The sequence below is a fragment of the Lactuca virosa genome, chromosome 9 (assembly GCF_052849685.1).
Source record: "Lactuca virosa cultivar CGN04683 chromosome 9, Lactuca_virosa_CGN04683_v6, whole genome shotgun sequence".
NCBI lineage: Eukaryota > Viridiplantae > Streptophyta > Magnoliopsida > Asterales > Asteraceae > Lactuca > Lactuca virosa.
In genome coordinates, this window is record NC_136434.1 from 161,043,715 (window position 1) to 161,106,670 (window position 62,956).

The 62,956-nt window shown below is 38.5% G+C and overlaps 1 protein-coding gene and 1 pseudogene across 1 annotated transcript; one reads left to right on the forward strand and one right to left on the reverse strand.

Annotated features, from left to right (window-relative positions):
* Nucleotides 1-21,072: 21,072 nt before the first annotated feature.
* LOC145138179 (complex 1 protein, LYR family protein) lies at nucleotides 21,073-21,723 on the forward strand. The gene is made up of 2 exons (XM_079072305.1): nucleotides 21,073-21,327; nucleotides 21,410-21,723. Exons 1-2 carry the CDS (start codon nucleotides 21,133-21,135, stop codon nucleotides 21,464-21,466), a joined length of 252 nt encoding a protein of 83 aa, XP_078928431.1. The 5' UTR covers nucleotides 21,073-21,132; the 3' UTR covers nucleotides 21,467-21,723.
* A 27,336-nt stretch (nucleotides 21,724-49,059) lies between these two features.
* Nucleotides 49,060-49,749, reverse strand: LOC145139960 (uncharacterized; annotated as a pseudogene).
* Nucleotides 49,750-62,956: the final 13,207 nt, after the last annotated feature.

Sequence of the window (62,956 nt, forward strand, 5' to 3'; positions counted from 1 at the left end):
AAGTGGGAACAGATTACCATGGATTTTTTACCAAATTGCCAAGGACTGCGAGGGGCGTCGATGCAATTTGGGTGATTGTGGACAGGTTGACGAAGAGCGCTCACTTCCTTGCTATCAGTGAGAGCTCCTCCGCTGAGAGGTTGGCAGAGTTGTACGTGAGGGAGGTGGTATCACGGCATGGAGTGTCGATCTCGATCGTCTCAGATCGAGATGTGCGTTTCACTTCCAGATTCTGGAAGAAGTTTCATGAGGAGTTGGGTACGAGGCTGCATTTTAGTACTGCATACCACCCCCAGACAGATGGGCAGAGTGAGCGGACGATTCAGACGCTCGAGGACATGCTTCGGGCATGTGTGTTGGATTTCGGAGAGAGTTGGGACACATACTTGCCCTTGGCTGAGTTTTCCTATAACAACAGCCATCATTCGAGCATCGGTATGCCACCCTTTGAGCTGTTGTATGGGAGGAGGTGTCGGATTCCTATTTGCTGGGGTGAGGTCGGGCAGCGTGTGATGGGTAGTACAGAGATAGTACTTCAGACGACTGAGCAGATTCAGCAGGTCAGATAGAGGTTGTTGACCACTCAGAGCCGCCAGAAGAGTTATGCGGACAGACGTCGCTCGGAGCTTGAGTTCCAGGTTGGTGATTTAGTACTCCTGAAGGTATCTCCTTGGAAGGGGGTGATCCGATTCAGGAAGAGGGGTAAGTTGGGACCTCGGTATATTGGTCCTTTCAGGGTGAATGCCAGGGTGGGCAGGGTAGCGTATCGTTTGGAGCTACCTGCGGAGTTGAGAGAGATTCACGATACCTTCCACGTGTCTCAGTTGAGGAAGTGTATTTTCGATGAGTCGGCAGTGGTTCCATTAGAGGACATTCAGGTGGATGCGAGTCTGAACTATGTTGAGAGGCCAATCGCGATTCGGGATAGAAGGATCAAGACTTTGAGAAACAAGGAGGTGTCATTGGTTCAGGTCCAGTGGCAACATCGGAAGGGTTCCGAGATGACCTGGGAGCCAGAGTTAGAGATGCGTGAGCAGCATCCAGAGTTGTTTGTGGAATGAGACTTCGAGGGCGAAGTTTGATTCTAGTGGGGGAGAATTGTAACATCCGGATTTCCAGGCATCTTAATTTATGAATTTATATTGAGTTTTGGACAGGGACTCGGCGAGTAGGCGCTTAGACTCGTCGAGTAGAGCCGCGCATTGTTAGACTGGATTACTGACTGGACTCGGCGAGTCCATACGTGGACTCGGCGAGTCCATACGTGGACTCGGCGAGTCCACGCTGTTTAAATGAAACCCTAATTTCTTGGGTTTGGGACCTATTTAAAGGCCCTTATGGCCTTCAATGGCGGCTACCAGACCATAGAGAGAAACCCTAGAGTGCTTGAGCGTTTTGAGAGAGAAAGGAAGCCATTCTTGACCTTGGGAGTGTTGTTTAGCAAGAAGAAGGAGGTACTAGCCAAGAGGAAGCATAGGAGGTTGCTATTCTGTGGATTTGGAGCTAAGATCTTCACATTTGAGGTAGTAATTCGACTCTCCTTCTGTTCTTATGATGATCATATGGATTTAGGGTTTCTTAGTTCCTTTGTTGGTTAGATTTGATGTCCAAATAGCCCCTTCTGGTGATAAGGCTTTGGATCTGGATCCATAGAGGTCCAGAGAGCCTTATTCATCAAGCTTTATGAAGAACAATAGAGGTCATGGCCTTGGGTTAAGGTATTTGGGGCTAAATCATCATATATGGTCATATAAATGTTGCTTGTGCATCAAGATCGAAACTTTACGTGATTATAGTGGTTGGGAAGGCCAGATCTATGGATTAGAGGAACAGATCTGACCTCAGGAGGTCATTTGAGTTGGTGCATGACATGAACTCGCCGAGTCCAAGGGCAGACTCGGCGAGTAGGGTTAGGGTTTCCCATGAATCAATTAGTGAGTGACTTGTCGAGTTGGGGGAATGACTCAGTGAGTCAGAGGGGGAATAGAGGACTCGAGTTCACGACTGAACTCGCCGAGTCACATTTGTGCACTCGGCGAGTCGGGTCAAAGTTTGACCGTTGACTTTTATTGACTTTTAGGGTTTGGTCAACTTTAGGGTCTTTGAGCCATGAGAGGGGTAAAATGGTCTTTTACCCTTCTGAGAGTACTAAGAGGAGGAATAGTCTAGCCTTGAGAGATGTATTGATTCAGAGTGTTTATTTCATATGATTAGGCGGAGGCTAGACCCGACTTTACAGAGTTCGAGCTTTACCGAGTTACCCGAGGTGAGTCTTCTCACTATACTTTACCTAGAGTGGTAATTAGAGCTATGAGACAGAGTATTGTGTATGCTTTTGCATGATGTGATTTCTATGTGTTATATGCTATGTATGTTACAGAGTTTTCAGAGTTAGGACCGGAAGGTCCACAGAGTTAGGGTCAGAGGACCCATTGAGTTAGGGCCAGAGGTCCCACAGAGTTATGGGACTGCGGGGTCCCACAGAGACACTTTGACCAGAGTGTCAAACAGAGTTATAGCCTCGAGTGGCTAATATGTGTTATGTGTGGTATTTTGGGGAACTCACTAAGCATTTATGCTTACAGTGTTGTGTTATGTGTCTCAGGTACCAGCGAGGATCGCGGGAAGGCGCCGGCTTGATCAGTACACACGCGGGGAGATTTTATTATGATATTGGGATATGATGTTATGTGATACAATGGTGTTTTTATAAAGATTATGAATAAAAACGTGTTTTATAAAATGTGAAAAATTGTTTTGAAAATTTGGGTGTTACACATATGTAGGTTTTAATGGATTATGGATTTAGACTTCGGGGTGCATCATAAGTCAAAAGGTGTATGGATCATTTTTGAAGGGTCGAAAGTTGTAATGTTGGGAAAGTTTCTGATGTCTCCATCTCAGGCTCAAGATTTTTTTTATGATCGTTGTTTATTTTTCAAATAATTGTCATTTACAATTTTGCATACCGAGAGTCGTGTTTAGAGGGTATTTGGATGAATCAGTTTTAGGCTTCGACGTGGAAAACGTCGGCCAATGAATGAGTAAGCCCTAAATGGGGGATAAAGTGTTCTGCTTGAAGGGTCCGTAGCTAGATTGATTTTAATGGTTCCAGCACGATGGGTCGAAGGAAGTTACGGTGTGAGTTCATTGGATATCTGGTATTCGAGATTGTTGAGATCTTTTATGGTGGTGAGGATTAAGGGATTGATCAGAATGCGGGTGCATGGTAAGTTGTTTTTAGATTCATACTTTCAGGGTTGTGTGCGTGGTCCTTGCATCGGAAGCTTTTAGACAAAGATCTCACTGTAGCTGACTGTCCCTTTTGGGACAATGAAATAGAGTTAAGAAGAGCGTGTGTCGCTCAGGTTGAATATCAAATGAAGGGCTGGTTAGCTCGTTGAACCAATGACTATCATTAGTATGGGTAGAGCTATTGTTGATTTATCAACCTACTTCAGGGTGTGGTGGATGCACTTTCGCATGGATTTTGTTCAGTGGTTGAGATTGTTCGAGAATTTTCAAGTTGTATCAGTTGACGGTGTTGTGGGTGGATCAATCTTTCTTCAAGTATGGAGCAATGGATATTTTGGACTCATGGTTAGGGTGTAAGAACAACGTTGATCCGTTTTCTGGAAGGGCCTCAGATCTACACGGAATCTAATTTCGGCGGGTCATGCCAGTAGGGTTGGAAAGGAGTTAATCTGATCTCGGTTCTGTTAGCATTCAGATTTAATATGGAGTTTTTCTTCAAAAAGGAAACTTGGTTCGGTAAGTTTAGAAATTTTAGGATCCGTTCGATTATTTACGATTGGGATATTACTTTGAGAAGGTTTTGTAGTTGGAATGTTATTTAATTTGAACTATGATCCAAGCTGGAAATCTTAGGGTGTTATCGCTATGGATTGTATACATATAGTGGAATTCTCAAAGTCGTTAGGTAGTGGCTAACTTCAAGTGGGGGAGAACCACTTGGGAGTATCAAAAATATTTCCAGGTACGGATAAACTTGGAGTTTCATATCTTAGGACAAGAGGATAATTGGGTTCTAGTTTTAGTATGATCTGAGGCTCACGTATGGGATAATGTTCATTGGTCTATTGTAATCAGGGAATAAAAGGTTAAGGATTCAGGTTATCTCGTTCGGGGACGAGAAGCAGAGGAAGGTGCGCATTTTGGATCCATGGCTAGGTTCATGTTGAGGGTTGTGTTAGGACCTCTTTGCATGTTCTTGTCTGATGAAGGCTCTAGGGTTCGAAGCACAACCCAAATGCCTGATAGGGTCCAGAAGGCTAAGGTTTTAGTTCGTATTGACCTTTGGTTAGGTATTCTTGTGGGCAGTTGGCAAGACCATGGGTTAAGCCTATGAAGGTTGTGGAAGCATGGTAAGTCTACGAATTGGCTCGTAGCATTCTATTGGGAGAGTTAGGTCGTACCAGGAATGGTTTTGAGACTGTAAAAGGGTTGCATATTGTAGTATGGTATGGCTCCTAGGGTTTTGTTAAGTGTTAAGTGGGACGTTGAATGGATTCCTGTAGGTCGGTGGGATGATGGCCATATGTTTATAGGTCCACTGGGTGCTGGTCGGGAATCTTCATGGCTAAGACTGGAGGGATGGCAAGAACGGTGAGTAACCATGAGCTTCTCATTCCAATGGTTGGATGACGCCATGATGTGTCGTGAACCATCATGGATTTCACTTTTATATGTTGCGCCGACAGTTGTGTCGTGGAGACCTATATGTTTAGGTCGTTAGTCGTTTGGCATAGTTAAGTGTTGAGAAGTATGGAGGTACTACTAATAGCTCAGTAGTAGACAAGTTTTGGCAGAGCTTTTGGAGAATGTTGACTTGCTGGAAAAGTCATGGTTGTATATTAGAATTTCATTATTGGGTTTCTTCTTAACGGCTCCGTGTTCATGAGAACGGTTTCGCACGGGTTAGGTTACCAGTGATGGAGTTTGTAGTAAGTCCCTTGGATGATTTGACATGTAGTTGTGCACCTTATGGGATTTGGATGCAACACGAAATTTTGAATTGACCATGGAAGTGGTTTCTTATTGATGATTTTTCAGGAAGTCAAGTGGGTATTTGAGGTATTTTAGGCATTGTTTCAGGGTTTGGGTTGGTTGAAGTTCATGATCGGGGAGTTTTGGAGTGTCCGTTCGACATTGTTGGTGGTATTCCTACTCAGGGACTAGGGGTAGGTATGACGAGTGGATGATCATTTGTGTTTAGGTTGGTTTTTGGAATTTGGACTAATTGGTTCCCAGTCTTGTGATGTATATTGATAAAATTGGTTGTAGTTGCAGTTTTGGGAGTTTCCCGGTTTGAGTGGTTATCGTCGTGAGTGGGTCTGATGGTTGTAGAGGGAGAGTTAGTGTAACGCCCGGGTTTCGGGGCTAAGCATTTTTAGACGATGTAATAGTCTAGGTCAACTATTGTAACTCTTTTGATGTAATAAAGATGAAATATTTGAGTATTTTGTGAATTATGTGAATTTATGTGCTTATTATTTAATTATAAATGTATAATTAATAAAGAATAAAAATAAGCGTCAAAATGAAATGTTAAATAAACCCGATATCTATGAAGGATGTGGTAGTGGTCGTGACGAGGTTTCCGAATATATAAAGAATGCCAAAATCCGAGTTATAACGAAGAAGTTATGACCCGACGAAGTTTCACGACGGAACCGACACGATACCGGGAAGCGTAAATAGTGAATTTACGATAAAGCGAGTTTTAACCTTAGAGATCTAAACGAAAGTCGTAGAAAACGTTAAACCGAGAGCGCCCATAAAAAGAACGCCCAAATCTGACTTCGTATGAGGAAGTTATGATTTTTCTAAGTTTCAGCTTAGCGGTATGCAGCCCAAATACTCGATTTGAGATCGAGCGGTTTTTAGCCGACACAACCTAAATGAGAATTGAAGATCTCATTAATAGTAATGCAACGGTAAAAAGACAGACGAAAACGGACGTCGGATGAAGAACTTATGAATTTTTAACGAACTAATCCTGTCCCAGCCTGTTAAAAATATAACTGTTAAAATAAATTCAAAATTAGCCGACGGAGTCTAAACGAAAGTTGTAGATTACGTTCCCGCCTACGCGTGGATATAAAGAACGTCGAAAACGGAGTTCATATGAAGAAGATATGAATTTCCAAAGTTTTTAAAATAATTAATATTTATTTTTAATTATCTATTTATTTATTATTCGTTCTTTACAACCGACCGGAGGAATCTACTTTACACCGGAGAAAAGGAAAAAGAGCCGGCAACTATTCGAGTACTGCGCGCTTACGCCCAGCGTAATTCGCGAGTACGCCCCGCGTACGGACTACGCCCAGCGTAGTCATGGAGTACACCCCGCGTAAACCGAGGTTCCAGCGACTATAAACAGAAACCGAAGTTCAGCCATTTTCCTTACCAATATTCATTCCTTCTCTCTAAATTTTGCCTTGGTTTGCGTGCCAATAATATCTCGAAGCCCCGATATTATTCCAGAGCCCCGAAGCAAGTTTTGAAGCCCCGAGGATCCCGAGAAGTGCAACTCTCGAGCCGAAGCTCTGCTCGCGAGAAGCTCGTTTTTTGTGAAGATCTTCCAGGACTACCGAGGAATACTACTTCTACAAGTCGTAGTGCTGTCCGATTATCTTCTGAACAAGTGAGTGTGTAGTTACTTTCTTCTAACGCATATTATGAAGTATTTATTATAAAATATGTGTGATGTGTATATTTGGTTGTTATATGTGTGAATGTATATTCACTTTCTTCTATCTCATATATATGATATATTATCTATGAAATATGTGTTATATGTGTGTGCCTTATCTGTTATGTGGAATATATATTAAATGAACATGCTTTACAGGTTTTAAAACTACGCATAAAAATATATATTTTTATCTACTAATATGTTGGGTAGAACAAGGGTAGATAGTTGATGTGTGATAAACAGATGAGAGGCCTCGATGTTGTTGTTGATCTAGTCATCTAGCGGAGTATGGATGACGACCACGGACTCTTCTAGGCAGTCCAGTGGAACACTAGCAGGCTCATAACTTGTAGGTGTTGTGAACGACGTGTTCACCGGTGTACTCTAATCCCCCACATGGTTGCCTTTAGGACATCTATTGTTGAGGAAACCCCTTAGCAGTAATGTCCGTCCCGATGAACTTTCCTAGATTAGGTCCCTTTAGATAGATGTTATTTTACGGACGTAAAGTGAGGATTACGGGAATGGGTAATCGGGTTATTGTTGGTCGGTAAAAATTAAATATAATTATTTATTGCGGGTTGAAAACCCTATATGCTCACCAGGCTCCCAAGCCTGACCCACTCAGTTTATTTATATTACAGGAAGTGGCGCAAGGGCATAAGATGGATGAATCATCAAGTTGTTTTGTTTATGAGCCTTTATATGAATTCAACTGTTGTATTGCTTGTAATATTTGTTTATGCTTTTGGTCTGTTTATCGGAACATGACATCCCGAATATTGTTATAAAATGATTATGCATCTTTGATAAAATGCTTTGATAAACTTTATTTTATCATATTTTGTTTTGGGACAAATTCCGCAACTCTTTTGAATAAAAGAAAAAGATTTACTCTGAAAATATTTTTAAAAGCATAAATAAAACCGGTCTTTTCTGGCCGAGATTTTGGGGATGTCACAGTTGGTATCAGAGCATTAGTTTAAGCGAACTAGGAATTTGTAGGATTTCTAGACTTAAACGTAGAATGCTAAGCGATGATTGTGAGGTGTGAGCACTAGCTTATTTTAGGAATTGTGCCTAAAATGCTTTTATGTGCTAAATGATTTATGCCTTATATGCTGTTATTTGTTCGGATCTATGGTCTGTTGCCGACCGGATCTGGAAACCTTATGTGTTTAGGATTCTAAACGTACGACTACGATATTAGAACTAACATGTAAACGTTTCGGAGAGATAAGGATGATTTAAACGTCTATCCTGAATAAAGATCTAAATTCACCTTATTCGGGGTATAGATCAAAATGGCAAGAACCCGCAGTGGAGCTGGAAACGCAAACGAAAATAGGAATCGACCACCTGTAATTGAGCAAATACCTGTTGTAGCTGCAGCACCTGAGCCAGTAACGATGGCTGGTGTACAATTGATGATTCAGGCGATGTTGGATAATCAGATGGAAGAAACTAGACGTCTGCTTCGACAAAATCGTGAAGAACTTTCAATCCAAGTTGAAGAGCCCGAAGTGAATGGAGGGCCATCGGAAAGTGGAAACTTCAGTGGTACCGTTGGTCAAGACAACCCACAAATTGTTAGACAAGGCAATCGTAATGGAGGAAATGATGGAAGAGGATGTAAATACAAGGATTTTATGGCGTCTAAGCCACCGTGTCTATCCGGAAGCCCGACGCCGGTGCAAATTATGGATTGGATCTCCGAAATGGAGACAATGTTTGAAAGTTGCGAATGCAGCAACAGGCAGAAGACCGCTCTTGCTATCCCGTTGTTGAAATCTGGCGTGTTGAGTTGGTGGAAGCTGTTAGCTGACTCTATGCCCAAGGGAGAAGCGAGTAAATTGTCTTGGGAAGATTTTGTGGAACAACTGAAACTGCAATACTGCTCAGAGCAGGACCTACTGGAAATCAATAACGAGTTTCAGAATTTGAAGAAGGGAAAGATGAGCGTTGCTGAATACGCTGCAAGTTTCACGGAGAAAATGAAGCTTATCCCATACCTAGTTCCAACAGAACTCTCAAAGGTCAATAAGTTTGCCTTTGGACTACCAGCGGACTATGGTCCAATGGTTAAGCAAGCAACCACGTTGAAAGCCGTCATCTGGGCTGCCAGAAATGTTGAGACCCAGATCAGGGAGAAAGGTCTGGAAAGGTCAGAGATTGGTGAGAAGAGGAAGTTTGACGGACCCTCGGGGTCCAGCAAAAAGGGTAAATTCTCAAAGTCTAGTTCGAAAGGAGGTGGAGGAGGCGAAGTGAAGTGGTGTGACAAGTGCAAGAAGAAGCACTCTGGGAAGTGCGACGGAGGGGTCACTTGTTTCAAATGTGGGAAGCCTGGGCACTATGCCAATGAATGCACATTCACTAAGAAGGTCTGTTATGAGTGCAACGAGGAGGGGCACATTTCGAGGGACTGCCCAAAGGAGAAGGAAGCAGGAAGACCCAACATTCCACCAAAGCCGAAGGCTAGAGCCTTCCAGATGACACTGGAAGCTGCTAAGGAAGAAGCTGATGTCGCTTCAGGTACCTTTCTCGTAAACAAATTGCCTGCCCAAATTTTATTTGATTCTGGAGCCAACTACTCCTTTATTTCGCATGAATTTGGTAGAAAGCTAGCTTTGCCTGTCGATAGAATAGATAATGCCTTATTAGTCGAAGTTGCTAGTGGCAAGTTTGTACCTGTTAACCATCATATGAAAAACATCTTAATTGATTTGAACGGGAATAAGTTTCACGAGGAATTATTGCCTATCGAACTTAACGGTTTCGACATCGTGTTGGGAATGGATTGGCTTAGCACCAATGATGCGGAAATACTGTGCAAAAAGAAGATTGTAAAAGTAAACCCGCCTGGGAAAGAGTCGTTTATGATGTATGGGGACAAACGCAGGGTAAATTCTGGAATCATTTCTCTAATGAAAGCCAGAAAATGTTTGACCAAGGGATGTACATCATATTTAGCATTCGTGATCGATGCTAAGAAGGAAAAGAAGGTGATACAGAGCATTCCTGTCGTGTGTGATTATCCGGAAGTATTTCCCGAAGATCTTCCCGGATTACCGCCTGATCGACAAGTAGAATTCCGTATTGACTTGTTACCAGGAACGACACCAATAGCAAAAGCACCTTACCGATTAGCACCGACGGAGATGAAGGAGCTGATGATGCAACTTCAAGAGTTATTGGACAAAGGTTTCATTAGACCTAGTTCATCACCCTGGGGAGCTCCGGTGTTATTCGTGAAAAAGAAAGATGGAAGTATGAGAATGTGTATTGATTACAGAGAGCTGAACAAGGCAACAATAAAGAATAAATATCCGTTGCCAAGGATTGATGACATGTTCGATCAACTGCAAGGTTCAAGTTATTTCTCAAAGATCGATCTTAGGTCAGGATATCATCAACTGAAGGTGAGAGATCAGGATATTGAGAAGACTGCGTTCAGAACGAGATATGGACACTACGAGTTCTTGGTTATGTCGTTTGGACTAACTAATGCTCCAGCAGCATTCATGGATCTGATGAACAGGGTTTGTAAACCATTCCTCGATAAATTCGTGATAGTGTTCATAGATGACATTCTCATCTACTCGAAAAGCCAAGAAGAGCATGGTAGACACTTGCGGGAAGTGTTAGAAGTCTTGAAGAAGGAGAAGCTGTATGCTAAATTCTCCAAATGTGATTTTTGGATTCGAGAAGTCCAATTCTTGGGTCACGTGGTCAACCAATAAGGGATAATGGTCGATCCAGCAAAGATTGAAGCGGTAATGAAGTGGGAACAACCAAAAAGTCCCACGGAGATCCGAAGCTTTTTGGGATTAGCCGGATATTACCGAAGGTTTATCCAAGGATTTTCTTCAATCGCTAGTCCATTAACAGCGTTAACCCACAAAGGAGCTACCTATGCTTGGAGTGATAAGCATAAAGAAGCATTCGAGAAGCTAAAGCAGAAACTATGCGAGGCACCGATACTTTCTCTACCCAATGGAGTTGAAGACTTCGCTGTTTATAGTGATGCGTCTGGTGTTGGGTTGGGTTGTGTTTTGACCCAAAGAGAAAAGGTGATCGCATATGCGTCTCGACAGTTGAAGGAACATGAAAAGAACTACCCGACTCATGACTTGGAGTTGGCGGCAGTAGTTTTCGCTCTAAAAATATGGAGGCATTACCTCTATGGCACGAAGTGCAAACTTTTCACCGATCATAAGAGTCTCCAATATCTCTTTAATCAGAAAGAATTGAACATGAGGCAACGACGCTGGCTAGAATTACTCAAGGACTATGACTGTGAGATACTTTACCACCCCGGTAAAGCAAACGTTGTCGCTGATGCTCTCAGTCGAAAAGTAAACCTTGAAAGAAAAAGGCCAAGAGCGTTGAGAATAGAAGTTGTCTCGACCATTGTGGAAAGTATCAGGGAAGCTCAAGAAGAAGCCTCAGAGAAGAGTGACCGAAAAGAAGAACGTTTGGGAAAAACATTACCGTTTGGTACAAACAGTCAAGGACTAAAGGTATTCCAAGATCGGATTTGGGTACCTAAGACTGGAGGAATAAGAGATCTTCTGATGGAAGAAGCTCACAAGACCATGTACTCGATTCATCCCGGTAGCACTAAAATGTATAGGGACCTAAAACCCTACTACTGGTGGCCGACGATGAAGCTCGACGTTGCGAAATATGTGGCCGAGTGTGTAACTTGTGCAAGAGTTAAGGCACAACATCAGAAACCATATGGGAGTTTAGAACCCTTACCTGTACCCATGGGTAAATGGGAAGACATCACAATGGATTTTGTGACTAAACTACCCAGGACGAAGAACGGTCACGACATGATTTAGGTGGTCGTGGATCGTTTCACAAAGAGTGCACACTTCGTAACTGCCAATGAAAGGTGGTCTATGGATAAGCTTGCAAATGCTTACGTGAAGGAAATTGTGAGACTTCACGGTGTTCCTCTAACAATTGTATCGGATCGTGATAGTCGTTTCACGTCAAGGTTTTGGAGAAGTCTACAAGAGGAATTGGGTACGAAGTTATGTCTGAGTACAGCTTACCATCCGCAGACTGATGGTCAGAGTGAAAGAACGATTCAAACGCTTGAAGATATGTTGAGAGCATGTACCCTCGAGTTCCAAGGTAACTGGGATGAGCACTTACCTTTGGTAGAATTTTCCTACAACAACAGTTTCCACTCGAGCATCAAGATGGCACCTTATCAAGCTTTGTATGGACAAAAGTGTCGTACGCCTTCTTGTTGGCTTGAGGCTGGCGAAAAGCAGTTTATGGGCCCCGAGATAGTCCATGAGACTGCTGAGAAGCTGAAGGTGATCAGGGAAAGGATGTTAGCAGCTCAGGATCGTTAGAAGAGCTATGCTGACAAGAAAAGACGACTGATGACCTTCGAAGTTGGGAATTCCGTTTTGCTTAAAGTCTCACCGTGGAAAGGACTTATGCGATTCGGGAAACGAGGAAAGCTGAGTCCAAGGTTTATTGGACCGTTCAAAGTTCTTCAGAAGATTGGGAACCAAGCTTACAAGCTGGAATTGCCCGAAGAACTCGATGGTATTCATAACACCTTCCATGTATGTTATCTGAGGAAATTCACGGGAGAAGTTCCCAACATAATTCCGATCTCGGAGTTAAGAATGGATGAGAATAAGAGGCTAATCGAAGAGCCCGAGGCAATTGTTGACCGTAAGATTAAGAAGTTACGACGCAAGATGGTCGACTTAGTGCTAGTCCGATGGAAACATTCGAATGGGCCGAATCTCACTTCTGAAACAGAGGATGACATGATGAGTCGCTATCCGCATTTGTTTGCTGACGCATGATTCCGGGACGGAATCATCCTAAGGGGGAGAGAATTGTAACGCCCGGGTTTCGGGGCTAAGCATTTTTAGACGATGTAATAGTCTAGGTCAACTATTGTAACTCTTTTGATGTAATAAAGATGAAATATTTGAGTATTTTGTGAATTATGTGAATTTATGTGCTTATTATTTAATTATAAATGTATAATTAATAAAGAATAAAAATAAGCGTCAAAATGAAATGTTAGATAAACCCGATATCTATGAAGGATGTGGTAGTGGTCATGACGAGGTTTCCGAATATATAAAGAATGCCAAAATCCGAGTTATAACGAAGAAGTTATGACCCGACGAAGTTTCACGACGGAACCGACACGATACCGGGAAGCGTAAATAGTGAATTTACGATAAAGCGAGTTTTAGCCTTAGAGATCTAAACGAAAGTCGTAGAAAACGTTAAACCGAGAGCGCCCATAAAAAGAACGCCCAAATCTGACTTCGTATGAGGAAGTTATGATTTTTCTAAGTTTCAGCTTAGCGGTATGCAGCCCAAATACTCGATTTGAGATCGAGCGGTTTTTAGCCGACACAACCTAAACGAGAATTGAAGATCTCGTTAATAGTAATGCAACGGTAAAAAGACAGACGAAAACGGCCGTCGGATGAAGAAGTTATGAATTTTTAACGGACTAATCCTGTCCCGGCCTGTTAAAAATATAACTGTTAAAATAAATTCAAAATTAGCCAACGGAGTCTAAACGAAATTTGTAGATTACGTTCCCGCCTACGCGTGGACATAAAGAACGTCGAAAACGGAGTTCATATGAAGAAGATATGAATTTCCAAAGTTTTTAAAATAATTAATATTTATTTTAATTATCTATTTATTTATTATTCGTTCTTTACAACCGACCGGAGGAATCTACTTTACACCGGAGAAAAGGAAAAGGAGCCGGCAACTATTCGAGTACTGCGCGCTTACGCCCAGCGTAATTCGCGAGTACGCCCCGCGTACGGACTACGCCCAACGTAGTCATGGAGTACGCCCCGCGTAAACCGAGGTTCCAGCGACTATAAATAGAAACCGAAGTTCAACCATTTTCCTTACCAATATTCATTCCTTCTCTCTAAATTTTGCCTTGGTTTGCGTGCCAATAATATCCCAAAGCCCCGATATTATTCTCGAGCCCCGAAGCAAGTTTTGAAGCCCCGAGGATCCCGAGAAGTGCAACTCTCGAGCCGAAGCTCTGCTCGCGAGAAGCTCGTTTTTTGTGAAGATCTTCCAGGACTACCGAGGAATACTACTTCTACAAGTCGTAGTGCTGTCCGATTATCTTCTGAACAAGTGAGTGTGTAGTTACTTTCTTCTAACGCATATTATGAAGTATTTATTATAAAATATGTGTGATGTGTATATTTGGTTGTTATATGTGTGAATGTATATTCACTTTCTTCTATCCCATATATATGATATATTATCTATGAAATATGTGTTATATGTGTGTGCCTTATCTGTTATGTGGAATATATATTAAATGAACATGCTTTACAGGTTTTAAAACTACGCATAAAAATATATATTTTTATCTACTAATATGTTGGGTAGAACATGGGTAGATAGTTGATGTGTGATAAACAGATGAGAGGCCTCGATGTTGTTGTTGATCTAGTAATCTAGCGGAGTATGGATGACGACCACGGACTCTTCTAGGCAGTCCAGTGGAACACTAGCAGGCTCATAACCTGTAGGTGTTGTGAACGACGTGTTCACCGGTGTACTCTAATCCCCCAACATGGTTGCCTTTAGGACATCTATTGTTGAGGAAACCCCTTAGCAGTAATGTCCGTCCCGATGAACTTTCCTAGATTAGGTCCCTTTAGATAGATGTTATTTTAGGGACGTAAAGTGAGGATAACGGGAATGGGTAATCGGGTTATTGTTGGTCGGTAAAAATTAAATATAATTATTTATTGCGGGTTGAAAACCCTATATGCTCACCAGGCTCCCAAGCCTGACCCACTCAGTTTATTTGTATTACAGGAAGTGGCGCAAGGGCATAAGATGGATGAATCATCAAGTTGTTTTGTTTATGAGCCTTTATATGAATTCAACTGTTGTATTGCTTGTAATATTTGTTTATGCTTTTGGTCTGTTTATCGGAACATGACATCCCGAATATTGTTATAAAATGATTATGCATCTTTGATAAAATGCTTTGATAAACTTTATTTTATCATATTTTGTTTTGGGACAAATTCCGCAACTCTTTTGAATAAAAGAAAAAGATTTACTCTGAAAATATTTTTAAAAGCATAAATAAAACCGGTCTTTTCTGGCCGAGATTTTGGGGATGTCACAGTTAGTGTTGTAGTTAAGTATTTTCGAGTGATGGATTGTTTGTTGGCATCGGATGGGTTCAAGTGGTCTCTCAAGTTTTCTTGTGAATGCCTCGATTTTATGAAGTGCTTGAAGAGAGAGCATATGAAATATGTTGGTGCTGTCTTTATAGATTCTAACCAAGACGGATTTCGAGGACGAAATCCAATTTAAATGGGAGAGAATTCTAACATCCGGTTTCGAGAAGTTTCTAATTTCAGGATAGCGAGTCGTGGAGTGATTACGTAGAGGTTTTGGGCTTCAAAGAAATAAAGTTTAGATCTTATGGGACGTAGATATTATTGGTTAAGTAAGTAAAGTTCTCGAATTATGTTTTAGAGCCAAAAGGTAGAATGGGAAATCAATATTTAGACTTCTTGATTAAGTTCGATATTCTTTAACTCAAAATTAAGAATATAGAATTATGGGGCTCATCGATACCTTTCAGTGAATATAAAGCTCGTCGAAAACGAAGTTGAAATGAAGAAGTTATGGCTATTTGAAGCTAAGATGGATTTTGGGAAAAACGCATCGCCATGGCGTGGAGAAGGGTTCTCCACGACACTGTGTGTTGTGCAACCCAAGCCCATTAAGGTGCTGTTTGTTTTTTCGAAGCGAAAATTCATGAAGTCTGCGGACCACCTCTGCAATCTTCTGTAGCAGAAGAGGTGGAACAAACGGCTGCAGCCCATAATAAGAAGCATGTTTGTTTTTTAACATCTGCAGACTGCTGCAGTAAACTGAAATTTAAATAAACTAATTTTATAATTTGAAAATAGTTCTCAACACCGAAATTTTAATAATTCTAGTCTTAAAACACTGAAAGAGTACTAAAAAGAACATGTAAAAAATAAAAATATAAAACTTTCAAAAAAAACTTACAAAAATATAAAAAAGCTAACAGCTTTATTCTAGAAAAAAAACTAATTTTAAAAAACATAAAAAAGAAAATAATAAAAAAAATTAAGAAAGTATTGCAAACGATGTCTACAAAGTTCGTAAAAAATTAGACACGTTAAAAAAGATGAAACTGAAACTGAAAATATTATTAACAGAAACGGTAAAAAAATTAAAAAAATCAAATTTTTTTTTTCAAAAAAATCAAGTTAAAATTTTTTGTGAAAACTATAATAAGAAATTGTATCAAATCCGTTAATAAAAGTTTAAAAAAAAGTTTTAAAAAATAAGTTATACCAAAATTTAAAAAAAAAAATACTTCAACAAAATGAAAGCTGGAGAGGTTTGAAGAGGCAAGTCAAGTGTTGCGCCACGCAGCACACGCGCAGAGGTTTTGCAGTCTGAAGTGCGAGAGGGAAAGTGTTGCGCGTGTGCTCCGCCACGCAGCAGAAAGTGGTTTGAAGAGGGAACAACACCTAAAGTAGGGTTTGACTTATATTTAAGGGCTTCAACCCCTTGTTTTAGGTCATTTGCAGCCTCCATTTCACCTAAAAACTCTCTCTTTAGCAAACCCTAGCCTCCTTTCATAGATCAAGCTTCTCCTTTCTCCTCTCATATATTTTTATGGTGTTTTTGTGTCTTTTGAGTGTATTGTTCTTCAAAGACTTGGTTTTGAAGTTTTGCAACTGAAGAGCTCAACCTTCATCAACCTTCTAGATCTTTTTAAGTTGCAAAGATCCTTCCTTTATTACATTTCTTCTTTTGATCGAAGAGTATTTGGAGTTTTAGTGCTTTATATGCTTGATTGGTGGATTTGATGAAGTTTGAGTGATTGGTTTCAATAAATTTTGCAACTTTATTGATCAATGAGTTCCCAAGAGTATTGTATGTTCCAGATCTAAGGATCCTTCGAGTTTTGGTCCCATGCACAGACTTGGAGTGCATATTGGCGTGTTTTTCACTTAAAATGGAAGGGACATGCATTGGACATGCATGTCCAAGCTATGATTTTTTTGGTGCGTTAGGTGTAGAAAAACCTTCTGGAAACTTTGTAGGAGTAACTCTTATGATTAAGTGCTTAATGGGTGTTTACATGGCTTGAGTTGGCTTTAAGGACTTATGGTTTGAGATCTTGACTTATTGAGATGTCTTAATGGAAGACCGTAGGAGGCACCATATATGAGTTTTAGAGCTCTTGGAATTATTGGAAACCAGCTTAATATGTTAAGCTGTTCAAACCAGTCCCCACGACGTGGCCTTAGGTTGCCATGTCGTGTCGACTGGGTAAGAACCTGACCGTTTCATCCTTACGCTGCCACGACATGGCTAATGGATGGCCACAACGTGGCGACTCACTGATTAGGGTTTTTGGGCTGTTGACTTGACCGTCGACCATGGGTTGAGTTGTTGACTTTCTGACTTAGTTGACTTTTAGTCAACTTGTGAGTTTGGACTTTAGACTGAGGTTGAGTTCCTATTGTCTTATAGGTGTATCGTGGTGTCGGCTTTGATCCTGGAAGGGAGATATTGTTTTATTTGCTTGATTTCGAGGTGAATTTTCCTCACTATACTCGTGGGTCGAAGGCACCTATACGACCCACTAGATTGTGTTATGTATCATTATGTATAGGATGTTATTATGTTGTAGTGATCTGTTAGATTGGTAGATCTGTATTGTTACCTCTAGTTGGTTATTTTTTATGTTCATATGTCGACATATTGTGTTTGAAACCAGTCGGGAGAATGTGGGCTAGAGGTAATCCATTCGGGAGACTGTGGGCTAGAGGCAATCCATTCGGGAGATTGTCTGCCAGTGGCAATCCAGTCGGGAGACCGTAGGCTCAGGGCAATCCATATTGTCTGGTGTTGAGTTGTCGGCATGAGTGGCTTGGTTGGGCTTAATACCAGGTTTTGAAGCCATCTATCGCCATCATCCTCCACTCCTTCTCTTATACTTGCTTTGTTCTCGAACCTCGCATCTTTCTTCCCCTACTTTCTCGATTATGCATGTTCTTTTGTTAATTCTGAATGAGATATATATGGAATTCCCGTTCTTTTCCCTCCATCTGCTACATCTTCGGTTCTTGATTTCAAACTTCACTATGAATAAAATGACATCGATACCTCCAATTCGTGTAACTGGTGAAGTGCTCAATTTCTAGGGCGTCTATCCCCTAATTTCGCTCATGCACCCTTCCTCCTACGACCGACATGTGTTCTTCTATCAGCTAAAAAGCCTAAATAATCCCTCAATCCCCTCACTAAAATCCTCAGTAAAATCGTCATCAAAGTTGAGAGCTGATACTGAAGACAAGAAATGGCGCAGGTTTGTGCTCTCTAAATTGTTCTTATCAATCTTTATCAGTAAAGAATGTTCTGAAACAAGTCTTTTAAGTTATTCATGGATGATGCACCAATTGATACCATACATTTTTTCAATACAACATTAGAATTGGTAAAAATCTGGTTTTAGAATGATAAAAATCTGGTTTCTGTTGTAGGAATTGAATCAATTTCAGTGCCCCAACAAAATATCAATCCACAACAAGCACAATGGATGCAGTAGTATCAAATCCCGCCAATTCAGTAGCAGCCACAACATGTGTTTATACCAGATCATCATCAAGTTCAACAACCATTTCATATGGAGTTAGCTTATTCTGAAACTCAGATGACAATGTATCCAACTATACAGAGATAGGAAGATGAAAGTGGAAGGCAGAAACCTATTGGTTAACCCTCTCTTATAAAATCTTGTATGTAATGTTAACTTAGATAATATCACATTATCCCATTATTTTACGAAATTGTTTGTATAAATTGATAAAAAAAAACTGCAACTTTGTTTTATAGGTAGCAGTATTCCTACTGCCTATCATTATTCTTTTGGGGGCATGCTTAGGGTTTGGGGTTGTTCGTAAGCTTGTCCTTACAGAAGATGGGTCAATCGATATGGGTTTTGCCCAATTTCTCTCATGGTCCTTCCGTATTGTAGCATCCAATATCAGGTGTCCCATTCACCTTTTGTACATAATAATTAATATTTAAAGATGATTATTTTTCCATGATTATTCATGTCTTTTTCTTATCTCCCTTTTTAACACAATTATTAGTTTAATTTGATGACGTGCTACTGAAATATTATTAGTTAACTTGTCATACATCAACACATCAACACGTATTTATGGATTCTTCCTGCTTTGAGAGTGTTAGTTAGTTGTACTTTTGATTTGTCTCTTAATACTCTATAGCAATGACACCGACTGAATCTGATTGTGATTATTGTGCCATACCTATAAATGTTGTCTGCTGGAAAGGTGCCATTTTTTCGGAGTTCATAGTAAAGGTTAGAGATGTGAAAAATGAAAACTTGTAGTCATATAATATTTGTGAAATTTATTGATCTTATGTATGAAATCTGTGAATGTATCATATAAACATGCTGATGTTCTTGAATATTATGATCAAAATGTGAACTCTCCTAATGGATCCTTCTATATACATATTGTTTTAAGGGTAATTCATTATTCATTATTCATCGCAAACTACTATATTATCCATTTACTAATCCTTCTTGAAAATCATAACACTATCTGTTTGCAATTTGAATGTTCAATTTTTTTTTTACCGGACTCCACATTTTCTTCAGGTTGTTAAGAGAAGAAGATTTGCGAGTATGTTTAGCCGAAAAAACATATTAGCCTGTGACAATTTACTTGCCAATAAGTAATCTCGTGTTTAATTTCTAATACTTGCAATTGGTTTTTCTGAAATGTTTTTTTTTTCTAATATAAACATGTATTGTTCTTCTACCATGAACTTAACTATTGATCATGTCATACCTATGTCGCGGAGTGGAATAAACTAAAATGATGATAACTGCTTTTGTTGCTCTTGTAGAGGTCATTTGACCATTTCACTGTTTTTGTTTTTCCTTTTTGCTAATATTATTAGAAATTCAAAATCAATATTATTTACACGTTTCAACTATATGATTCAGTCAACTGGGTGTATTTATTGTGGTTTCACGGTATGCAAGTGCAACCCCCTTGCCTCCAACTATTCTAAGTTGTGGTGTTGATTGGCAGGTAATTATAATTCTTTTCAACTTTTAGTTAAAGATAATTATATGTTTTTTTTATAGAAAAAAGACAAATATGTTTGTTTTTTGTTGTTAGGGAAATGACATTTGCGTTGTTTGGAACAGTAAATGGATCTTCTGTGTATGTAAGTGACAAATGTTAACTTTTTCATTTTATTTATTTACTGCGCTTCTGAATCAATAAACATAACTTTAACTGCTTGTTATTTGCAGTGAGAACGTGGGTCTATTGGCTATGACCCGTGTAGGCAATCGAAGAGTTGGACAAATATTAGTAGGGTTCATGATTTTCTTTTCCATTTTTTACCCTTTTATATGTTTTTTAAAGTATCGTATTCCTAAACTTTTGGAACGATGCTTCTATTTATAATTTAATTTTTAGTTTGATTCTTTATGTGGTTAATTTTTACATGGGACTAAAAACAGGGTTAAAGTGTGTGTGTGTGTGTGGGGGGGGGGGGGGTGAGGGAAGGGAAGAAAGGAGGGATCGAGGGAGGGAACTTGTTTGATGGTTTAAAGGTTTTGCGTAGTAATATTGCAATTTTATTGTATCCATTCTTCGGGTGGTTAAGTAACTACATCATCATGGCTCAACACACCCAAAATTTATAAAAAGATGGTTGAAATTTACTAAATTGTTTAGCATAGTAAATTTATGAAAAGCTTAGAAGGTGTTTGAGATTTTATTTTGGACCTTAAAATGAATTTTAGACAAAAAGACTTCTTGACTTATGGTGGTAAGAAAAAGTGTTTTTTTTTTTTTTTTTAATATTTGGATTAGTTTTTGTGATGGGAGAAGTCAATAAAATGTTTTTAAATAAAAATGTATGTCTCAATTGATATATGTTTTAAGGGGAATTTAACTTTTACAAACCCAAAAGTTGTAAGAATTTTTGAATAGTTTAAAAATCCTAACTTATTAAAATCTTATTTTCGAAAGTTTGATGAGAAATTATTTTAATTTTTTTTAATATTGTTGGACTTTTAAAAAAATTAATAAGCCACAAAGTTATTTTTAAAATAAAATCCCAAACACCATCTTATTCGTATTCAAAGATTCAAGCAAAATATAACTAGTCTTTATTAACGAACTTACCACGATGGACTTGGATTAGTATTTGGGCCCAATCCAAAGTTCAGCCAATATTTCGATTCAAGCTAATGTACCCGAAAAGAAAACCCGACATTTGTTCGACAGCTTGCAGCCGGATCTGAGATGCAGAGAGCCCTACGAATTTACGGGGAAGTCCTCCGGCTGGTGAGACGTCTTCCGGCGGATTCCAGGCCCTACTACGCCAAATACGCCCGAGAAAACTTCGTCAATTATAGAGAGGTGGATGCCAACGATGACACAGCTCTGGACGAGCTCTTCCTTCGCGCTTACAATCACTCTCTCTGGGTCCTTAATAAGGTCAGTTTTCGTTCATATCCCATGATATTTTCACAACATTCGTCATGTTAAATATGTCGTTGTTTTTTGGAAATTGTTTCAGTATTCAGTCGATCAGGCAGCGGCGAGTAAGCTGAAGGAGATATGTGGTGGGGCTTGATGTGTTTTGTTGTACGCCAACCGTTTGATAAAATGCCGCAGAGAGGCTATTTCTTAAACTCCTGTTATATGATTGATTATGCTATATTTTCTCTAATGTATTACTCCGTAATACGTAGGATTTGACTACAAGACAATTGCTGTCATAATTATTTGGTCTTTTGTTATAATACTGTAACATATGATACTCAAAGATGATCAATTGCAGACAAGTCTCATGTTGCTTTGTCTGTTCTTTAGTAGGGTTTTTAGGTTCAACGTGTTCATCTTCACCTAGGAATGCTTTGTTACTGTGTTTCTAGTGGGGCTCCTTTTTTATATTACAATGAGCAACGATGTTTGTGGAGATTTCAAGATTGATAATTCCCAAGAGCTTCAATGATTTCTAGAGAGAGAGTTCTACATGACAGATTACAACCTTATTCATAATCTTGATACTTCATTTGAAAAACGAATTCACAATCTTTACCTTCCCATTCACCTTGAAATATACCATCTTTCTTATATCCTTCTTTCTAAATACAACCTTCAACTAAAGATATCCCTTTGACTTTCCATTATGAAAATCTTCTATCCCTTCCATCTCCATATTTGTATCAATAGCTTTTATTCCTTTATAATAACTCTAACATAAATGTAGGGCGGATTTGTAGCGAGTGAGTGGCTACAGTACTAGTACTAGAAAATATGCAAACTACTGCGAAAACATATTTCAGACAACTTAAAAAAATATTTTCATGGCCAAATATACATTTCGTATTGTCTTGAAAGTAAATATTGTTAGGGACTTAGGGTTGAAAATGAAATCCCGCTTCTTGGCTTGTTTTAGTTGAACGTAATTGAAGAAAAAAAAAAAGAACAATATATTTTATTGATTTTAAGTATATAACAAATATTATTTAAATATTTAAAAGATTATACAATGTAGTTTTTGGTATGTTGTTCCAACGAATGGTACAATGCTTTTTTTTTTTCGATGCGGTATAGAATACAAAACCAGACCACACCACACTGTAAATACTCGGGTTTTACAAAATAAAAAACCACATTATCAGTTTTTTCGTTTGTAGTTTGGTTTTTCTCACCCATATTTTTTCTTGTAAAGTTCATATGAGCATTGTAAGATAATGTTTCTTTCTTATCATGGTTTGATTGTGTTTTTATGAACATAGATCCATGGTTGCATTATGATGGTTGATTATGTTATGCTTCTCTTGCTATGTTGCTATGTTTCATGTTTAGAAAGGAATCATGATCCAATAGTGGTATCAGATCGTTGTTTTTATTATTACTTGAACACCAAGAAATCGTTTTGAGGGTGTGGTATTATACTCACAACAAGGAAATTGTGTGTATAATTTATACACATTAGATTTCTATGGTCTTCACGGAAAAGATTTTATTATTATTATTATTATTTTTATTGACGAGTTTAAAAATTCTATGATAATTGTGTTTTCCTATATATTTTGATTCACTTATAATTTTGTTTTGATGGCTTGGCATGAAAACCATACCAATCAAATTATGTACTATGTTTATATCAAACATATAAATTATATGTTTGTGTGATCACTGAACCATAATCTAGTTTAAGTGTCATAAGTAAACATTCAATGTTAATCAAAATATTGACAGTTACATGGTCTCAACGCACCATGGCTAAATTTGGAGTTGCAACACTTCTAAAAGTGACGCTCAAGATTTTCTTACAAACTTTATAAATTAAAATAAGTTCGACTATAACACTTTTGATGCAACACTAGTTTTAGAAGCATTGAACTGTTATGATTCAACACTAATTTTCTGAAGTGTTGCATAGTTTTTGTGCAACATTTGCTTGTTGCAACACTTCAGAAAATGTTGATTTGATAATATTCCAAGACTTTTAATAAGTGATGCAACATCATTTTCTTAATTGTTATGATACTTTTATTTATTGATCTGGTAACAAATTTTCTTAATAAGACATTTTTATGATGTTTATTCGTTAGATTATTTGATTGTGAGGGTTGTACCTTTGTGTGACCTATGTGTTGCTTAAAAATTTCCTTGTATGTTGTAATTTTATTTCCCATGTATCTTTACAAATTAATATAGAAATTGGATATGGAAACTATAATTTTGAAGATCAGAGTCAACCAACAAGAGTCACGATAATTGAAGTCTTTGTGTGACGTCTATCCAAGTGTCACTTATTGATGGATATTTTAGTTGGAGTCGACATGTCACTTATTGTTGTTTTTATCCTAGAATAACCATGTTTTTCCATGTGATGACTCACAAAAAAAAAGCATAATAGTTTTTACCTTTGTATATAGGGTTGTGTTGGTTATTTTATATTTTGTATAGGATCTATTAAGGCTCGAAAATCATTCAAATATAATTAAAAGCCAACATCTTTTAACGAGTTAACAAATGATATTTGAAAAATAATAATAGGAAACTAAAAGTATGTTTTATAAACGAGTTTTATAATTGTTTAAAATGATCCATTTGCAAAACTTTAAGTCAAAGGAGAAAACAAAAACCTTTTCTCATTTAAATTGTAAATATCATGTTATCAAATTTGAAACATCATTTGTGGGGGAAAGTCCACAACCCAATAATTCCAAGAAAAGGATATGTGTTTAAGAAATTAAACTTGCCAAATGACATAATGGATGTCAATCAATCGTGCAAGTACCCAGGATAATTCCAAAAAGGATATGTGTTTAAGAAATTAAACTTGCCAAATGACATAATGGATGTCAATCAATCGTGCAAGTACCTAGGAATTTAATAGAGATTAAGATTGGTAAAATGGTTATATATGTAAAAAACTTTTTTCAAAGATTAAGATAAACCTTTTTGTAATTGGAAGTGAAATATGGATCATATTTTTCTTAAAATATTTTGTTTTGGTTTATTATTTTTTTTAACATTGTTTATAATCAAATCACTGTAATTTAACTATATTTTTGTTGATGCCATCAACTGTAAATTCTTGTGCTACAAATTTTCACTTCTAACTTTCCTGGCAAATGATAAGCTAAATGTTTTGAACTATCTCGAGTGGTTTCAAAACTTGATAATTGTGCTCATGTTTGATAAGATGCTTCACGCTATTGTGAACCTTTCCTGGTTCATCAGGTAGCGCCCATGGTGGGGTTCCTGCAATGAGGTAGCACCCATGGTGGGGTTTGGGGGCAGTGCCCCTAGCAGGTCCAAAAGGCAGAGTCCATGGTGGTTTTCTCTTCATAACCACCTTTAAGATCAGTAAAATGGTTACATATGTAAAAAAAAACTTCATTATGAGATTAAGATAAACCTTATCGTAATTGGAAGTGAAATACCGTACATATTTTTCTTAAAATATTTTCTTTTGGTTTAATATTTTTTAACATTGCTTATATTCAAATCACTATAAATTAACTATAATTTTTTGTTGATTCCATCAACTGTAAATTCTTGCGCTACAAAATTTCACTTCTAACTTTCCTTTCAAATGATCAGCTAAATGGTTCGAAATATCTCGAGTGGTTTTGAAACTTGATAATTGTGCTTAAGTTTGATAAGAAGCTTCACACTATTGTGAACCTTTCCTGAGGCTCCTGCAATGAGGTCTAGTAGAGATGACATACCATATCATGAAACATGTTTCAACTAATCAGATGAGGTGGTATGTCGCTTGTTAGCGACCATGATTCAGGATCTACAAATGAACTTTGAAATTATTGGCGCGTAAGCCATTCTCAACCAACTTAAGGACATATTATTTTCAACAATCTCTCATTTTGTTGATTGTAAATAATTAATTTGATAAATGCTGGTGATTTTAATATTATTAACATATTTTAGTGTAATTAGTATTACTATCGATATATGATGAATTCAATTTACTCACAAAGGCTAGAGGTGTGGAGGGCACACCTGTAGTGATAAATATGGATTCGGGAATACAGGGTCAGAGGGTAGCTATAATACCCGTGTTTCCAGCTAGGTTTAATAATCAAACATGTAACCTTTGTGGTCAAGTCATGTAGTCATTTTCTGAATGAATAAGACAGGATTATTCATATATTTTGTGCTTATGTGTTTTATAAGATATTAAGATATATTATATAATAAAATAAATAAGATTTAAAATACACGTCAAAAATAAAAAATCATTTGGGGAAAATAATCTCAACCTAGTTATAGTATTCATAATTAGGGTCCCATACATATCTAGAACGCCTCAATTCTACTTAGAACGAAGAAGTTAGGAAGCGTCAAAGTCTCGCGATAAAACCGACACGGCTACGGATAGCATAAAAAGTGAATATGGGTTACATTTCTTTTTAGCTTAGGAAGTCTAAACGGAATTCATAGATGTCGTAAAAGCGAATTCGTGCGTATAGGTATCGTCTAAATCTGACTTCACTAGAGGAAGTTATGATTTTTTAAAATTCGGCGCAACAGTGTGCGTACCGATATTAAATTTTAGATCGATAGATTGTTAGCCAAAACAATCTAAAAGAGAGTTGAGGATCTCGTTGTTAGGATTACAACGATATAAAAACCATTGAAACGGACGCCGAATGTGAGAGTTATGGATTTTATACTGGATTTAATAGGCTAAGCCTGTATAAATAAAATAAATTCAAAAATACCTGACGAAGTCTAATGGAAAGTTGTAGATCTCGGCGAGAGCTTTCCATGGATATAAAGAATGTAAAAAACGGAGCTCGTACGAAGGAGTTATGTAATTTTGAAAATCTGGAAAACGTCACACACGCACGCATGTCGCGCGTAGCTTGCGCACGAAGTCAGCCACGTATCCCCACCCAGATCGTGCAACGTGTATACAACCCAATGGATCGATGTCACCCTTATGCGCGACGCGCCTCCTGTTGCACGACGCGCAAGACTCCAAACTTATCTATAAATACCAGCTCATTCTTTCACTCCTCCCTACACTCTCCAGTCGATATCTCTGAAAATTTTGATAGTTAGCCCATTTTTCTTCATTCTAGTCTGCGGCGAAGCCCTGCGACACCCTCAAGTTCTCAGCTTGCCATAATCTTCATGTAGGAAGGAACTAATTCAGTATTCTACCCGTTTAGATCCCGATTCTCATTTATTGTACTCTGTAAGTGAGCTACACTTACTCTGCCACTGTGTAATTTATAATTATAGTTGTAAGTTGTTACTAGGATCCTATAATTAAGATTTATCAATGATTCCAAGTTGTTATGTTGATTGATCTACTATGGGAGAGGTGTCTAGAATGGTCATGTCAGATTGGTTGTGAGATTTCAGAAAGACTATATGTTGAAATGAGCCTGCCTCCCGACTGTCCCGCCTGGCTGATCCTTACTTGTTTGATCCCGAAGTAGAATTTCGAATTGTTGAGGAATCTAATCTCTTAAGATAATAGTTCCACGTAGTATGAAACGAAACTAAGACGTAGCGTTATGTCCATCTAGGTCTTTCGAGAAAGGTGTAAGGAGAAGATCTGCCCGATTCACCAATCAGCAGACACTTTGTCAGGAGAGTGCGTAGTTATTATCAAGAACATAATCTTAACTTAAGAATATCCTATTGGGTTTTGAGCATTCTAACACTCCTATGGTGTACATGCAACCCTATAAACCTTGGATCTATGTTTTCTCTATTATACATGCAAATATTAACTATTCCAAGGTTTCATCCTAACTAGCATATTATGAAGCACCTATACTACAAAGTTCTAGTTAGATGACATACCTTTTGATGTAGCTTGATGTCTTCAAGCTTTAAGAGCTTAGCCCCAATAGTGTGGAAGCCTCAAATGGAATCACAAATCACCAAAACACCTTGGAAGAACTTGAGAGAATATATATGCACACTAAAATCGGCCCACTCTTATTTTCACACACTTGTGCCAATTTTATGAGCCAAGGACCCCTTTATATATTATGGAGGATTAGGGTTACATCCATGTAAACCCTAATACCCATGACCTTTCATTTACATAGGATCCATGGGTTAAAAGCTCCATGGACCATCCATGAAAGCTTAGCCCAACCTAAATGAACTTGGCCCATTCCATATATATAAGAGTCCATATTTAATTAGTTCTTTTTGATCACTTAATTAATTCTAAATTAATTCTTGATCAATACTAATTAAATAATATGATTCCATATTAATATATTAGAACTTATAATATATTAATATAAATCATAAATATACTATTCTCAAAAGACTATCCATATAAATTGTGCCGGTGAAGTGCAACCCAAATGGACCATGCCGGGTCGGGTCAAGTACATACCAAATATAGTTATGGACTTAGACATTAATCTAACAGTCTCCCACTTGGATAAGTCTAAAACTATTATTGAGTATGACTTCAAAACCTAACTGGCAATCGTAGCTCTTAAAGCCGCTGTCGAACTCTGACCTTGTCAATGACTTGTCCATTAGATAAGGGATCATATATTCCTCCATTCTAGATATCATATGGACTGAGACATGGATTATAATCATTCTCTCTGTCCATTTGTTGTTTCCCGATTTTCGATTTATGATGACTGACTGATTGAACAAATCAAATCAGTCCTGGCTTGGCCAAGCACTCACATGTGTCATCGCTAAATCATCGAGGGGCCCACAGATATCGCTTTTATCCGAAGGTAAAAGGAATGGATAAACTTCGACTCATATGGCTTGTTCTACTACTTGTCGAATCATACACAAAGGCACGTTTTATAACATCGAGTTACCAAATGCGTTTTCGTGCAATCAATGTATAACCAACTCATAGTAACAACTCATATCTCTAGGTTTGAAGAATATAAGATATTATCGTCTCATGATCACTCGTGATAAAATCCATGAAGTGATTCAAATGAGCACGGGTTGAATCCAATACTCAGAACTTATGAGCACTGATGAGTGTTGTAGCACCACTTTGTCCACCAACTTGGACCTCTACAAACCAACCCATGACAGTCTTGATTCATATCTACTTCCAACATATGACCGACTGTGGATGGTTTGAATAACTTAATCATTCAGGAAGAGCGACTTAGTTATTCTGGAAGTCAAAACATGCAAAGTGAAACACAAGAATAAATGAATCAAATATGGTATCAAACCCTATGAATATAAATAAACACTTTTATTTATCACCATACTGATTACTCATTATTCATTGTTTCGGTTTTATCAACTTTATACTTGAATTAAAAACACTAGTTGTCCCATGCTCCAAGCATGTACACTATGTTTTTCTTAAACAATAGCTTTGCCATACACCAAGTATGCACTCTATGTTTGTCTATGATCCTTACTTTGTGAAATAAACCAATTGAACATAATTTCAATGATTCTAATTTCACACTCCCAAATCCTTATCGGAAAATGTGAGAATTTCAAATTCCTATCATTTATCGAAATCTGTTTAGATTTTAAACTTATATGCACTGACCCTCCTGTAATGAATATGTACAAAGTCACAAAGACTTGTCAACAGTCATTATAAGGTATTCCAATGGAGATCAACTCCATGGAAACTAAGTCTCATATTCAAAGTACATTGCTTTGGACATGCTTCTTGCATTAAGTTTTCTAATCTTACACAGATAACTTCCACCTATGGAGACAACTCCATATTCTCATTGTGACTATCACTTCTGAATAAGAGATGCCTCTTTTCAGAATATGTCAATATGGTCCTTCCAAAATTAGCACTATACTTCCAACTGTCCCTGAGCAACCAATCTTTGGTAAACCTCAGATTTTCCTCGACAATTGCTTAATCATTTTAGTCATATCCAATTCTAGACCTTTTCCCTTCTTAATGCCTCTGGGCATTGGGAAAAATTTAGAAATGACAAATATTATAGCACATGCAATCGATCATGTACCCAAAGCAAATGGTACACGATTCATGATGTCTCACATAAAGACATGATTCTAGACCAGTCTTTTGCTACAATATTTTTATTTGCCATGTTTTCAAAATTTGACTATGAAGAGGGATGGCGTAATCATAATCGAATTTTGAGAACGCAATATATAGAATTTCCTTAAGTTGAACCAATCCAACATGAAATTCATATATATATTCTTGACTAAAGATGATTAAGGTCTCAATCTAAGCCTTTAGAACTGAAATGAAGTATATCCTCTCCCTTAATTATAGCAAAACAACTTTTTCAATCCCTACAGCCTCACGAATTGAAACTTTTGTTTTCTATAATTAACATTGCTAACTTGCAACACTAACAATAATTATCATGCTCCCACTAACATGATGATTATTAGCATAACACTTATGCTCCCACTAGCTTTGACATGTACTCAGAAATCAGCTGGACTTCTAGAAATCAATAATTTATTGACTTTCTTACCAAAGTTCAGATTTCTGATACGAGATGCTTTGATAAAACTTTATCAAAATCATACACCTTTCCTTATATAGCATGCATGTGTGTCTAAACAATTTCAGAACTATGAAAAGGGATGTCGTAATCATAGTCTCAATTGTTTAGACCTTTTGCCATCTGCTTAAAATCTACTTGGTGGAAGTGTTTCCTCACCATCATTTTCATGAATCGGAGAGAAACCTTATGACCCTTAGATTTTATGGTGTATGTGTTCTTATCCATGTGAATCGTCAAAACCATAGTCACAAGACAAAGATAATGACAAATCCAAACTCATATGGACTGAACTTATGCAATCTTAACTTCTTGCCACCTGGCAGTACAGGGCTTGCCATTGCTTCCAAGTTGTTATGCAACCAATTGAGAACTTTCAGAACTCCTATGCAAAGACAACTTTAACTGGAATGGGCACAGAATATGTCAACACGATAGGTTATAAACCTCAAGTCGTGTGCTAGTGAAGAACCTCAGGTTTTATTCTTGATTAGTTCTTGAAATTCTTTTTAGGATCTTTAAGACTCCCACTATCCTCTTGACATATAAGACTATCTTGCCAAATATTCAAGAGATAGTGCGGATTCTTTATCAAGACAAACACTTCACACAATTGGCCTTAGTTGGTCTTTGTTTTATCCAAAACATCACAACTTACCAATTTCAAATGTACAAGAGTAGGACACTTTTACTCTTACATTTGACAAGTGTTTTAAACCTTTCTTTAAGATATGTCACTCAAGTTACAATCTTGGAGTATGACTCTAAGAATTGTTTTGGAACGAAGTATGACTCATCTTCCTGATCTAACCATTTCAACAATTCATGACTCCTCTTCTTAGTCATAAGAATGCACTAAGATGACCTTTAGAGGACTAATTGTTATATGATTTCTAAATCATTAAGATGATCACAAACATGATACTAAAGTACTCTCCCATCTTTTCAGATTTGAGAAACTTTTATCTTTCTGCCTAATTTGATTCTTCTTATTCATTCTGCTATACATTGGAACTTTTCCAATGTCTCAGACTTATACTTAAGCTTGTAAGTATAACCATATTTACTAAAATTTAGTAAATCATGACGAGTAGTCTTATCGATCTTTTGTGGTGGACTCTGATCAGTGCACAAGGATGTGTACTTGATCCCTTAGTCCTTCACTTGACTCACATATACATGTGAACAAGGAACTAGTCTTAAATTTTTCCAAAAATGAAACTTCTCATTCATCATACTATACAACTTGCATGATTCCAAGTTTCGGTCCAATTGAAACTTGGGTGATGAGAATCTTTCCTTACTTGGTAAATTTAGACACTACCACAAATGAAAGAATCAAATTCATTTTTCCAATGTTGCTAGAAACATACAAACATCAAGTTTTCATAAATGCCATTGCAAGGAGATATAAAATAAAGTAAAACTTTTATTTATTTATAAAAATACGGAAAAACTTATCCTTACAATCCACATGGAAAATTGTTGTTATCTATTCCTTAGCAATATATCATAACTTCTTAAGCAACTGCTCAAAATTCTGATGCGATCGAAATCCACCTTCGCGATCAGAATCAGCATATACTTCCTTTAAGATTTCTCTCTATTCTTTGATTCTTAAAACATCAACATGTGACCCAGTCACATCATGTAATGAGGATCTCAGAATAGAACTTAACAGAGTTAGATAATGGGCTCTACCTGATGTAGAGTCAAACTTATTGACTTTAACATCCTTAGGTAAATTTGGCAGCTTTGCAATCAACGCCCCTTCCATTGGCAAAATAAACATATGGACCCTTTGGTAATGGGACTATCTCAGACTTAGCCTTTCTCTTTACCATTTGGTCAACCGGGTTGACTATGGCCAATCCCTTTCCATTGGGAAGAGAATGCTTTTTCTGGATTTCCAGTGTCACCATTGTCACTGTCCATAAAGTTTTTGGGAAGTTGATCTTCTAATCAAATTTGCTTTACTATCGTTCCAAATCATTGCTGATTCAGCAGCACCAAGCAAATAGATATGATCATTAAGGTTCATGTCATAGTCTGTTTCATAGTAGTCCCAAAGGAACTCACTATGTGACTTAGAAAGTGATTGAACATCCAACTTTCTCAAGACTTTGACACCCAACTCTCCCGGCTTGTCAATATGTGACTTCATCTCTAAGATGTGATCACACATAGACCTTGCTTGCCATTAGGGCTTGAGTGACCTTGAACTTGTGGGTTAGGGAGAATAATTGGAGGAGGTGGAGGAAGAGAAGTATGACATCCATGTGCCAAACTCGGGAAGTCATATTCATTAGGAAAGCTTGGTTTGGGAAGATCATTGTTATCTAAACCAGACATCAACAATGGGAGAAATTCACGTAAAGTTGATTTAAGTCCTTAATATAACACCCAATATGATATATTAAGGCTAGGACCCAACAAACTATTTTATAACTTGGAAGAGGGATGTCGTAATCCAAGCTATAAAATATTTGAAGGTAGGTGAATGATGATTCACCAATTTCCACCAAGATAAACGAAATGTATTATTAGGTTTTAATTGGTTTTGAAACTCCTAGATTCTTTTGAGATTCATTGAACTTTTCAATGACATGTTTCAATCTCTAGTGTGCCCTTCAGGTTTTGTGACTGGGATGCCGAGGATCACAAAACAAGGTGTGAAATAACCATACAAATATACTTTGTACCCTTAATATTTACCCCTCAATCGATGTGCCGGTTAACCACACACGCTCCAACGATACTATGATAAACATTAAGTTACCCTTTGCCTACCTTGTTAAGTCCAGGTTAGTGTGCCGGTTAACCACACACGCTCCACTAACAGCTTAAACAAAGTGCAAAGTGTAATTTCATGGATTAGCACCTTATTCACATTTTCCTAAGTAACTAAGATTGGGAATTTATAAGTGTTTAGTTACTTAGTATTTATCATTATACTTATAATGAAGGGAGAATTATAGTCCTTGTCCTACATGTTCGGCTAACGACCCTCCACCGGTCAAGGAAGCGGTGAGTGAGAGTGGACACCCATTAAACTGCCATTTTATAGGCAGTAACCTTATACCCCCCCTTATAGACCGGCTTCGTGAATGAGGCCTACTAATGGTAAGAGGACTTGCTCTTATACATATAATATATTAAACCTTTAATATTATAATAGTATAAGGGTGTATTTTAGACATTTAAAATACTTGGTGGTTTAATCTATTAATTAAACTAGACTTTTAATTTAATTAAACTCAAACCATATATTTATGGATTAATAATACTCTTTTAATTAAACGCTTTAATTAACTATTAATAAAGTCCATAAGAGTTAATTTGAACTATTCAACAAAACATCATAATTCCAATTATTAAACTCAAAATTAAAACCATTTAATTAATTGTTTAAGTTATGAACCCAAGAGTTTTAGAATTCAATTCTTTTTTTTCATAAAAAACTTTTCTCAAATTCCAAAACTTGAGGGCAAGTTTTGTAATTCTTGAAAACCTTTGGATTCCATAACTTATGGAATTAATGGTGTTTTATGATGAAACTTTCCATGTTCCATAACTTAAGAACAAGTTATGGAATTCTTTAAAACATTAACACCAAATTTTGTAACTCCATAAAAACTTTGAATCAAATTTTTTTTTTTAAAAAAAAACTTTCATATCCAGAACTTATGGAAGTTTCAAAAACCCTTAAGATCACAACTTTAAAAAAAACTTTTGAGCTCCAAAATTTTATGACAAAATATGTAACTCCTTAAAACATTTAGATCAAACTTTTAAAACTAATAAAATAATCATATGATTTTATATTTTACTAAATTTGACCTAATTCAACTCATATAACAAATGATTCAAATTTTACAAATAATTCGTTTTTCACAAAACAAGTAATTATCTTAAAATTTGACAAACGTCATGTTTTTTTTTCTTTTTTTTTTCAACTTGAAAATAAAACATTTGCATCAATATAACAGAAAACAACCCATGGCTCTGATACCACTGTTGGGTTTTGAGCATTCTAACACTCCTATGGTGTACATGCAACCCTATAAACCTTGGATCTATATTTTCTCTATTATACATGCAAATATTAACTATTCCAAGGTGTCATCCTAACTAGCATATTATGAAGCACCTATACTACAAAGTTCTAGTTAGATGACATACCTTTTGATGTAGCTTGATGTCTTCAAGCTTTAAGAGCTTAGCCCCAATAGTGTGGAAGCCTCAAATGGAATCACAAATCACCAAAACACCTTGGAAGAACTTGAGAGAATATGTATGCACACTAAAATTGGCCCACTCTTATTTTCACACACTTGTGCCAATTTTGTGAGCCAAGGACCCCTTTATATATTATGGAGGATTAGGGTTACATCCATGTAAACCCTAATACCCATGACCTTTCATTTACATAGGATCCATGGGTTAAAAGCTCCATGGACCATCCATGAAAGCTTAGCCCAACCTAAATGAACTTGGCCCATTCCATATATATAAGAGTCCATATTTAATTAGTTCTTTTTGATCACTTAATTAATTCTAAATTAATTCTTAATCAATACTAATTAAATAATATGATTCCATATTAATATATTAGAACTTATAATATATTAATATAAATCATAAATATACTATTCTCAAAAGACTATCCATATAAATTGTGCCGGTGAAGTGCAACCCAAATGGACCATGCCGGGTCGGGTCAAGTACATACCAAATATAGTTATGGACTTAGACATTAATCCAACATATCCATATAATAATTGTTGATTTTATTATCTTTGTTATGTGTTATTTCTAAAGATAAGATAGTAACATTTGGATTAGGAATTGTTGTAGAAATTAATTGCCTTTAGATATAGGTCTTTCCTTAGATTAGGAATAAGACTTATAAAGGTTTGCTTAGTGTCGAATAGACTTGACATTGATTAGGTCTCATAATTGGGTTAGAGTGTGGGACTAGATCAGAGTGTAATCCTCCCCGTCTTGGGATGACCAAAAATGATGGGTCCCGATCAGACAACCAGATGGTAAGTCTGGGTCATCAACCAAAGTAGATGACCAACACTTGGTTGTTCTAGGCAGCCTTGTGAATTACGTTGCTAGCATGGTTTTATAACCTATGGATGTAGATGAAATGGAAAGCCATATCCATCAAAATCTCTGAACATTGGTTGCCTTATATGACTTACACTAGCTAAGGACTCCCCTAGCAAGTGTAGTCAAACAATTGCTTAGACAGTTCATCCGATAAGATGATTCTTCCAGATGATTTCAAATTAGGATATGTGATGATCGGTTGGGATTGGGTAGATGGTCTTAGGACAAGTATATATATATTTACACCTAATATATGTCTTGCAGGGATGATATTTTATCATTAAAGTGTTATGGGCTTGAAAACCCTACGTATCTCACCAGGTTTCCCAAACCTGACCCACTCATTTTATTGCATCACAGGTGGTGGAGCCAAAGTTGAAATTGCCTAGTTAGGATGCTGAGTGGAAAAAAAGGATAGACTTGCATTAGTTATTTATGGACCTTTTTATTTACGTTGTAACGTATGTTCGAATATAAACGAATGACATCCCGAAGGTTTTAATAAAATAACTTTTGTTATTTCAAAAATGTTTATTTACCTGGGAACTTATGCATTTCAATAGTTAATGTAACATCCCAAAATCAAGACCAAAAATTTCCTTTTTAATTTAATAAATAAAACATAAGTTATCAATTCAATTCATCAAAAACATGAGTCACATCATTCCAAAACATTATTATCAGAGTTTCATATCAAATATCAGAGTAAAACATCACATGCTAAACATCATGGTGTGTGCGATGCGATTAACCCGAGCTCTTCCCTCCGCTACCGGAAGTACCTGAAACCAAAACTGAAAATCGTAAGCACGAAGCTTAGTGAGTTCCCCAACCTACCACATACTATACACATAACCACATACTGGGCCCCGCCCACTACATCGGGACTTGCCCGGCATCGAACTCGCTCCGGCATCGGGACCCGCCTAGCATCGAGCCCCGCTCGGTATACAGATCTGTTCTCTTAGGCCCCGCCTGTCTCTGGGCCCCGCCCACTGAACACATACAATCATATAACATGCTAATACATAAAACAAACATACACTACCGTATCCTGTTCTAAGGCCTCGCCTAACTTGGGCCCCGCCCCTGTCCTGCTATTGATGAGTCATGGAACCCCGTCCACGCTCCTGCTGGTAGTGAGATACATGCCCTCACCCACACTCACCTTTCTCCTATCTTGGGCCCCGCCCCTGCTATGCTAATAATTAGATATGGAACTCCGTCCATACTCAGCTAGTGGTGAGATACGGGACCTCGCCCACACTCACCTCCCTACCAGGCACATACAAGTATCATACAGACAACAAGTATAATCTAACATGCACACATTCCTCGGGCTTGCCCCGACATCGGACCTTAGTCCGGAACAATCATACACATAAATCTTCCTCGGGCACCGCCCGGCATCGGACCTTGGTCCGGAATAACATACTAGCATACAATGCCTAGGGCTAACCCCCGGGTCTTCTTACTCTGCATGAACTAAATGGGCCGACATTGTGGCCTTAGACCCATACACAGTGAGGAGACTCATCTTGCACTACTGAAGCCCTGCTGATACTCTGTCACACCCCCGAACCAGACGGCAGAAACGTCTGAGGGCTCATGTGACTTAAATTGAAATATCATCACAATGAATATATATGAAACATAACACATGCATCACCAACCATTACATAGTACAACTGACATTGTTTACATCAAGTACAAGGTTTACATTACATGATTTCGAAATATAAAGTGTTTGGTGATTAGCTACTACAAAAGAAAACTTTCAACACACCGGATGCTTCCTTGTCTAATGATTACCTGAGAATACAAGTTATTTTGAAAACGGTCAACATATATAATGTTGGTGAGTTCATAAGTGTGTTTGATGAAAAGTAGTTTATGTCATTGGTAAAATCCAGAAAATCCGATATTTTCTGTAATAAAACTTTCTTGAAAAATAGTGTGATGATCCTGTAAGTATATGCGTGAATGATTTCAAAACATGAATAAATGAGAAGTTTTTGCATTATAATGTTTGAAAGTACAAGTGAGTAAGATTTATTTCCCCGGAAAACCCGATGTCTTCCGAATAAAAGTTATGATTGTTTCGCTTCATTGAATCGTTACATCGAATGAATATGATTTCCCTTGATTAATGATCTTCCTTTGATTAATGATTTCCCTTGATTAATGATTTCCTTTTATTAATGATTTCCCCTGATTAATGATGTCGGATTTCTACGTGAGTCGTTATAACCATGCATGATAATGACTAGTTCGTCTGTCTTAGTATTCTAATGAACACCGAAATTTGATCTTAAGACTTTGTCACCCTAGACTGGCCGAGTCTAACTGTAGCGAACAACTTAGGTGTGGGGGAGTCACCCCCGTATAGATCTATACACAAACTCTCGCTCTCCCTCCAGGAGACTTTGATTACAACTACAGACTACGACCGACACTTATTGGTGTCACTCGTTATTACTCACTCAATCCAGATGAGTTTGGTTAACCTTGATTAATGATCGAATTTTATTTTATACGAAAAGAAGGTAAGCCGAACAGACGAGGAGAAGAGGACTACTAGGCCCTACTAATTTCGTATGTTATTTAAGGCCGTCGAGTATACGAAAAGCGCGTTGGCCCACTTCGCATATAATTTATTTGGACCTTACTAGTAATGCTAATGGGCCACTGAGGCCCAATAGCATGTAAAAACCATTGAGGGTCCATTAAGCATGTAATTGGGTCACAGGAGGCCCAATAACATGTATTATTTAAGTTGGGCCCAAAAGCCATGTTAATGAGTCACGAAGGCCCATTAAGCATGATTAGAATCTCTCAAGCCCAACCATTTGAACGTTTACTTGGTTTATATAGAATTAATGTTGCGAGTTGCTTAATCGATATGTCGTATAAATCACGAAATTGTTTTATAACGGTTTATAGATTTATAAAACAGTTATTTTTCTATTCAAAACCCATAAGTTATAAAGTTTTGTATATTTTGACCCAATTATTATTATTATTAATATGATTGACCAAAAACATTAATTTGACCTATTCAGCCCCTTTATTTTGGTAAAGTTGGCAATTTTAGTCCTTTTTATAAGAAGAATGACATATTAGGTCCTTGGACTATTTTTCTTGACATCTTTGACCCAAACACTTATTTAAATAATGTTTTAAGCCCAAAAGTAATTTTTTGGAAAGTTTCAACCCTTTAGTTAAAAGATTTGCATTTTTGTCCACCTTTTTCACAATTTTTACACTTTTTACCCAAAACCCATAATCTTTGCATTTTAGATCCTTTTTGGCAAATAAGGCCATTTTAACCCTTGAAATAAGTTTATTTACTTTCCTACCCACTGTTTTGAGAAATTTACCATTTCAGCCCCCTTAAATCCATTTTTTCGCAACTTTGGGCCTATGGGCCGAAAAGCCCAAATTTTAGCCCACTAAGCCATAAATTTCATTTTTAGTCCTTTGAAAAACATAATGTTCATAGAAACTTCTATTTTAACTATTTTGGCATTTTGAACCTTGTAAAAACCGTAAATGACATCTTTTTCCCAATCTTTTACTTATTTGACAAGAATAGCCCAAAAATGAGTTTGATGTTGTAGTTTGTTATTTTAAAGCTTGTATATTAGTTTATTTTGACATGTTGAGTGCAATATGAACTAGATCACATATTTTTCCTTCTTAAACTATATATCTCGAAATATCTTTCATTTTTAGTACAAATATATCACAAAATCACAAGAAAACACACATATCATGCAAATACACATAGATCTTCACATTTTACTTGCATTCTCCCCCATAAAACATATGAAAACCGAAAATAGAGGGGTATGAACTCACCTTGAGTTTGTGGGTTCGGTTTTGAAGAGAAATGGAAGAAATGATGAGGTCTTTCTGCCTAGCAAGTTTCTTGAGAGGTCTTTGGCTTAGATGTGTTCTAAGAAGCAAAATCACGAATTTTGCATGAGTTATGGGGAGATTTTTGAGGAAATCAAAAGCTAAGGTATGAATCAAAACAACAACTTACCAAGGATTGGTGATATTAGGGAAGAATCTTCTTGGAGCTTTTGTGATTCTCGAAATTTTTGATGGATGGAGGATGAGTTCTTGAGAGAGTATTCTTGAGATATTTTGAAAGAGAATGAGGTGGAGAGGGTGGGAATCGGCCGAGAAGAAGAAGAAGAGAGGAGAGAAGGAGTGAGTTGACTTGCATGGAAACCCACCATGCAATAAAGAGGTGGCAAGTGCACAAAAATCCTCCAATTCTCCTTTATTTTTATTCCTCCTTCTTTTCCTTTACATGGGCCGAATTCTTGGGCTTAGGAGGAAGGAAGTGGTTTATTCTTGGGCCATTGTTTGATTTTGTTCGAAACCTTGAGCCCATTAAGTAGGTTTTCGGCCCATTGGGCGTTTAGAGGGGGTTCACGGCCCAATGTGCATAAAAGAATTGATTTATGGTCTTTTTGAAGGTTCTAAGCCCAACATAGTCAAATTGAAGGCTTATTGGCCTATTAGGCCCAATAAGAAAATCCTAGTCCAAAATGGACTTGAACCGGGATTGTTAGGGTTTCCAACCTTTTGTTGACTATTTGAATGTTTGTATAGAGTATTTGATGGAATTTTGTGGTCATTGACTAAGCACCATACATGTTTTCAAGTTTTAACTACAATGTTATCTATGTTAAGGGTTTTACAAAGCATCAGAATTCCTAGTTGTGACATCATCCCCCCGTTAGAGGGAATTTCGTCCCGAAATTCTTTTTGAAACTAGATTTAAGAATGCGAGAATAAGTGAGGGTACTTTTGCTTCATCTGGTCTTCGCGTTCCCATGTGAATTCTGGTCCGCGTTTCGCGTCCCACCGAACCTTCGCTATTGGAATGCGGCTTTGCTTAGTACGCTTCACCTCCCTGTCCATGATCTCAACGGGTTCCTCGATGAACAGGAGATTCTCGTTGATTTCGATTTCTTCTAACGGAATGACGAGAGTTTCATCGGATAAGCACTTCTTCAAATTGGAAACATGAAACGCGGGGTGTACACTGTTGAGTTCGGCAGGTAGTTGCAGTCTATAAGCCACCGGACCAATTCGGGCAAGAATCTCGAAGGGTCCAATATACCGTGGGTTTAGCTTTCCCCGTTTCCTAAAACGGATCACCCCTTTCCAGGGGGAGACCTTTAACAACACTCGATCCCCGACTTGAAATTCCAAAGGCTTTCGCCGCTTATCGGCGTAGCTCTTCTGTCGGTCGTGTGATGCTTGAAGTCGAGCTTTGATTTGAGCTATCTTCTCTGTCGTTTCGCGTATGATTTCTGGTCCTGTCAATGCATTGCTAGATGTCTGACCTCTTGCCAGCTGAGTGTCGCCTACCTCTGTCCAACACAACGGTGATCTACATTTACGACCATATAATGCTTCGAAAGGAGCAACTTTGATGCTTGTGTGATAACTGTTCTTGTATGAAAACTCAATTAAAGGTAAGCGGGTATCCCACGACCTTCCAAAGTCTATCACACATTCTCGAAGCATATCCTCAAGCGTTTCAATGGTTCGCTCACTTTGACCATCCGTCTGGGGGTGGTAAGCAATGCTCATGTCGAGTTGTGTCCCCATAGCCTTCTGTAGTGATTGTCAAAAGCGTGAAGTGAACATACTATCTAGATCTGAGATGATAGATATTGGTACTCCGTGGAGTCGCACAATTTCCTTGATGTAGATCCTTGTTAGTTGCTCCATTTTGTATGTCTCCTTTATTGGCAGGAAATGAGCGGATTTCGTCAATATGTTGACTATCACCCATATGGTATCCAATCCATCTGTTGTCTTGGGTAATTTGGTCACAAAGTCCATAGTAATCCTTTCTCATTTCCACTCGGGTATTACCGGCTGTTGTAATAGTCCCGGGGGCTTTTGATACTCTACCTTCACTTTAGCACAAGTGAGGCATTTGCTAACGTACGTGGCAATCTCTGCCTTCATGTTAGGCCACCAATAACATTTCTTGATATCCAGGTACATTTTATCTGACCCAGGATGGATGGAGTATCTTGTTTTATGAGCTTCATTCATGACTACTTCTCTGAATCCTCCAAGTTTAGGGACCCAAATTCGGTTCATGAAATAATATGTTCCATCCTCCTTGCCTTCGAAGTTCTTTTCCATCCCGCGTAACGCTTCTCTCGTTCTGTTTGCTGTCTTCATGGCGTCGAACTGGGCTGCTTTGATTTGTGAGGACAGATGAGATTGGATGGTTATTGAAAGAGTCTTCACACGACGATGGGAGTATTCCTTCCGACTCAAGGCATCAGCTACCACGTTAGCCTTGCCTGGGTGGTACTTGATTTTGCACTCATAATCGTTTAGCAGCTCAACCCATCTTCGCTGCCTCATGTTCAACTCCTTTTGATTTAAAATGTGTTGGAGACTCTTGTGGTCGGTGAAAATGGTGTACTTGGTACCATAAAGGTAGTGCCTCCAAATTTTCAAGGCGAAGACCACAGCTCCCAATTCACGATCATGGGTGGTATAATTCACCTCATGTGTTTTCAGTTGTCGGGATGCATAAGCTATCATATTGCGACGCTGCATGAGTACACAGCCTAAACCCTGATTCGAAGTATCGCAGTAAACTATGAAGTCCTCTGTTCCCTCTGGTAGTGATAATACTGGTGCACTACAAAGAGCTTGCTTCAGAGTTCGGAAGGCAACCTCCTGCTTTTCTGTCCATTTAAAGGGTACACCCTTCTGTGTAAGCATGGTAAGTGGCTTAGCTGTTTTGGAGAAGTTCTGAATGAATCTCCTGTAATAGCCTGCGAGACCTAAAAATTGACGAATTTCTATGGGTGTCGCTGGGACTGCCCATCCTTCAATGGCTTTGATTTTAGAGGGGCCCACATGTATCCCTTCTTGGCTGACAACATGACCTAAAAAGTTTATGCTACGGAGCCAGAACTCGCATTTAGAGAGTTTTGCGTATAACTTTTCAGTTCGTAGGGTTTCCAGGATTTGCCAGAGATGTCGGCTGTGCTCCTCTTCGCTTCGAGAATAGACTAGAATATCGTCGATGAAAACGATGACAAAGTTGTCGAGGAATGGTCGGCAGACTCGATTCATTAGGTTCATGAATGCGGCAGGGGCATTCGTTAGACCGAAGGGCATTACAACGAATTCATAATGTCCATAGCGGGTTCGGAAATCGGTTTTGGAGATATCCTCTTCCCGGACCTTGAGCTGGTGGTAGCCGGACCGTAGATCTATCTTAGAGAAATAATTTGCTCCATGGAAGTGTTGTGCCAACAACTGGGCCATCTCAGTCATTTCTCCAATGACTTCATCTCTTTCCTGCTCCGCCTGCACCGCTCGTGCTTCCATGGCGAATAGCTGTTGTCGTAGTGCGGCAGCCTCAACCTCCGGAGAGCGATTCTCTCTTACGGGATTTCCTGGTGGGGCTGGGCGGTTCTGTGGTGTCTCGCTCGTAGGTGGTGTGACGGAGGCTTCGTCTGGGCCTCCTTCTTCCTCCATATCGTCATCAGTCTCATCAAACTCGTAGTCTGTGTCTGTGTACTCGTCGGGTCCAACGCCGTGTGCTCTCCCTTGCTCTTCCCCTAGGTCGTCCTCAATCATCCCATGGGCCATTAAGACCTGATGAAACTGGATGCCCGGATGCTCCTCTTCCATGGTGGCTGTGAGGGGGGGGGGGGAACACGTGAGGAAGTATATAAATAAGCTATTATTAATCCTAAAATATTTTTAGTTGTTATAAAAAAATTGGGTTGATGCATTCCTCTTGTTTAAGAATAGGGTATGCCTTGGGTTTACTGACCATCACGATCGTTCCAGAGCATGTGATAGTTGTATTACGAAGAAATGTAGTTGATCAGGCTACATTCATCCCTAATACAACTGTGAACAGTCCTGGCTTAACCGGGATGTCAGGTTCTCCCAATTGTTTTATTCGAGTTGTTATTGTGTTCGTTTTTCTAAGTCGCACAAATAAGAGTGTTTATTGGTATATTTTATTTGTTTTGTTCAGAGTTATTTAGTCCCTTGCTGGGTTTATAGTTTTATATCAATGTGTGGTTAGATATGCCAGTTCACTATAAACAGTGCTCTGATACCAACCTGTCACACCCCCGAACCAGACGGCGGGAACGTCCGAGGGCTCGTGTGACTTAAATTGAAATATCATCACAATGAATATATATGAAACATAACACATGCATCACCAACCATTACATAGTACAACTGGCATTGTTTACATGAAGTACAAGGTTTACATTACATGATTTCGAAATATAAAGTGTTTGGTGATTAGCTACTACAAAAGAAAACTTTCAACACACCGGATTCCTTGTCTAATGATTACCTGAGAATACAAGTTATTTTGAAAACGGTCAACATATATAATGTTGGTGAGTTTATAAGTGTGTTTGATGAAAAGTAGTTTATGTCATTGGTAAAACCCAGAAAATCCGATATTTTCTGTAATAAAACTTTCTTGAAAAATAGTGTGATGATCCTGTAAGTATATGCGTGAATGATTTCAAAACATGAATAAATGAGAAGTTTTTGCATTATAATGTTTGAAAGTACAAGTGAGTAAGATTTATTTCCCCGGAAAAACCGATGTCTTCCGAATAAAAGTTATGATTGTTTTGCTTCATTGAACCGTTACATCGAATGAATATGATTTCCCTTGATTAATGATCTTCCTTTGATTAATGATTTCCCTTGATTAATGATTTCCTTTGATTAATGATTTCCCCTGATTAATGATGTCGGATTTCTACGTGAGTCGTTATAACCATGCATGATAATGACTAGTTCGTCTGTCTTAGTATTCTAATGAACACCGAAATTTGATCTTAAGACTTTGTCACCCTAGACCGGCCGAGTCTAACTGTAGCGAACAGCTTAGGTGTGGGGGAGTCACCCCCGTATAGATCTATACACAAACTCTCGCTCTCCTTCCAGGAGACTTTGATTACAACTACAGACTACGACCGACACTTATTGGTGTCACCCGTTATTACTCACTCAATCCACATGAGTTTGGTTAACCTTGATTAATGATCGAATTTTATTTTATACGAAAAGAAGGTAAGCCGAACAGACGAGGAGAAGAGGACTACTAGGCCCTACTAATTTCGTATGTTATTTAAGGCCGTCGAGTATACGAAAAGCGCGTTGGCCCACTTCGCATATAATTTATTTGGACCTTACTAGTAATGCTAATGGGCCACTGAGGCCCAATAGCATGTAAAAACCATTGAGGGTCCATTAAGCATGTAATTAGGTCACAGGAGGCCCAATAACATGTATTATTTAAGTTGGGCCCAAAAGCCATGTTAATGAGTCACGAAGGCCCATTAAGCATGATTAGAATCTCTCAAGCCCAACCATTTGAACGTTTACTTGGTTTATATAGAATTAATGTTGCGAGTTGCTTAATCGATATGTCGTATAAATCACGAAATTGTTTTATAACGGTTTATAGATTTATAAAATAGTTATTTTTCTATTCAAAACCCATAAGTTATAAAGTTTTGTATATTTTGACCCAATTATTATTATTATTAATATGATTGACCAAAAACATTAATTTGACCTATTCAGCCCCTTTATTTTGGTAAAGTTGGCAATTTTAGTCCTTTTTATAAGAAGAATGACATATTGGGTCCTTGGACTATTTTTCTTGACATCTTTGACCCAAACACTTATTTAAATAATGTTTAAGCCCAAAAGTAAATTTTTGGAAAGTTTCAACCCTTTAGTTAAAAGATTTGCATTTTTGTCCACCTTTTTCACAATTTTTACACTTTTTACCCGAAACCCAAAATCTTTGCATTTTAGATGCTTTTTGGCAAATAAGGTCATTTTAACCCTTGAAATAAGTTTATTTACTTTCCTACCCACTGTTTAACCGTAAATGACATCTTTTTCCCAATCTTTTACTTATTTGACAAAAATAGCCAAAAAATGAGTTTGATGTTGTAGTTTGTTATTTTAAAGCTTGTATATTATTTTATCTTGACGTGTTGAGTGCAATATGAACTAAATCACATATTTTCCTTCTTAAACTATAGATCTCGAAATATCTTTCATTTTTAGTACAAATATATCACAAAATCACAAGAAAACACACATATCATGCAAATACACATAGATCTTCACATTTTACTTGCATTCTCCCCCATAAAACATATGAAAACCGAAAATAGAGGGGTATGAACTCACCTTGAGTTTGTGGGTTCGGTTTTGAAGAGAAATGGAAGAAATGATGAGGTCTTTCGGCCTAACAAGTTTCTTGAGAGGTCTTTGGCTTAAATGTGTTCTAAGAAGCAAAATCACGAATTTTGCATGAGTTATGGGGAGATTTTTGAGGAAATCAAAAGCTAAGGTATGAATCAAAACAACAACTTACCAAGGATTGGTGATATTAGGGAAGAATCTTCTTGGAGCTTTTGTGATTCTCGAAATTTTTGATGGATGGAGGATGAGTTCTTGAGAGAGTATTCTTGAGATATTTTGAAAGAGAATGAGGTGGAGAGGGTGGGAATCGGCCGAGAAGAAGAAGAAGAGAGGAGAGAAGGAATGAGTTGACTTGCATGGAAACCCACCATGCAATAAAGAGGTGGCAAGTGCACAAAAATCCTCCAATTCTCCTTTATTTTTATTCCTCCTTCTTTTCCTTTACATGGGCCGAATTCTTGGGCTTAGGAGGAAGGAAGTGGTTTATTCTTGGGCCATTGTTTGATTTTGTTCGAAACCTTGAGCCCATTAAGTAGGTTTTCGGCCCATTGGGCTTTTAGAGGGGGTTCACGGCCCAATGTGCATAAAAGAATTGATTTATGGTCCTTTTGAAGGTTCTAAGCCCAACATAGTCAAATTGAAGGCTTATTGGCCTATTAGGCCCAATAAGAAAATCCTAGTCCAAAATGGACTTGAACCGGGATTGTTAGGGTTTCCAACCTTTTGTTGACTATTTGAATGTTTGTATAGAATATTTGATGGAATTTTGTGGTCATTGACTAAGCACCATACATGTTTTCAAGTTTTAACTATAATGTTATCTATGTTAAGGGTTTTACAAAGCATCAGAATTCCTAGTTGTGACATACTCTTCTGGCTGCTAGCTGGCAATTCCCCGAAGTGCTGCTCCTCCGGCTCCCCGAGCTACCAATACCAAAATGGCACTTAGTCCTAAAATGTCCTCAGAAGTCAAACTAGGTCAACCTTGGTCAAGGTCAAAGTCAACGGTGAAAGTCAACGCTCCGAGTTGACCTAACTCGTCGAGTTGCTCCTTCAACTCGTCGAGTTCTATGCTACTCAGACTAGTGATAACCCGAGTCAACTCGTCGAGTCATCCTTAGGCTCGGCGAGCACTTCCACATCCAGAATCGGGACAACACTACTCAACTCGTCGATTCCTTACCTGAACTCGGCGAGTTCCCCTATCTGTTTGGGCTATCTTAATGGATTAAGCCCCTACATTTCAAATCCAAGCCTCATACTTCACATAAACCCCAAAAATGCCCTTTCAAGGGTATAGCTTCCAGCTTTACCCGTTAATACCTCTTCTTAAAGGGTTTAGCTCAAACACTAGTTCCTTGGGACCTTAGAACTTGGTCCTAAGCCATTCATACTCCAAACTACAACATACTAACTTAGATCCAGGCATTGGACATCGTTTGGACGCATAAAGTTCCTTCCTTTCCTTCATGCATGGCCTTTTGGGGCTTAAGAGACCATAACATTCTCCATAGAGTTTGCATGGGACTCCAATGGCATAAAGTTTGCACCTTTATGCCTTTCCAACTCTTAATGACTCCAGATCTGGAAGTATACTCAACTTGGGACATCCATGACTCATACATCATACTTCATGGACAAAAACCCCATAAAAGTGACCTTAAAGAGATCTAAGAAACTACAAGGCAAGATAAAAACTTGATTACCAGAAAATGATGAGAATGGGACGAGATTCCTGGATCTACAGCTTCTCCTTGAACCTTTAAACTCCTTCTTCTTCTTCTAGGCTTCAAGAGCACCCCAAAACCACTCAAATATGACTCACACACTCAATAAGAACTCTAGGGTTTCGTGGAATAGGTTCTGGACCATGGGGGCTGTTAATGAGGCCAAGGGAGGGAGAATAAGATGCTTAAATAGGGTACCAAGTCCCATATTTAGGGTTTCCCAATCCCAGACCAACTCGCCGAGTAGGTCACTTAACCCACGACCCAAAAATCCGCTCCTACTCGTCGAGTACCTCCTTGGACTCGACGAGTTCTTCTTGAATTTAGGACTTTTCCTTCCTTTCTTGGTCTTCTGAACTTCGGGTGTTACACTTAAAAGCGTAAAAAAAAATTTTAAATTGATTCTGAAAAATAGGGGATGTCACAGTAGTGCTAATGGTGGGGTTTAGGGGCAGCCCCTTAGCAGGGTCCAAAAGGAAGAGCCCATGACAATTTCCTCTTCATAACCATCATTTACCATGTATAAAATGAAGTTGGATGTTGCATACAAAACTTAGAACTTTCATATGACTGAAAAACTGATTATGTACATCTCTTTGTCTCTCTAAAAGTGCATCACAACAGGTATTATGTATTTTTAATTCTGATTAGACATGTGATCATAATCAAAAATTTTGGACTCTTCCAATTCTGAATTTATATACCCCAAGCAATAGGGATAAATTACAGATTTCAGAAAGTGATACAATCACGATCGATCCATTCAAGTCAATTGTCCCTAAAACTCTAACAATAAATTCAACGCCTATTATTTGCAAAATAATTCAAATATTCACTTATTCTACCCGTTAGCTAATTCACCGAAGTTATCTAAATTATTAACGTTGTTGGTTACTTTGATTTCCTATTCATGTTGGTGTTTGAGTGTGTAGTTCATACACTCAAAATTTATGTTTCAAATTAATTACATTGCGTGTATCACAAGTTATTCATTCATTAATGAATTACATGTGGGGTGCTTATATTCAATTTTTTTTTAAAGATTTCATTTGTTTTGTTTTTGCGTTTTGATAGGGAACTTGGTAAAAATCAAATTAAGTACTTTTAATATGTATGCTAAAGCTTACATACTATAAGTGAAGTCGAACTTGTCCTGGTTTGTTGGATTTTGCATATTCTCACATACATATACTTTAGAATTTTGCATCAAGTCATGGAGTTCTCACACATCTACTGATGTACATCGGTGTAAATGTGTATAGGTTGGTAAAAAAAAGACATTGAATATTATATACATTTTGTGAATGCTTGACTGAAAGTGAAAACATCAACCTATGATTGATTTTGAGGAATCTGGCAAAGGAATCTAACGTTCCTTCCATATTGCATCGCTAGATTTATTAGAATCAGCTTTAGCGGAGTATTTAACGAAATATAAATTAAAAAAATTCTAGACATTTGATTTTCTGACGAAATAGCACGCAACGATTAAGTAAAAGAAATACTATTGTACTTGTTGAGACAGGGGGATTGTAATGAATATTATAACCCATTGCTAAATTGCCAGCTACAATAATCCATTGCTAAATTGTTGCTAAATGGATAAATTGTTACAACGGATTAGCGACAAAACTTATTTACTTTCATTATATGTAACTAAGCCCTCACAAATTTTGTCAAAAATCCGGAATTGTTTTTAAACCAATATCTCGCGAAGTGACTGACTTTTTGCCTGGCCGATTTTTTTCCTTCAAGAAAGGCACATTTTAACAATATCTTTTAGGGGTTTGCATCACAATAAAACTTTATAGAGAAAAAGCTTAGCAAGTATAACCAATACATTCGTTGTCGCACCAAAACATGGTTAGAAAAAGCTTAGCAAATGTAAGAAAACATTTCTTGTCACAAAGGTGCAATTGCCTCATATTAATTATTAATATAGGGTTACAACTTACACACTTACGTATACCATTACCATCTACACCTAGAGTTCATCTTTCTATTAGCTTTTCTGTGAAATGCTTAAGTTTAGCGTCCAATTAACAAATTCAATTATTTCACTACATTCCAATCCATATAAAACGTCAATGTCCATATTTAGCCTTGTACTCCTGCCATAGTTGATCCACAGGCTTTCCTGTCAAGTCTTCAAAATACTTGACATCGAAAGCAAACTTCATCATTGCATTAAGCTTTGCCACGAACTCTGGTACAATCCCATCACAATACTCAAGAAACCGGGCTGTGAAATCATACCCCTGGTCCCATTTATCACCATCACCTGGTTTTGCGAAATCCGATGAGACATAATTCGCTCTTAATTTCGTATAATCCGCAACCCCTTCCACCAATCCTTCGGGGGTCTAACCCTCGCCATTATATTGAAACACGTGGGTCATTTCATGATATAAAAGAGACGTGAATCCCCATTTCACGTCCCCTTGATACCCTTCTAAAAAACTAGAACTAAGATTAATATTGTTATTTCCCCATGTGATTCCTTCGTATCCTTCAATCTCTGTAATGTAAAGGTTGACGGAATCTACAGGCTTTCTGTCAGAGGGGTTGTTTTGTTGGAAAACGGTGGTCCATATGAAGTCGTTGATGGTACCCATTATTTGCTTTGTGTAGGGAACTCCGATTTCATTGGTGAAACGGATGCCGCCGGGAGTGTTGGGGTCGTAGTTAGTTACTTGGTAGTCCACGGCGGAGATCCCATGCAAGGACAATGAGTAGGCGAGGAGGCTACACAAGAAAAAGTAACGGTGAGACATGAAGAATCCACACTCAATGGGATCTCAAGGTTTTTCCAAATATGTCTACCGGTTTCAAAATCTAGAATTATTTCATAATTTATATATGGCCAGGAAATATTCCATCGACAAATATATGCTAAGTAATAAATTAATTGTAATAAATATATTCATACGTTACTATTTTAGTTACAGTTTGATGGTAAATAATAAAATTAATTGTAATTAAAATTAATTGTAACCTTAAAAGAACTATTTGAGGAAGAATTGCCAACATAAATTATAATTTGGGCTGTCTTCAGATTGATCTTAATGACCTTTTCAAAGGGCAGGCTGGTACTTCTTCTAGGTACTGGAATGTTGATGGCGATGACTGTTAAAAGGTTTTGTCTCTTAAGAAATTACTTGATGGGAAGTTGTTGCATCAAAATCAAGTGGAGACGTAATGGGACAAATTGATTACTTCAAAAATCAATTTACTTATTTGGAGGGTTAGACTCAGGAGGCTGTCTGCCAGATGTAATCTAGAGAGAAGAGGAGTTACTGTCATGTCGATTCTCTATCCTGCATGTAATGCATATGAGGAGACGGAAGAACACTTATTTGTCTCTTGTTCGACTGCAATAGAGGTCAAAGCTAAATTGCATATTTGGTGGAATGTGAAACCTTTTGGTACTGTCTTGCTGGAAAATTGGAATGATGGCGTGAATGGGTGTAGGCTACCCCAGAAGGTACAATGTGTTCTCAAGGTCATAAAAAATTATTTGTTTGGGCGATTTGGAGAAGCAGGAACCACTTAGTGTTTGAGAGCGATACACATTGTATAAATTCCATTGTGTTTGATATCATGACCTTTGCTTTTCTTTGGCTTTAAGAGTTGGTGGAAAGAAAGGGTAAATTTAGATCAGAGAGTTGGTGTAATAAGCCCATGGCTGTTATCTTGTAATTTCTTCCCCATCTTCTCGCTAGGTGTAATATTTTATACGTCTAGTAGGTGTTCTACAAAAAAATGTGATGTAAGAGAAATATAGTAGTAACATTTCTAAAAATCTTGAAAGTAAATTAAGTTAGGAGTTGGATTTTAAGAACTTTGGATAATTACACTACATATATGATACAAAAACAATATAGTATGGTAGGTTTGAGTACCTAAACTTATATACCTTGTAGGGTACATTCACTTCTTATATATATATATATATATATATATATATATATATATATATATATATATATATATATATATATATATATATATATATATATATATATATATATATATATATATATATATATATATAGAGAGAGCTAGGTTCAATTGTTTAAAGTATTTGTTGTGTTATTGTATGCATAAATGTAAGCCAATCAAAATTTAAAATATAAATAAATAAATAAATAAATAAATAAGGGTAATTAGGTAATTTTATAAACAACTTCCCCAAATACTTTCCTATAATTATGCTAGTTGATTTTAACCTAATTCATCCCCTTTTAATTACCACCGAGGTCACTTTGAAACCCCCCCCCCCCTCCCCCCCCCCCCCCGTAGGATTCGATCGAAAGCTTTCAGCCACCACGATCTAAAGTTTGGATCTTGACTGAACACCAACTATTATTCCCTTCATCTCTTTGCCATCTTCAAAAAAATACCAAGCCATTATCGCCTCTACATGTACTTCTGCAATTCTTATTTAAGAGTAACGAGACACACACACCCGCACATAGTTAGGGCTCGAATGAAGAAAGAAGGGGGAAGAAAGTTCGATTTCTTGATTTCTGATTTCATGGGCGTTGACACATGTATTTGTACATCGATGAAGGTGAGAAGGAAAGCACGAAGCGGCTGCAAGGTCCAATGGATGTCGATCGATTGCAGGCTAAGGAAAGCACGAAGCGGCTGCAAGGTCCAATCCCCCCTAATCGGATGACACCACTACTATCGAGTTATCGGAACTGGTACTAATCTCGATTCACCTCGATTCAGCTTCTTCATTCCCTGGTGGATCTTCTTCAACAGCTCAGCCAAGCTTTTGCTAACGTCAGTATATTAGTTCCTTTTCTGCTTCATCTCTATGTTCTCTCTTTTATTAACTGGAAGAAATGTGTAAGAGAAAAATACTCAAATTTATGTTGAAATTATGCAGGCATATGATTCCTTGATGAAAGCCTACTTAGAACATAATAAGGTAATATATATTTGTTTGCTTATCCGAAATACTTCTACATTGATGCTATAAGAGTGTAATTGGAAACTGACACTATGTTTTTTTTTCAGTTTGGTAATCTTCCATATGGTTTTCGGGCGAACACTTGGTTGGTTCCTCCATCCATTTTGGACTCAGAATCAAACTTCCAGCCACTTCCATCAGAAGATGAAAACTGGGGTGGCAATGGTGGAGGCCAAGGGCAAAATGGTCAACATGACCATAGACCATGGGCCACAGAGTTTGCAATATTAGCCAACCTTCCTTGCAAGACTGAGGAAGAAAGGGTGATTCGTGATCGAAAGGCATTCTTGCTTCATAGCTTGTTTGTTTATGTCTCTATCTTTAAAGCTGTTTCAACCATACGCAAAGTCATACATTCTGTTGCAACATCAAACTGTTCTCCAGGATCAATAGTATGTGAGGATCGTGTGGGGGACTTGTTTATTACAGTGAGGCGTGATGCAAGCTCAAAGTCAGAAGTGAAGGTAGTTGGTGTTGGATCTCCTACCATGTCTTCTGATGAAGTTGCTATAACAAATTTACTCAAAGGAATAATAACAGATGAGAGTGCAGTAATCCATGTAAGTATGCCTGAACTCATTCTTCTGCTAGCTATGGAATCTAAATAAATATAGCCAACTTTTACTATTTACAAATTACAGGACACCACCTCCCTGGGTACTGTATTTGTAAGACATTGTGGATATACAGCAACTGTAAAGATTGTTGGTGACATCAAAAAGGCAAAATTCATATCACAAGATATATCGATTGATGATCAACCGGAAGGTGGAGCTAATGCCCTTAACATTAACAGGTATGGAATTAATAAATTCCAAGATTATAAACTGATATTTCTGGATAACCAAATCACAATAACAAAAGATCCTCAAAATGAGTAGTAAATTAGTAACATAATACTCGTTTATATGGAACCTTTTACAGCTTAAGGGCTCTGCTTCCCAACTCAAGAGATGTGGAATTATCAGGATCCCTGTCATCTGAACAGGGGAATTCTGATTCTGTCAGAATAAAATCTTAAAGATGAACATTGTATGGAATGAAGATGAACAATGACCACTGATCTTCCAAAAAGAATGGATTATTCTACCAGAATAATATACAATATAATGAAAAAAAATAAATGTAATAGTATATTCTGGTAGAATGATTTATATATTGTGTTTTTTTGTTATTAATAAGTGTAACATTCTCATAGAATAGTATATATATATTTTTTCTTTTCTAAGAATGTAATGAAATTTTTTTAACTTGTATCCAAAATTTTGTTATTCTTCAAGAAGTTCATTAAATCAAAATATATATTATGTCCGAATGTGTATTCTTGTATGGTTTAATCATATTTGTTATTTTTCAATATATTGATAAAAATATTCCGTCAGAATTTTCGATTATCATACATACAATCAGATTTTTAAAATTATAGAATCTATTTTCCTTAAAATATGCAATTTTCCTTTTTTAAATTTATGTTAATTGACTAAAATACCCTTAGAATGAAAGTAGATAGTATTTTTTTTATTATATTTAATTTAATAATATGTATTATTCACTTTCCAAAATTAAGTAAAATGATTGACCCACAATTATGCATACAATAACACAATACTTAGTTTGAATAGAATAACCTAAGCATATATATATATATATATATATATATATATATATATATATATATATATATATATATATCTTATAAAGGAGGCCATTCAAATGAATATGGTTCAAAATATGTAATTTTCTTGAACCATGTTCATTTGAAACTCCTAAACTCTTCACTTTATGCTACTTAAATGATTATTTAATTTGAATATTTTGCCTATATAAGAAACACTTGCTTCTCTCCTCTTTTCATTTTGCTTTATCTTTTCATTTCATTTTCGTTATCTATAGTGCGTGAGCATGAAGAAGTTTCAAATAGGTTTGTTTTCTTTTTTCCACATATTTTTTCCTTATACATTTTGGTTATCTAGAGTACATGAGCATGAAAAAGTTTCAAATAGGTTTTCTTTCTTCTTTCCACATCTTTTTTCCTTATATTTTCTTAAAATTCCATAAGAAATTTGTTGTGCATAGGAGCTAATACAAAAGTTTATGGTATTTAGAGATGATGAAGAATTGTCTCAAGGTTGTATATGTAGAGCCAAAAGAAAAATGTCGTCAATTTTGATGTGTTATTTCTTGAAAGTGCGTTTGCAAAAGAAAAAAAATGAAATAGAAACAACGAGAACTTTTTAGGTGAAGGTTATACATTTTGTAACACCCTGTTTCGAGTTTTTTCATAATTTAGGGCCGTGACCCGAAGATCAAGTATCATAAGGCTTCGGGCTTTGGGAAAAACAGATTTAGACCAATTTGGATGTGGGTAATGTAGATTACGGGATCCAAGAGTTTGGTTTGTGTTGGAGTCAAAGGGTAAAACGGGAAAAGTGTTGTTTCAGACTTCTTTCATGAAATATGAATTTTTGTTCGGGAAGTTTTAGTCCAAGATATCTACATAATATTGTGGGGGATCTTCAATACCTTTTCGTGGATATAAAGATCGTCGAAAACGGATTTGGAACGAAGAAGTTATGACCGTTTGAAGTTAAGAAGGTTTTGGGCTTAGTCTAATACGTTGGACGTACAAGGCATACCTGGAGTACGCTGGGCGTACGCAAACAGAGCCCAAACCCTATTTTTTTGGTTTGAGCCCTATCTAATGTAACGACGTAAATTTTCGAAAATTTTTTCATTTTTCAAACATAACATATCTCATATAAATCATCTCAAAACTCAAGTGTATCAAATATTATCACGGTAAAACATATCCCATAATTTCAAATACAAAATCCTCTGTCAGTGTGTACAAATCATGCCGACGCCTTCCCGCGATGCTCGCTAGTACCTGAAACACATATCACATAACACGGTAAGCATAAATGCTTAGTGAGTTCCCCAAAATACGACATACAACACATAAGCCACTCGAGGCTATAACTCGGTATGACCCTCCGGTCAATGTGTCTCAGCGGGACCCTCCAGTCCCGTAGCTCGTTGGACTCTCCAGTCCGGTCTAGCTCGTTGGACCCTCCGGTTCGGTCTAAATCGTTGGACCCTCCGGTCCGGTCTACTCGAGGACCCTCTGGCCTTGTAAGTCGTTGGACCCTCCGGTCCGGTCTATATAACACATAGCATACATATATCACAATGCACGTAATCTCAAACATACACATAACACATAAGACCCTCCGGTCTGCACATAGATACCACACTAGGTAATGTATAGTGAGAACACTCACCTCGTATGATGTCTAGTAAACTCTCGTGCTCGATATCCCCGACCTAGCCTCCGCCTATCAAAATGATAATATCTCTAATCAATACTTTCCTCATGTTCTCATCTCTAAAGAATGGGTAGAAGACCATTCTACCCCTCCATGGCCTCTCATGAATCAGTTTGACCAAACCCCCAAGGTCAACTGATGTCAACTCCAGTCAACGGTCCAACTTTGACCCGACTCGTCGAGTACACTCGGGTGACTCGGCGAGTCCATGCGTGTCCTCTGAATCCTCATAAGGCCTCACTCGACTCGTCGAGTTAACCTTTCACTCGACGGGTTACCACTGATCACGAATCGCGGGGCAACCTGATCCGACTCGTCGAGTCCTCTTATGGACTCGGCGACTTTCCTCCATGGCAACACTCATTTGACCTTCTGAGGTTAGATCTGTTTCTCTAACTTATAGATCTGGCCTTCTAGCACCCAAAAGTCACGTAAAGGTTCAATCTTTATGTCCATGCACCACACAACAAGCTCTATTTGAAGAAATATCTCTTAAAATGACAACCTAGACTCAAAACCCCAATGAGACTTCATAAAGCTGGATGATTGGGACTCTATGGACCTCTCAAGGTCCAGATCTAAAGTCTATTCCTCAATGGGACTCCACATGCTCCATATTCCAACTAAAGAAGGGGTAAAGAAACCCTAGATTCATGAGATCTACTTTATACACAAAAATAGGCATGGATTCATACCTCAAACAGCAACCTTTGATGAAGTGATTAAAGGTCTGAGCTCCTCAACCAGCCTAGCTTAAACCCCCCTCCTTCTTCCTTGCAAGAATGCTCTAAAGTGAAGAAATTAGCTCCCTCTCTCTCTATGCTCTCTGGTTCGAATGGTGTCTCTCAAGGTATGAGTGGCCGCAAATGAAGGCTATAAGGACCCTTAAATAGGGCACAGGACCAAAGATTTAGGGTTTCTGACCACAGCGCGGACTCGTCGAGTCCATTCATTAATCCGAGTCATCAGTCGCGATCCTACTCGACGAGTTTAGGCGTCAACTCGTCGAGTCCCTCTTCTTAACTCAAAATAAATACTTAAATTATGATACCTGGAAATCGGGATGTTACAATTCTCCCCCACTAGAATCATACTTCGCCCTCGAAGTCTTACTTTGCAAACAACTCTGGATGCTGCTCCCGCATCTCCGTCTCCGGCTCCTAAGTCAGCTCGGACCCTCTCCGATGTTGCCACTGGACCTGAACCAGAGGCACCTCATTGTTCCTCAGAACCTTGATCTTTCGATCCAAGATCGCGATCGGCCTCTCAATGTAATTCAGGCTCACATCCACCTGAATATCCTCTAGCGGCACTACTGCCATCTCATCGGCTATACACTTCCTTAACTGGGATACGTGGAAGGTATCATGAATCTGGCTCAACTCCGCAGGTAGCTCCAAACGGTATGCTACCTTACCCACTCTCGCGGTCACCCTGAACGGACCAATGTATCAGGGCCCCAGCTTGCCCCTCTTCCTGAATCGGATCACTGCTTTCCAAGGAGATACCTTCAGGAGTACGAAATCTCCAACCTGGAACTCGAGCTCGGATCGCCGCCTGTCCGCAAAACTCTTCTGGCGGCTCTGGGATGTCATCAACCTCTGTCTGACCTGCTGTATCTGCTCAGCCGTCTTAAGCACTATCTCAGTGCTACCCATCACTCGCTGCCCTACCTCTCCCCAACAGATGGGAGTTCGACACCTCCTCCCATATAAAAGCTCAAAGGGAGGCATACCTATACTCGAATGGTGGCTGTTGTTGTAAGAAAACTCAGCTAAAGGTAGGTATGTGTCCCAACTTCCCCCGAAGTCCATAACACATGCTCAAAGCATGTCCTCGAGCGTCTGTATCGTCCATTCACTCTGTCCATCCGTATGTGGGTGGTAAGCAGTACTGAATTGCAATCTCGTTCCCAACTCCTCATGGAACTTCTTCCAGAACCTGGAAGTGAAACGTACATCTCGGTCCGACACAATCGAGATCGGCACTCCATGCCGTGACACCACCTCCCTCACATATATCTCTGCCAGCCTCTCTGCAGAAGAGCTCTCACTGATAGCAAGGAAATGAGTGCTCTTCGTCAGCCGATCCACAATCATCCAAATTGCATCAACACCTCTCGCGGTCCTCGGCAATTTGGTGATAAAATCCATAGAAATATGTTCCCACTTCCACTGGGGAACCTCTAATGGCTGCAATTTGCCATGCGGACGCTGGTGCTCGGCCTTAACCCGGCGACAGGTCAAGCACCTCTCTACTACCTATGCAACATCCCTCTTCATACAGGGCCACCAGTAGTCTCTCTTCAGGTCCAAATACATCTTAGTGGCCCCGGGATGGATCGAGAATCTCGATCTATGCGCCTCCTCCATCAGAGTGCTACGTTCCCCGCCCGTATACGGCACCCAAATCCGACCATGAAAGGTCATAAGCCCTCGACTATCCGTCACAAACTCGGATACCTGTCCAATCACCCGCTCTCTTTTGCGGTTCTCCGGTCTCACAGCCTCTGCCTGGGCCTCTCGAATGGTATCCAACACCGGAGTCATCACCGTCATCCTCATACATATATCTCGAATCGGGGAACTCTCCGCCCTGCAGCTCAGAGCATCGGCTACCATGTTAGCCTTGCCCGGGTGGTATAGGATCTCACAATCGTAATCCTTTACCACATCCAACCATCTCTTCTGGCGCATAATCAGGTTGGGCTGATCCATCAGATACAACAAACTCTTGTCGTCCGTGTATATGGTACACCGAACCCCATACAAATAATGGTGCCATATCTTGAGGGCGAACACCACTGCCCCAACTCCAAATCGTGGGTGGGATACCTCGTCTCATGAGGCTTCAGCTGCCTCGATGCGTATGCTATCATGTGCCATCTCTGCATAAGCACCGCACCCAATCCCGATATAGACGCATCACAATACACCACGAAATCTTCCATTCCCTCCGGAATGGCTAACACCGGGGCTTCGCATAATCTCTGGCGAAGAGTCTCAAACGAGGTCTGCTGCTCGGGACCCCAAATAAAAGCAGCGCCCTTCCGGGTCAATCTGGTGAGGGGAACGACAATCTTAGAGAAATCTATGATAAATCTCCGGTAGTAGCCGGCCAACCCCAGAAAACTCCTGATCTCGGTGGGGGATCTCAGCACCTCCCAACTCATCACAGCCTCAATCTTGGCTGGATCGACCAATATCCCATTCTGATTAACGAGATGTCCCAAGAACTGGACCTCTCGTAACCAGAAATCACACTTGGAGAATTTTGCATAAAGCCTCTCCGATCTCAATACTCCAAGGATCTCTCTCAGGTGCTCCTCATGCTGCTCTCTGGATCTCGAATACACTAGAATATCGTCGATGAACACAATCACCGATCGATCCAACATCGGCCTGCATACTCGGTTCATGAGGTCCATGAACGCTACTGGTGCATTGGTGAGCCCAAAACGAGTCTTTTGCAAAATGATTTTGCCTTTTCCTTTGACACTGCTGATGGCTTCTTCTTCATACAGATTTTGCCTTTTCCTTTGACACTGCTGATGGCTTCTTCTTCATCTCCGGATGACCAAACTTGATGGTCTCTTTTGACATGAGCTACGTATGCCCTGGCCTTTTCCTTTTCTTCCAATTCTTGAGCCATTCTCAGGTAGAAAGCTCTGTCTTTCACTACATTGGCCTTGTAGTCTTTTGCAAAATGATTCTCTTTGTTGCATTTGTGACAGATTACAACATCACTTTTGTCTTCTGAGGGAGTACCGAAGTCAGTGGTTTGAATAGACTGCGGTGCCTCCTTCGGTTGAGTATTTTGAGATTGCGGTGGTGGATGAGAACTTTTGGGATAACAGGAATGGTTATTTTGTGGGTTGAAGTTACGGTTGAATGGAGGTTTGTTGAGCTGCTGATTCTTACGAAAGGAAGAAGGTGGTAGTTTGTTGAACTGTTGGCTAACAAGAGCAATCGCTTTCTGGAATTCTTCTTCATCATCATACTCTGAGTCAGCTTCGTATGACTGCGGTGTAGTGTCATACGAGGGATAGTAGGATTGATTGTGTGGAGCTTGTGCTATGAGAGCCAGTGGTCCTCCGAAGTCAGCACAGTCTTTGAGTACGGTGGATTCTTATGCTTGCAGTTCCCCGTAGAGCTTGTAAAGAGACAAAGAGTGAATCTTTCTATCCCCTTGAACTATCATCTTAGTAGTAGTCCAATGTCTTCCCAAACCGTTGAGGATTTGAAGATTTGTTTCATGGTTACTGCGGATGGTGCCCGCATTAGACAACTTGGTGACTATCAGGTTGAACCTTTTGAAGGAGTCTTCCAAACTTTCGCCAGTATGAGCTTTGAAATTGTTGAACTCATTGAGTGCAGTTGTGAGCTTTTTGTCTTGAGCTTGTTCTGAGCCTTCATACAGGTTTTTGAGAACCTCCCAGATCTCTTTTGCTGATTTGCAATTTATGATAATGTCGAAGTTGTCAGGAGCAACTCCACAAGAGATTTCATAAAAAGCAACAACATCATTTTCCATTTTATCGAGATCGTCTTTGGTGGGACGATTCATGACTGGTTGGCCTCCTCCTAGTCTGGCTGTGGCGCCGTCAGTTTGAACTGGTGTAAGAACTGGGACATGTGGTCCTTCTTCTACGGATCGCCATACATCTCTACCAAGTCTTCTTAAATATCTTTCCATTCTCTGGGACCAGTGATGATATTCATTTGCCACCAATATTGGGGCTCGATTTGAACCACCAACACTGTTGGAAACATTCAGAGACAATGATTGTGCCATTTTCCTTGTTTTTTTTAAGTTTTTTTTATAAGAAATGAGCTTCAGTGGTATAGAAGGCCCTTTGAAAATCAGAGTTTTGTTTTTCAAAAAGCAACCACTATGGCTCTGATACCAATTGTTGAGAGAAAAACATTGAGACACACTTGAACAAACGTTAGAAAAAGTGTAATTGCGGAATAGTTTATCTCGAAGGATCTAAAAGCTCAACAATAATATTAATAAGTTAGAGTTAGAAGGTTAGAAAGTTAGTTGCGGAAATGTAAGGAAACATAATGACAGCAGGTGATATATCAAGTCTACACATAAGTTGATTCATAACATGGAATGCATTCAAACCAAGTTAGTAAGTGAGATCAAACTTAGTGATTAAGTCGCAAGTGACTTGCTCCGAAGAGAAGTAGTAATCAGTTACGTTCTAGAGAACTTTGAGAGTAAGAAGATATTAAGATGCGTAAGAAGATGAGAGTAAGATGTGTGAAAATGATAGATCCAAGATACTTATAAATTGAGAAAGAATGAGCTCTATATATAGAGACTCAAGAGTTACATCGGATCAGTTCTCTAAGAGTAGCCATGCAAGGCATACTGGACAATAGAGAGTATTACAGAAAAGTAGATAAAGTTAAACTAAGTAAAGAGATAATAAGACTGCGGTTGGATGACGACTTCAGGTGAGGCTGCTGATGAAACCTTGACTGCGGATCCTTGTGGGCTGCGGTAGCTGAAGTTCAAGAGGGTCACTTTTCATGATTCAACAATTTCCCCCTAAGTGATCTCTTTAACTTTTCTTCAGTTGTCAAGTTTTAGAAACTTGATCAGTGTCCACCAAAACTTCCTGATATTTTCCAACCAGGTGATCCTCCTTAAAATTTCGAACTTGACTTCGACAGTAGTGTGCTTTGATCTTTCAACTGCGGTTCGACAAATTTCAAGTTGCTTCCTTGTGAGACGATTCATGGCAGTCATGGGAATGAAGTATTTGACCTTATCGACCTTCCTTTTGAAAATGACTCCAAGTTCAGGGAAGTTTGTTGCACCTAGGGATCTTTCTTCATAACCTTCGGTAGGCATCGGTGCAGGATCAAGTGGTGGCAGATCGAACTTCTTGGCAATTGTAGGATAAATGTCCGCATCAATCTTTGCAAAGTCGCAGACAGTTTCCTTCAAAAATGTGATTGCCCTTTCAAGTGCTATCTTCATCTTCGGATGCTTTTCAGATTTGTTTTGGAACACCTTGGCTATCAGAAAGACTTCTTCAGGGTTCATGCATGGGAAGTCAGCCTGGGTGCGGACATAGTCCTGATTCCTTCTTGTGAGAGTGTATTGGATGAAGTCAGCTTTCATGAACTTTCGGGGCTTGTAGTTCTTGACTGCTGATTGTCTATCGTTAGACCAGATTTTCTCTATGGAAGAGGCATGTTTGGCATAGAATCGTTTGAGCCTCTTAAATTCCATAGGCAGTCTTTAGTGATTCAGTAGGCTACGGTCAAACTGCTCAAATACAGTGAAGTACTTAGCATTTGGGGAGATTGGAACATCCCAGTAGCCATCAGAAGGGGGTTCAGCATATGTAAGGTAGGGTTTGTAGTCATCATCCAGTAATCTGCGGTGGGGATTGATCCATGAGTTGATTAAGGATTCATCCATGGAGATGTCGAATCCGTTTTCTCTCCAGATAAGTTCAGCAAATTGGGCTGCTTTCCAATCTGCTTTCTTTTGTTTCGTTGCAGGAGAGTCATTGGAGTGCTCGGATGACATGTCGGATGCTAGATTTTTGAAGTGGGGAGGGGTCTCTGGTTGCTCAGGAGAGGGATCTTTTTGGGTGATCTCCTTTTGCAGTGGAGACTGATGCGGTGGTGACTGATGCGGTGGTGATGGAATTTTTTCAATTGTGATGGGGGGACTTTGATGATGGGAAATACTGTTGGAATGATGGTCTTCTTCATCACTTCCCCCTCTTGAGGAATGCAACACCGGAGCTTCCTCAAGCCATTGTTTGAGACCATCGACCTTGGCACATACCTCCTGGAATTGGGTTTTCAGAGCATCAGCTAATTACTGATTGTCTGGAATGGCGGAGTTGAAGAGCAACCGATGAATCTCCTTTGTGAGTTGAAGAATTTCGGGGCCATGGAAGTTTGAAGAAAGAGAGCGTTGGAGTCTATTGATAGTGGATTGAAGGACTGAGATAGTGGACTCATAAGCAGTGTGAGTTTCATCTATCAGCTTCTGGGAGTGAGTAGACTGGTCCGCAATGGCCTTTTGTAGATCTGCTTTGATTGCGGATACCTCAGAGATGAGGTGCTCCATAGTGGCCATGAATTGCTTGTGATCCGCTTGACGACTCGTATCGAGAGATCGAATTCCTATTTCAACCTTCAGGGAAATTCGTTCAGCAGCCAAATGTTCACGGGTTTCCAGTCTTTCGATTCGCTTGATCAGTGACTGCGGTCCTAGCAGGTCTTCAGGTTGCGGTTGAGTGGGCTTTACCGCAGCAAGAATTTGGTCGACTTTGGCTTGTAGACTTAAAAATTCTTTTCTGGTCACCGCATTCTTCTTCTTCTTCTTCTTCTTCTTCTTCTTCTTCTTCTTCTTCTTCTTCTTCTTCTTCTTCTTCTTCTTCTTCTTCTTCTTCTTCTTCTTCTTCTTCTTCTTCTTCTTCTTCTCTCTTCTTCTTCTTCTTCTTCTTCTTCTTCTTCTTCTTCTTCTTCTTCTTCTTCTTCTTCTTCTTCTTCTTCTTCTTCTTCTTCTTCTTCTTCTTCTTCTTCTCTTCTTCTTCTTCTTCTTCTTCTTCTTCTTCTTCTTCTTCTTCTTCTTCTTCTTCTTCTTCTTCTTCTTCTTCTTCTTCTTCTTCTTCTTCTTCTTCTTCTTCTTCTTCTT

Bases quoted from the DNA above. Each gene is read 5' to 3' on its own strand.
- LOC145138179 (XM_079072305.1), top strand. From the start codon at position 21,133: ATGCAGAGAGCCCTACGAATTTACGGGGAAGTCCTCCGGCTGGTGAGA. The intron at 21,328-21,409 runs GTCAGTTTTCGT...AAATTGTTTCAG, and splicing joins CTCTCTGGGTCCTTAATAAG to TATTCAGTCGATCAGGCAGC.